Genomic DNA, 72,089 nt, shown 5'->3' on the forward strand with positions numbered 1-72,089 from the left:
TTTTATTTTCGCACAACGCAGTGTCTATCGGTGTCTATCGATTTTACTACAATTTCAATATACACTACTAAATAGTTTACAATGCGGTATACTAACTACAGTAGTCTTAATAATCCTACCAATGGCATTTTAGTCAAAATCAAAATACAATTTTTAAAGGGAACTTACAGGGTCGATGCAGAGACTCGGTGTACCACACATTCAGTAAAACATTTCAACATACTTCAAATCATTTGAAACATTTTTTTTTAAAATTCCAAGTTTTAAAAGAAACCCAAATCCACAGTCGAGTTTTGTAACTTGGCTCTGATACCACTAAATGTAACACTACAAACCTGACTTGGACGTTATGGCCGAATCTGGTGATGTCATATTGAAGGAAAACTCAGCATAGTGAGGGTAGAAGAAGGAGTAATATTTGGCCAAAGAAAAACCGATTGAGAGAGAGGGAGAGAAAAAGAGAATCGGCCAAAGCAACAAGATGAAAAAAAAGAAAAAATTAAGTACGAGGGAAGAGGGAGTATTTAGCCAAAGGCAAAAGGGAGAGCACGCTTGGTAGAAGAGTAGAGGAAGAAAATAGAACCGGCTAACAAGGGGAAGATAGCCGAAAGGGATAACAAAGTCGAAAAGCAAAGAAAGAATTTACCCAAATGAACCCCAACACTATTCGACCCCAAAACGAAAAAATAACCAAAAAGAATTGAGAGTAACTAAAATTGGGAGCAATTCCCAACCCAGGCCAAATTCTTGAGTGACCAGAATACCAATTTGGCACCAACACTCCATAATTTAAAATTTCCATCTTTTCATGCTAAAATCCCTCCAACATAATCTCCTCAACCACCAAATTCAAATTCCACTACAACTCTGCAGTATTTCGATCAAACTCTACTACCCACTCGGCATACGCAGCAAAATAAAACCCCATTGCGCAAAGCAGGACTCAAACTTCAGACCTTAGGTAACCATAGCATGCCACTTATCCCCTAGACCAGAAGGCCCTTTCTGACATAAAATACCCACATTTATTTAAAAGCTTATTGTCTTGAGACAGGGCTTATGCAACAATTTGGTTTCGACCCTAGTCAAAATAGTGGTTTTTGGACCACAAATCTGAGTTAGAAAAATATTTAAATATTATTTTCTGTGCTTATGATATATCAATTAGCATGTGTGAAAGTTTCGTATGAAAATTTAATTGTTTGTATGCTCAATTTGATAAAAGGACTTAATCGCGTAAAATGTAAAATTTTCCTGTTGTTTGTTAAAAGTGTCTATTTGTTTTGGCTCATTAATTGTGGGGTCCTTATGTGGTAATTTGACCTTTGGAAGTCTGAATGGACATTAATGACCATCCAATATATGTTTATTTTATGTTTATAATAAGGTTAATAATGTAAAATGTTTATTATTAATTAAAATAAAAAAGCATGAAAATGGCCATTAACATCCATTTGTGCCGAAAATACAAGAAAAATAAAAAGAAAAAGAACATTAGGGTTCGGCCATTGATTTTCTTTGATTAAGGTTTATGTTTTGATTCGTTTTTTATATTTTTTATGTTTTTGTGATTGTTGCTTTGTGTTTTACTAAGCCCATGCCTTAATTTATGATTTTGATGAAAATTTTGAAATGTGCCATGGATGAATTCATGAGCTTTATGTTGTTAATTTATGAAATACGAAATTTTGATATTGGGTTTATATGTTTTGTCTTTGGATTTTTGATGATTTTGAGTAAAATGGGCTAAATTGTGGAATTTGTAAATTAAGGGACTAAAATGTGAAATAAATGAACTATATGGGCTTATATGAATCTTATAGAAATTCGACTAAGCTTGTGTACAAGCAAATTATGTGTATTTTGTGATTTTGTGAATTAGGGACTAAAGTGTCAAAATCTAAAAATGTGAGGTCTAGTTTGTAAAATGCCCTAAATGTGTGTTTGTGGATAGTTTTGAATGAATTTGTGATTGAATTAGTTAAATTTGAATTTATATAGATCGAGAATTAAAGAAAACATAGTTAGATCGGGGAAAGTCGAAAGTTGTCAAGTAGCCGATTTCATTCATCCGAATCCGTACAAGGTAAGTCAATATACAATAAACATGTTTAAATGAAATTATTATTGTTCATATGATATTGAATTGTGATGAATGAATATTCAAACTCAATATGTGCTATTTGAGAAAGTATCAACAAAGTTCCGACGTCTGAAAAGCCCGGTACGAACCCTAGGAATAGTTAGGATACATATGTCATGACATAGGATTTCGTGTAAGACCACGTTTGGGACATTGACATTGACTTTTATTTTGCGTGTAAGATTATGTCTGGGACATCAACATCATATCTAATTTCGTGTAAGATCCTGTCTAGGATAATGGCATCGATATTTGATTACATGTAAGACGCGTCTGGGATGTTGGCATTCTATATGCTCTCTGAGCTATCTGTGTATCCTTACATTTCTGAATGGTTCAACGGGCATTCCGAGAAAATGAATGAATAATTGAAAATGTATCCGATTCAAGTACGTTCGAATTGTGTACTATATTTGAAAATGAAAGGTAAGCATATATGCAAATGATGATCTATGATCGAAGTATATGAATATGAGGTTTGTGTTGGTATTTGGCTCCAAAGTATAAGTAATTTGATTATGTTTATATGCATTAAATAATAAATTTAATTGTATATGGCTTACTAAGCTTTTGAAAGCTTACTTGTGTGTGTTTGCATTGTTTCATAGATATTGAGGCTACGTGAGCTCGGGGATCGTCGAGATCGTCACCATACTATCGAACCTTATTTTGGTACTTTTGAAAATGTCTATATTGAAGTATGGCATGTATAGGCTAGAAGTGTTTAAATTATGTTTTGTGACGTATATATATTTAGCCATGTGATATGGCTTGGTATAGAGGTGATTATGATATGGTTTTGGTATATGAATTATGAGGTAATATAATATATTTGGTGTGTTTATGTATGAATATAAGAAATGGTAAGATTGGTAAGCTTTTAGCATGAGTTAGCTATGGTAATTGATAGGTTTTGATCATGAAATTGAAGCATATGTTTGGTATGATTTTATTTTAGATTTGTTATGATTTGGTTGATGAATTGAGATGGAAATTTTGTTGGCAATGATATGTCATGAATGGCTTATGTTTTGGTAGTGAATTGGTCATAAAATGTTGTGCAAATATGCTTGGTTTGGTGCTTGTAGGTTTGACCCAAGTGGGGTGGCAAGTTGGCTATTCAAATGGCCTATTTTTGTCTACATAGGCACGGACACGGGCATGTGTCTCAACCGTGTGTGACACACGGCTCTATTGCACGACCGTGTGTCCCTTAGGGTACCTATAATTGTAAGTCAGGCTCGAGCACGGCCAAGGCACAGAGTCTGTGGCTGGCCGTGTGGCCCAAGTCAGGTTCGACCATGGCCAAAGCACACGAGCGTGTCTTATGGCCGTGTGAGCAAGTCAGTATGTATGCCCTATTTTGACACAGCCTAGACACACGGGAGTGTCTAATGCCGCGTAAGGCACACGGCCAGTTTGCACGGGCGTGTGACCTGTACTTCTTTGAAAATTTTAATTTTTGGAAAAATTTTGTATGTGTTCGGTTTAATCTTGACTCTTTTCTAATGCATGTTAAAGTTCTCGATGACCTATATAACTCTATATTGATATTTGAGCTTTGATGCTTTAATGTTTATGAAATGTATGTTAATTGTTCTGATTGTGTCTGGTAATGCCTTTAGCCCTAGTTCGGCTACAGATACGGGTTAGGGGTGTTACTTTTGTTGGTATCAGAGCTATGGTTTAGTCTGTTCTAGGACTACCATAGCATATGTGAGTCTAGCTATACATGCCATATTTATGAACTGTGATAGTGTGATGAATCTAGACATTGAAATGTTTTTTTATACAACAAATGGATCCCGATCGAGCCGTAACGAACGATGTCCAAAGCAATGCACCTACTATCGTGCAAGGGATGGTGCCATCCAATTTTAGACCGGCTACGAGTAGCTGTGATGGTGAGGCTAGACAAGCCTTCTATCAGATGATGAAAGATTGGTTTAACCAATATATTAGAACCAATACGGCTGTTCAGCAACGTCTACCCTCGGTCAATTCTTCGTAAGCTCTTGCTATACCATTAGTGAATCCGGTTCAGTTAAGTAAGCCTCCGACAGATAAGATAAAAAGTATGGGTCCCAAGAGTTTCGAGCTACAACAAATGATGATGTTGAAAAGGTCGAGTTCTGGTTAGAGAACATGATAAGAGTGTTTGATGAATTGTCTTTGAATCCCGAGTAATGTATAAAATGTCTCATTTCACTTCTGAGAGATACGGCATATGTAACACCCTAAAAATTCTGAACTTTCTTTTTATGATGGTTTTGATAAAATGTGTGCTTAATATTCCTAGTCAAGTGTTATTTATGTGATAATAGGCCTTGGTTAAGTTTAGAGTTCAAACTTTAGGGTGAAGAAAATTATAGTTTAATAATTAAAAGAACCCTGATGGCAAGTAATTTGGGTTTTAAGTAAATGAAGGAGGAACTAGACACAAGGAGCCTTGTGTTAGAGTGGCAAATAGCATAACATGTGGGGCTTAGACGTGGCATCACATGCATGGCAAGGAGGTTTGGGGTTCGAATCCCTCCTTGCTCAAAAGAAGGATTTATTTTTGCTCAATAAATGGCTAGTAATGGCATTGGATGTAAACTCTGAAAGGGGTGATCAGAGGAGAAATTTAAGGAAGGGATTAAGGGGTTATCAGGGAGAAAAGTTAGGAGATGAGGGGTGCAGAGAAGTGGAGCCAAATAGGGAATTTAAGGATAGGTGAATTCGGCTATAGCATATATAGGTGCTGATTTTGGGGATTTTGGGGTAATGCCGAAATTACTTCTCTTCCTTTAGCTGAATTCCTCATATTTTTGTGTTGCCAAAGCACATTTCTCTCTAAGTGCTTAGAAGCTGGATTCCTTGTTCCTTTCTTGTCGATTTTCTATTTTTTTTTTTTCAAATTCTCTTTTGATTCACCTTTGATTTTAGCCGACTCCTTATTCTCTTCTTATTATTTGTGCCGAATAACCCCTTTCACCATACAAATCTCAAAAGCCAAAACGATTTTCTTAAATACCCTCTATACCACCACTACTCCCTCTACTTCATTCGATTCTTGTGGGATTAGTATCGAATCTTAGATTTCGGATCTCTGCCGAATTGCTCCTTAGGCATTTTAGGGTTTTGAGGTAAGTATTCCTCTTTTATTGGTTAATGTTGGCCAAATGGTCAGTGATGATTTAAGACTGAGTTAAGATGATTGCGAGTCACTTGTTTATTTTTTAATGATTAAGATTGATGCAGATTTAAGAAATACTCGGGATTAGTAGTTAAGGAAGGACTGTAAAGGCTTGTCGTTCAAGGTAAGGCAAAGGTGAGATTTTTGGTTTTTTGGTGATCGTATTTGATAAGTGAATGATTAATCGTTGAGTGACATCATTTGTAGGTTTGTGGCTAAGGAGATCGCAGCACGTTTAGTACCAGGTGTGTACATAAACTTCACACACAAAGTAGATCGGCAAAATCCCGAAATGCCGAAAAGCTAGAAGTTTGGCTACAATAGTCTTGCGAGTGTACGAACACTCGTAAGGGGGAAACCGATAGGTTATCAGAGGCCCCATGAGAGATTCCATGGACTTGGGCCGTGTATTGGCCAACCGGGCCAGAATGGGCTAAAAGGGCCCGATGGGCTGTAGGGCCCATAGTAGGCAAAATTGGCAATTTGATACTAAGTGATGGAAAATTGTATGATTGCATGACTATGAATGTGATTGGGGCCGATGGGCCATATTAATGTGATTGGGGCTGATGGGTCATATGAAAGTGATTGGGGCTTAATAGGCCATATGTATGAGATTGGGCCTAAAGGGGCCAAATGAATAAGTATGGATTTGTTAGTGTTTAGTAAGGGGTTGTGGACCCAATTTTTGGTAACTACTCAATCAGGCATAAAACTTAAATAATTAATTAATTGTAACCGTAGACGAGTCATAAGGTTAAGGTGTGGCAATGGGTATATGCGTGTCAAGGATTGGATCTAGGGAGAGCTTGGTACTTAAGCGGTCTTGATGACTCACCTCCTCTTCTCTAGAATCCTACCTGGTGTATAGTATCTGTTCACTTTAGCCAATGAGGACTTGTTAATGGGGCAAGGTAAGTAATAAACCCATAATAAAGAGAAATTACCAAAAATACCCCTAAGGGCGAAAATGACTAAAATACCCCTATGTGTGGAATGCAAGATTTATGGATGTTACATGTATAACTGATGCATTCATATGATATTCTGTTTAGGTTGCATATAGGTCGAGAATTATAGAACGGAGGAAGTATACGAGGATCGCATGGTTGCTTGACGACTGTGGATCCACCGATGGCTTTTTGAGCCGAATATATGATTAGCAGCTTTGCTGCAATGTTAGGTAGTTCCGTAACTGGGCTACATCATAAGTGTAGGGATGGGTGGCTCAATTAAATCCCTACAGGAGTGAAGGGTTGGATGAGATATGGAGTGCAGGGTTGGATTGGTATTTGTGCATTGCGTAAACTGATTCTGATTGAGACATGGGCTCATGCCCAACTGAGGCTACCATGGGCTAAAGCCCAAGTGCCATTGTTATTGTAGCGGGCCTAGGCCGAAATTGATGTGATGCATGCTTTACGATTGATGAGGGTTGTACACACTGAGTTTTCGTAAACTCACCCCCTCTTTTATTTTTCTCAGGTGATCCTCAGTAGATGGTTCGACGGTTGGAGGGGCTTTGAGGTGGCCAGCTAGCAAGGCAACTTGCGCTTGTGTTCTTAAGCATATAGTTTCTAGTATTTTAAGTTATTTCATCCGGATTGAAATAAGGCGTTTCCTCTGGTTATTATTTCAAATTAGGATTATTATTATTTTTATGCTTTACATCTATTAGAAGTTGAACATGGTTTTCCTAAACCATAACTGCTTTTACATACTACATTTTCGTAACTTAATTTTGAAATGACATGTTTTCATAGATCATCTATTTTAAATAAAGCATCTGTAACTGAAAAGAGATTTTACAAAGTAATTAAGGTTTTCATTTTAAAGAAGGGTTTTAAATGAAAACAAGGTTTTCGGTAAAACACTTCAATGTGACACGCTGGATCTGGCCATAACGTCTGGGCCGAGTTTGGGGTGTTACATTTAGTGGTATCAGAGTCAAGTTACAAAATTCGGGCTGTGAAGTGGGCCTTATTATTTGGGTTTATTTTAAAAAAAGAATTGGATCGCACTGTTTTGGAAAAAAAATCTTGTTGTGCGGTACCGAGTCTTCGATGTCGAACCAAGTAAGTTCTTTTATTATTAAGCTTGTTTAATTTGATAGACTGTAGATAGTTATTGGGCTACTTTAAATGATTACACAGGGGCTTTTAGTTAGAGTGGAACTAAAGCCTGAAGGACCTTGAAACTGTAGAGGATTTACGAAAACAACTTTCTTTTAATACTTTCATAAAACATCGGCTTAATTACTGAAAGTAACTAAAACTTCTTAAAATTTCTAATCCAAATAATACGTGAATCAACGATGAGTGCCAGAAGAGGTGGAAGAGGCCGTGGCCGAGGCCGTAGAAGTGTTAGGGCTAAATCGTCGGCATCAGGCCATGTGCTTAATGTTGGAGTAGAAGAGGCTCCGGCCTCACCCGTGTCTAAGACTGGATCGTATGGTCGGGCCATGAGGGATAATGCATTTCCGCAGGCAATGCTGAGGATGTTGGAAAGGGTTGCAGGGCCTAATAATGGCATGAGAAATCGGGGGTTAATTTTGGAGCGACTTCGATCAAATCGGGCTGAGATCTTGAACGGCGTGGCTGGTGTGGCTTTTAACGTGACTGAATACTGGTTCGAGGCTACTGAAAGGATAATGGGGGACTTAGACTATTCACCTGAACAAAATTTGAAAGGGGCAGTGTCACTGTTTAGAGAAGAAGCTTACCAGTGGTGGCTGACAGTGAAAGAGGGCACCCAACTTGAGCAGGTCACTTGGGAGTTCATCAAAACTACGTTTCAAGGGAAGTATGTGGGCACGAGTTATGTGGATGCTAGAAGGAAGGAGTTCCTGACCTTGACCCAGGGAAATAAATCTATGGCGGAGTATGAGGCGGAATTTCTATGCCTTAGTAAGTATGTAAGAGTTATGGTGGCAACGGACTATAAGCGTTACGTTAGGTTTGAGGATGGTCTTAGGGATAGCCTCAGAGTATTGATAGCTCCACAAAGGGAGCAAGTTTTCTCTGAGTTGGTAGAGAAAGCAAAGATAGCAGAAGACGTGAAGCACGCTGAGCGCCTGAATCTAGAAAAGAAAAGGGGTAAGAATAAAAGGGAGGCCGAGGGCTAGGTCCAGAGATAATAGGCCAGTTAGAGCAGGGCCCCTTACTGTTAACGTAGGGGTGCCACCTTTTGTTTATTGTGGGAAAGGTCATGTAGGCGAGTGTTGGAAGAGGATGGGAGCTTTTGCTGCTTGTGGGTCCATGGAGCATCGTCTCAGAGGGTGTCCCAAAAGACTGGATTAGCAGCAAGTCTTTGGTAGAGGTGATGTGTGACAGCCTTAAAATGACCCTAGTCGGAATGTGGTTTCGGGACCACAAAACCGAGGCATAAAAATAATTTGATATTTATTTTGATGCCTATAATATGTGTTAACTCATGTGTGACATTGTTGATGCTTTAATTTAGAGTTATAAATGTGAATTTCACTAGAAAGGACCTAGTAGTAAACTTTAAAAGTATGAGGGGGAAATGTGTAATGACTAGTTGATCATGCATGCAAAAATGAGGGTTTGCATGTCAACTTCCCCATTTATTAGCTAATGGCCGCCATGACAAGGGTGTATGGGCTAAACATGTCATGAAACATGTTTTGTTGGTGCATTAGGGAGAAACAATAAACAAATAAGTATGGGTGATAAAGAAAGAAAAAAAAATGTGTGTGTGTGAGTGAAACCCCTTGCAGTGTATTGAGGAAAGAGAAGAAAAAAATTTGTTCATCCATTTTTCTCCCTTGACCGAAAATACTAGAGGAAGGAAGGAATTTTGCTTCATGTTTGGTTTGGAAGAGGATTAGGAAGAGGTTGGCTATACTTGCATCAAGATTAAGGTATGTTTGAGGTTGTGCCATGAGATTCATGCATGTTTTTAGTTTCTAGCTTGATGTTCTTGTTAGCCCATGGTTCAAATCTTTGCTATGTCACGGGAATGAAATTTGGCCAAAGTGAATATGGTGTTAATGCCATTGCATGATAAATATCAAGCTTGATAATGAAACATATGATGGGGGATTGAGGACTCTTAGATTTTCTTTTAGCATTTTTGAAGGAGATACTAAGTTCTTTGTTTAATCATGACCAAAATTATGGTGTTGTGGTATTCGGCCATGGTATATCCATAAGTATGATTCATGCATGTTGCATGGTAAGTAAGATTTAAGCTTTGGATATGTGTGTATATTTGGATATAAGCCACTTGAGAATTCGGCCCTTGCACCTACATGAATATATGTTTGCACATGATGTATTGGTATGACATATATACTATTTCAAGTGTATATTTGCTTGTGATGATGTTTGGTTCAAGTAAATGAGAGAGGTGTATTGAGCTACGATATGTAATGCGTTAGTAGTAAAATGTATGCTGTTTTGTGTGGTATTAAGTGTATAATTGGCCTCAACATGGACATGTATATTCGGCCACATGAGGGAAATTGGTGTGCATGCATTCGGTTAGAGGCAAGCATATTGATGCCTATTCTTGGCTTAGAAAATTCGCTAAGAGGAATATTAACTAATGTGTTGAGTTCGATTCATGATTTCGTACATATGCGACTTTGATGCCTAATGAGTATATATATTGACTAAGTACCTTGAATTCCTCTTCGATGCTCAAATGATTAAATCGATTTATTTGTCAAATTAAGCTCAAGAGCAAAGGGAGCTAAATCCGATAAAGGGAAGGAAAAAGTAGTCGAGTAGTCGTCGAAATCGCTCGACAACATCCAAGGTAAGTCTTCGAGTAATGACCCTACTTGAATTATATTGAAATCATGCTCCTTGTGTGTGTGGTCATTGAGCCAAATTGTAAAGGTTTGATAAATATTTTGTGTTAGAGCCTTAGTAACTAAAATGAATTATGGATGTGTCTTGATTATCGATATATGTGTAAATGAACATTGGAATGATATCCAAGCTAAGTCCCAAGGCAATTATGCTAGTAATTATATCCGGCTAAGACCAAGGCATTCGTATGAGTTGTTATATCCGGCTAAGATCCAAGGCATTTGTGCAAGTTACCAAATCCGGTTAAGACCAAGGCAATCGTATGAATCACTATAACCGGCTAGGTCCGAAGATAATCGAGCGAGTCGCTATATCCGGTTAAATCAAGGTACGTGATTCGAAGTGAGCAATCTTGCTGTAAAAATTTCAGTTTATACACTTGTGAAAATTCCAGCAATGAGGTATGTTTGTATGTGCTTGAATTAGTTGAGTCCTTACAAGTAAGTATGCGCGATTGATAAACGAGCTACCGACCTTTAGCTAAGTTGTTCTTTTGTGTATGAGCATAAGGGTCGGTAATGTGAAATAAGTATGATTATGGGAATGTGTATTAATAAAGTGATTCATTTAGCCACGTGAATGTAATACGTTAGTCAAAGCTGATTCCATTGCTTGAGACTTACTAAGCATTAAAATGCTTACCCGCTGCTTTGGCTCTCTGTTTTTTTAGGTTTCGCTCGTTAGCTATCGGATTCGGGATCAACGAAGTCGAAGTCATCCACACTATCAAAGCCCCCTTTTGGTACAATTTTGGTTGAGCTTTGAAATGGCATGTATAGGACTACCCTTTTGTTGCGTTTTAAGTACTTTTGTGATGTATGTGTGTACGACCATGCGAAAATGGCTCGTAAAAGTGGAGTATGGCATTAGACCATTTGTGCTTATGTATATATGTATGGTTTTATGATGTGACTACGGACTGAATGGAAGTGTGAGCAAATGATCAGCCATTGGAATGGCTAAAATGATTATATGTGGACCTATGTATGACAAAACTCTAGTTGGTCCATAGAAACCACGAAATAGGTAAGGTTTACCGAAAACAAATGCTGACAGCAGCAGTGGTGTGGATTTGAAAAATCACTAAAAATTGTAGGAATGGAATTAAATAGTGAATAAATTATGTAAATGAACCTTGATGAATCTACTTTCATATGGAAGAAACGCAACGGTCATATAAATTATATGTCAAGAGATATTAAAGTTCTCGTGAAACAGGGCCAGAACGGTTTCTGGATCCCCTGTTCCAACTTTAGAAGTTCATTGTAAATTAACCAGAGATAATTAGGAGTCATTCCATAAATGTATAGATTCCTCTCTGAGTCTAGTTTCTATAGAAACAAACGGCATCAGTATTGAAGCCCTGTACAGGGAGATATCCAATTCGTAACGCACGAAGGTCAGTGTAGTCGATCCCTGCAATAGGGGAGACTTTAACTAATAAACTGTACTAATTGGATTGACCAAAAATTATAGAAAAATATCTGTAGATGGAAATATGAGTCTAGTTTCAGGGAAAAATTACGAAACAAATTTTCGAGCTTTGAAACTCAAGATATGATTTTTAAGGCGACACTGATGCAGTAACCAGCTTGTCTGGAAATTTCTAAATGGACTGTGAAGATAGTTAAACTAAGTTTGTGTGCACCTTGTGTTCGATTCCGGTAACGGACTCAGGTACAGGGTGTTACATGATGTACAGCCACCGAGGGGTGGTCAGCAGCCGCCCAGAGGCGATGGTCAGGCCAGGGGTGGAAACGGTTTAGGCCGTGGAGCACTGGGCAGAGGTGTTGGTCATGCTGAGGCGAGACAGCCAATGTTGGTCTATGCAACACGTCTTTGAAAGGACAGAGATGCTCCAGAGGAAAATATTGGTACATACTTTAACCATAATGTGCTATTTACTTAGTTTGGAATTAGAGTACGCAGCGGGAGTGTGGTGTGGTAGTCTATGTTATGCGGCTGTACTAATAGTTAGGAAATTCGAGGACGAAGTTTCTTTTAGGGGGTAAAGTTGTAACCCTCCAAAAATCCTGAACATTCTTTTTATGATGGTTTTGATAAAAGGTGTTCTTAATATTCCTAGTCAAGTGTTATTTATGTGAGAATAGGCCTTGGTTAAGTTTAGAGTTTGAACTTTGGGGTGAAGGAAATTATAGTTTAATAATTAAAAGAACCCTGGTGGCAAGTAGTTTGGGTTTTAAATAAATGAAGGAGGAACTAGACACAAGGAGCCTTGTGTTGGAGTGGCAAGTAGTGTCACATGTGGGGCTTAGAGGTGGCGTCACATGCATGGCAAGGAGGTTTGGGGTTCGAATCCCTCCTTGCTCAAAAGAAGGACTTATTTTTGCTCAATAAATGGCCAGTAGTGGCTTTAGATGTAAACTTTGAACGGAGTGATCAGATGAGAAATTTAAAGAAGGGATTAAGGAGATATCAGGGAGAAAAGTTAGGAGATGAGGGGTACAGAAAAGTGGAGCCAAATAGGGAATTTGGGGATAGGTAAATTCATCTATAGTATATATAGGTGTTGATTTTGCGGATTCTGGGGTAATGCCAAAATTACTTCTCCTCCTTTAGCCGAATTCATCATTTTTTTTTGTATTGCCAAAAAACTTTTCTCTCTAAGTGCTCAGAAGTCGGATTCCTTGTTCCTTTCTTGCCAACTTTCCATTCTTTTTCTTTTCAAATTCTCTTTTTATTCACCTTTGGTTTTGGCCAACTCCTTCTTCTCTTCTTGTTATTTGTGCCGAATAACCCCTTTCACCATACAAATCTCAAAATTTGAAACGCTTTTCTTGAAGACCCTCTGTGCCACCACTACTCCCTCTACTTCGGTCGATTCTTGTGGATTAGTATCGAATCTCGAATTTCGGATCTCTACCAAATTGCTCCTTAGGCGTTTTGGGGTTTTAGGGTAAGTATTCGTCTTTTATTTGTTAATGTTGGCCAAATGGTCATGGATGATTTAAGAGTGACTTTAGATGATTTTGAGTCACTCGTTGTTTCGTTCTTAATTATTAAGATTGATGTAAATTTAAGAAATACCCGAGATTCGTGATTAAGGAATGGCTATTAAGGCTTGTCGTTCAAGGTAAGGCAAATGTGAGATTTTTGGTTTTTTGGTGATCATATTTGATAAGTGTGTGATTAATCATTGAGTGACATCGTTTGTAGGTTCATGGCTAAAGAGATCGCAGCACGTTTAGTACCAGGTGTGTACATACACTGCACACACATAGTAGATCGATAAAATCTCGAAATTGCGAAAAGCCAGAAGTTTGGCTACAATAGTCTTGCGAGTGCGCAAACACTCGTAAGGGGGAACCGATAGGTTATCAGAGGCCCCATGAGAGATTCCATGGACTTAGGTCGTGTATTGGCCAACCGGGCCAGAATGGGCCAAATGGGCCCGATGGGCTGTAGGGCCCGTAGTAGGCAAAATTAGCAATTTGATACTAGGTGATGGAAAATTGTATGATTGTATGATTATGAATGTGATTGGGGCCGATGGGCCATATGAATGTGATTGGGGCCGATGGGCCACATGAATGAGATTGGGCCTAAAGGGGCAAAATGAATAAGTATGGATCTGTTTGTAACACCCCGTACCCGAGACCATTGCCGGAGTCAGACACGAGGGGTTTGCGGACTTAACTCACTTATTTGCACAGTCCATTTTAAATTTCCAGACGAGCTGGCTAACTGCGTCACTATCACCTTAAAAATCATATCTCGAGTTCCAAAACTCGAAAACCAGTTCTGTAAATTTTTCCTGGAACTAGACTCATATATCCATCTAAAAATTTTTTTCTAAAATTTTTGGTCGAGCCAATTAGTACAGTTTATTAGTTAAAGTCTCCCCTGTTTCAGGGTTCGACTACACTGACCTTCATGCATTACGACTTGGATATCTCCCTGTACAGGGCTTCAATACTGATTCTGTTTGTTTATATAGAAACTAGACTCAAAAAGGAATCTATAAATATATGCCATGAATTCTAAATGTCTCTGTTTAATTTATAATGAATTTCCAAAGTCTGAACAGGGAATCCAGAAACCGTTCTGGCCCTATTTCGCGAAAACCTAAATATCTCTTAACATACAACTCATATGATCATTTCGTTTCTTCCATGTGAAAGTAGATTCATCAAGGTTTGATTACATAATTTATTCACTATTTAATTTCATTCCTACTATTTTTAGTGATTTTTCAAATCTACATCACTGCTGCTGTCAGCATCTGCCTTTAAGGTAGACTTTACCTATTTCATAGTTTCCATGATTCAACTAGCCCTTTTGCATATATAGCCCAAAATATAATCATGATGAACCATTCTAATGGCTAATCGTTGCCAAACATTTCCATGCCTCTTAATGAACATATACATTCAAGATGATTATAACATTATGCTCAAAATATATATAAGCCATTTTCGCATGGCTATCCAAATATATACAACACCAAAGTACTTGACTAATAACAAAAAAAAAGGGGTGTCCTATACATGCCATTTCAAAGTTCTACCAAAAGTGTACCAAAAGGAGCTTTGATAGTGTGGGCGACTTCGACTTCAAAAATCCCGAGTCCGATAGCTGAAGAACCAAAATCTATAAAAGTAGATTTACTGAAGCGAGTAAGCATTTAATGCTTAGTAAGTTTTGAGCCATAAAATTTGACACAACTAAAATGTAGCATTCATATGGCTAAATGGATAATTTGACATGCACAAATTCTCAATATCATACTTACTTCACATTACCAACCCTTATATTCATACACAAAAGATCAACATAGCCAAAGGCCGATAGCTCATTTATCGATTGAGCGAATACTTATTTGTAAGGGATCAACTAATTCAAAGCACATACGAAACATACTTCATCACTGGGATTTTACGAGCGTATTAATTGAAACTATTACAGCAAGGTCGCTCATTCCCAAGCCAAGTACCTTCGGGATTTAACCGGATATAGCTACTCGCTCGAATGCCTTCGTGACATAGCCCGGATATAGTAACTCACACGAATGCCTTCGGGACTTAGCCCGGATATAGTAACTCGCACGAATGCCTTCGGGACTTAGCCCGGAACTAGTCACTAGCGCAAATGCCTTTGGGACTTAGCCCGGTTATCATCCAAACATTCATGCACATATCAACAAATCATGACACATTTATATTCCATTTTCATAATCGAGTTCAAACACAAGTCACGATTATAATCCCATTTTCGGCTCACTAGCCACATACAAACAACATGGTTTAGTTTGCTTTATGACACGATCTCTATGCACATACGGCTACCCGTCACACGTATAGACAAATTAACTCAACATAAAATTCAAGTAGAATCATCATATCACCGTATATTTGTTACGCTCATACGTCATGACTTAATCAAATCATAAACTAAGTCTCGTTACTCGAAAACTTACCTCGGATGTTGTCGAACGATTTCGATGGCTATTCACCACTTTTTCCTTCCCTTTATCGGATTTAGATCCCTTTGCTCTTGAGCTTAATTTAAACAAATAAATTCATTTAATTATTTTTCACTTGGGCAATTCCATTCAATACATGTATGTCATACAATTTAAGTACAATGACCTTGCTCAATACTATTTAAACATCATGCATTCTTGAATTTCATCAACACCATCTAACTTCATATAGAAACACATATCGTCCTAGGTCGGTACACAAGTCAAATGCATCATTTAAATTGTCAAAGTCCACAATTTAGTCATATTTCTCTATCATAGTTTCTTCACTTAAACCGAATTAGCAAGCCCATATAGTCCTTGGCCGAATGCTATTTAACCCAAGTCATCAAGAATTTCATTATTTAACACCTTAGATATCCATAGCTAAATAGGTTATTTGTACATACATATATATACATAAGTGCATAGATACTATGTTACTAACAATTATTTCCTTGCTTAGCAGCCGAACCAATATACACATTACTTCATATCTACCCGTCACGTTTTCTCTACTTAAACCGAATAAACTTGCACATAAGGTCCTTGGCCGAACCTCACTAAAAACAAGTCAACCAAAATCTTAGTATTTATCTTGTGTATAACCTTATTTACCTTCCAAAAATCACAAAACATCAAACTCTTAATGTTTATGTACAAGGTCAATCTTAACATGATCCAACCTCCAACTCATTCCTTACAACAACCAAAACCGAATGTTCAAGCCATCACCGAGATTTCGAAATTTTGCCATGGTTTGTGTAAGAAATTAGCTAATTAACTAGAAACAAGTTTAAAACTTAAGAATTTAACACAACATACTAACCTCCCCTTAAGCTCAAGGTGACCGAAACCTCTCTTCTTCCTCCTTTCAAACCGGCCAAGAAGAACCAAAGGATGAAGCCTTTCCTTTTCTTTTTTTTTTTCTAGTTTCGGCAAAATGGGGGAACAACCACACACTTTCTTTTTTTTTTCTTTGTTTTCATCATATTCCCTTTCATTATTTTATTCCCATGCTCCTTATTTTATCATACCTCCCATGAAACACTAACTTAACATGTTTATGACATGTTTTTGCCCATCACACTTGGTCCACCATACTTGTCATGGCCGGCCACTACTAATTGGGGGGGGGAAATTGACATGCAAGTCCCCCCCTTTTTATTTCATGCACTAATAGATCCTTATGTTTTGACCTATCACATTTCAAAATTTTCTCACATAAGTCCTATTTACTAAAATTCACCTACAATTAAACAAAATTCAAATATGAAATTTTTCACACATGCATATATACATATAATAAGCATCAAATATGACAGCTAATTATTTTTATGACTCGATTTTGTGGCCCCGAAACCACTTCCCGACTAGGGTCACATTAGGGCTGTCACACTGTTAGTGTTTAGTAAGGGGTTGTGGACCTAGTTTCTGGTAACTACTCAATCAGGCATATTCTTAAATAATTAATTAATTGCAATCGTGGACGAGTCACAAGGTTAAGGTGTGGCAATGAGTATATGCATGTCAAGGATTGGATCTAGGGAGAGCTTGGTACTTAAACGGTCTTGATGACTCACCTCCTCTTCTTTGGAATCCTACCTGGTGCATAGTATCTGTTCACTTTAGCCAATGAGGACTTGTTAACGGGCCAAGGGAAGTAATAAACCCATAATGAAGAGACATTACCGAAAATTCCCCTAAGGCAGAAAATGACTATAATACCCCTATGTGTGGAATGCAAGATTTATGGATGTTACATGTATACCTGTTGCATTCATATGATACTCTGTTTAGGTTGCATATGGGTTGGGAATTACGGAGTGGAGGAAGTATACGAGGATCGCATGGTTGTTTGACGATCGTGGATCCACCGATGGACTGTTAAGCCCAATATATGATTAGCAGCTTTACTGCAACGTTAGGTAGTTCCGTAACCAAGCTACACCAGGAGTGTAGGGATGGGTGGGTCAATTAAATCCCCACAAGAGTGTAGGGTTAGACGAGATATGGAGTGTAGGGTTAGATTGGTATTTTTCATTGCATAAACTGATTCTGATCGAGACGTGGGCTGAGGCCCAACTGAGGCAACCATGGGCTAAGGCCCAAGTGCCATTGTTATTGTAGTGGGCCTAGGGCCAAATTGATGTGCTGCATGCTTTACGATTGATGAGGGTTGTACACACTGAGTTTTTGTAAACTCACCCCCTCTTTTATTTTTCTCAGGTGATCCTCAGTAGGTGGCTCGACGGTTGGAAGGGCTCCGAGGTGGCCAGCTAGCAAGACGACTTGGGCTTGTGTTTTTAAGCATATAGTTTCTAGTATTTTAAGTTATTTCAGTCCGCATCGTAATAAAGCCTTTCCTCTGGTTATTATTTGAAATTAGGATTATTATTTCTTTTATGCTTTACATCTATTAGAAGTTGAACATGGTTTTCCTAAACCATAACTGCTTTTAAATACTACGTTTTCGTAACTCAATTTTTAATGACATGTTTTCATAGATCATCTGTTTTAAATAAAGCATCCGTAACTGAAAAGAGATTTTACAAAGTAATTAAGTTTTTCATTTTAAAGAAGGGTTTTAATGAAAACAATGCTTTCGATAAGACACTTGACTGTGACACGTTGGATCTGGCCATAACGTCCGAGCCGGGTTTGGGGTGTTATAGCGTACCATTAGTGGAAAACTTTGATATTGGTAGTTCTGAGTGAGCGAGTCACCTGGGATTTCTTTCAAGCTGAATTTCGAAAGAAATACATCAGCCTATCGACCAAAAATGTGAAGAATTTATCGAGCTTAAATAAGGACATATGTTTGTCACAGAATACGAGCAGGAATTTGTAAGACTGAGTCAGTATGCTCATGAATGTGTATCTATGGAAGTAATAATGTGCAAAAGATTTGAATGTGGTTTGAATGAGGATATTCGTTTGTTAGTCAGGATTCTCGAGATTAAAGAATTTGTTGTGCTTGTTGAACGAGCATGTAAAGTTGAAGATCTCGGGAAAGAGAAAAGAAAAGTTGATTATGGAGCTAGAGAAGTGTGAAAGAGATCATCGGGCAAGTCATTTCAATCTGCATTAAAGAAATTTTGAGATGAGAATAGTCATTCAAAGGCTAATATGGGACATTCGAATAGAGATCGTACAAGATCGCATTCGAGCTTCAAAGCTCCAGCTACATCTGTTGCCAGTGTTGGAAATGCTAAATCCGATCACCTTGAGTGCAGGCATTATGGTAAAAGACATCTCGGTAATTGTAGATTGTATGATCGGGCTTGTTTCAGATGTGGAACATTAGAACATTTTATCCGTGATTGCCCTCAATTTGTCGAGCAAGAAATTGTACAAAATCTATGGCCAAGTGGCAATGCATCTTGTAGTAGACCTTCCAGAAATACGGGAAATATAAGTGGCAGTTAGAGAGGCACAAAAGACACAGTTGTTAGGTCCGAGGCTTGTGCACCTACCAGAGCATATGCTATCTGAGCTCGTGAGGAAGCTTTATCGCCAAATGTGATTACGAGTATATTTACTCTTTATGATACTTCTGTGATTGCTTTGGTAGATCCTGGATCAATACATTTGTATATATACATGAACTTAGTGAACAGTAATACTTTGCCTGTAGAGTCTACTGAATTTGTAATTAGAGTTTTGAACCCCCTAGGCAGATGTGTTTTGGTTGATAGAATCTGTAAGAATTGTCCGTTAATGTTTCGAGACACTTGTTTTCCTTCTGATTTGATGTTGTTTCCCTTTGATGAATTTGATATAATTCTGGGTATCGACTGGTTAACTTTGCATGATGTTGTTGTGAACTGCAAACTGAAAAATATTGATTTGAGATGCAAGAATGATGAAATAGTCAGAATTGAATCTAGTGAATTGAATGGATTGTCTGCTATGATATCTTCGATGAAAGCTTTGAGTATTGTAAGAAAGGGTTGTGAAGCCTACTTTGCTTATGTAATTGATTTGAAAGTGTCAGAAAAGAAAGTTGAATCAGTGCCTGTTGTGTGTGAGTTTCCTGATGTGTTTCCTATAGAACTTCCGATTTTACCTCCGGTTAGAGAAGTTGAATTTGGCATTGAGTTAGTACCTGGTACTACTCCAATTTCAATAGCTCCATATAGAATGGCTCTGACTAAATTAAAAGAATTAAAGTCTCAATTGTAAGAATTGACTGATAAAGGGTTTGCTAGACCGAGTGTTTCACCTTGGGGTGCTCAAGTTCTGTTTGTGAAAAAGAAAGACGGTACGATGACAATGTGTATCGATTATCGTCAGTTGAACAAAGTGACTATCAAGAATAAGTATCCTCTGCCCTGTATTGATGACTTGTTTGATCAGTTGAAAGGAGCTGTTGTGTTTTCAAAGATAGATTTAAGATCAGGCTATTATTAGTTTATATGCTTTGTCTTTGGATTTTTGATGATTTTGAGTAAAATAGGCTAAATTGTGAAATTTGTAAATTGAGGGACTAAAATGTGAAATAAATGAACTACATGGACTTATATGAATCTTATAGAAATTCGGCTAAGCTTGTGTACAAGCAATTTATGTGTATTTTTTGATTTTGTGAATTAAGGACTAAAGTGTCAAAATGTGAAAATATAAGGGCTAGTTTGCAAAATGCCATAAATGTGTGTTTGTCGATAGTTTTGAATGAATTTGTGATTGAATTAGTTAAATTTAAATTTATATAAATAGAGAATTAAAGAAAATGGAGTTAGATCGTGGAAAGTCAAAAGTTGTCGAGTAACCAATTTTATTCATCCGAATCCGTACGAGGTAAGTCAATATACAATAAACGTGTTTGAATTGAATTATTATTATTCATATGATATTGAATTGTGATGAATGAATATTCAAGCTCAATATGTGCTATTTGAGAAAGTATCAACAAAGTTCCGATGTTTGAAAAGCCCCATACGAACCCTAAGAATAGTTAGGATACATATGTCATGACATAGGATTTCGTGTAAGACCACGCCTAGGACGTTGGCATCGACTTCTATTTTACGTGTAAGACCATGTCTGGGACATCGACATCCTATCTGATTTTGTGTAAGACCCTGTCTGGGATAGTGGCATCGATGTTTGATTACATGTAAGACCGCATCTGGGACATTGGCATTGTATATGTTCTCTGAGCTATCTGTGTATCCTTATGTTTCTGAACAGTTCAATGGGCATTCCGCGAAAATGAATGAATAAGTGAATATGTATCCGATTCAGGTATGTTCAAATTGTGTACTATATTGTGTACTATATTTGAAAATGCAAGGTAAGTATATGTGCAAATGATGATGTATGATCCAAGTATATGAATATAAGGTTTTTGTTGGTATTTGGCTCCGAAATATAAGTAATTTGATGATGTTTATATGTTTTAAATGATAAATTTAATTGTATATGGCTTATTAAGCTTTTGAAAGCTTACTTGTGTGTTTTTGCATTGTTTCATAGATATCGAAGCTACTGTGAGCTCGGGGATCATTGAGGATCGTCACCACACTATCGAACATTATTTTGGTACTTTTGAAAATGTCTATATTGAAGTATGGCATGTATAGGCTAGAAGTGTTTAAATTATGTTTTGTGATGTATATATATTTAGCCATGTGATATAGCTTGGTATGGATGTGATTATGATATGGTTTTGGTATATGAATTATGAGGTAATATGATATATTTGGTGTGTTTATGTATGAATATAAGAAATGGTAAGATTGGTAAGCTTTTGGCATGAGTTAGCTATGGTAATTGATAAGTTTTGATCATGAAATTGAAACATATGTTTGGTATGATTTTATTTTAGATTTGTAATGTTTTGGTTGTGAATTGATCATAAAATGTTGTACAAATATGCTTGGTTTGGTGCTTGTAGGTTTGACCTCAGTGGGGTGGCAAGTTGGTTATTCAAATGGCCTATTTTTGTCTACACGGGTAGGGACATGGGCGTGTGTCTCAATAGTGAACGACACATGATTATGTTGCACGGCCGTATGTCCCCAAAGGTACCGTACAATTGTAAGTCAAGTCGAGCACGACCAAGGCACACAAGCGTATGGCTAGCCCTGTGGCCCAAGTCAAGTTTGACGATGACCAAGCCACACGAGTGTGTCTTGTGGCCGTGTGAGCAAGTCAGTATGTATGCCTTGTTTTGACACGGCCTAGATGCATGGGCGTGTCTAATGCCGTGTAAGGCACATGACCTATTTACACGGGCGTGTGGCCTGTACTTCTTTGAAAATGTTTAAGTTTTGGAAAACTTTTGTAAATGTTTGGTTTAGTCTCGACTCCTTTCTAATGCATGTTTAAGGTCTTAATGACCTATATAAGGGACTCTATATTGATCTTTGATCTTTGATGCTTTGATGCTTATGAAATGTATGTTAATTGTTCTGATTGTGTTCGATAATGCCTCTAACCCTAGTTCAGGGATAGATACGGGTTAGGAGTATTACAGTTTATTCCTTTAAAAAAAATTTGCACAAGCCAAGGCTTGAACCCAAGACTTCTCAGACTCTTCCCAGAACACATAACCACTGAAGTAGATACACTATTGTGTCACTTCCTTACACAACTAAACATTTATGTACAGCTTGCAAACTGTTCCCATGCTCAAGACTTAATACTTCTAGACCAGAAATTCGAGGCGTTACAATATTTCGAATGGTTCAACGGGTATACTGAAGATGTGGATGAGTACAAGTTTGTTACAAGATGGTACAGGTATGTTCATGAACCGAACAAGTATTGAAATGAGGGAATTTATGAAAGTTATCTAACTTTGTGAATGAAAAATGTTGTAGATTGGTGACTCAATATGAAATATGTTATGTTATGTTTTATTAGCTTAAATTGTACATATAAGGTAAGTTGATTTAATTGCTATATGAACTTACTAAGCTTTATAGCTTATTTTGTTTAATTTTCCATGCTTTATAGTGAAATCAAAGCTAGCTCAAATTCGGGAATTTTCGGAGACCTCATCACACTATCCAACTATCAGTTTGGTACTTTTGAACTTAAGTATTTTGATTATATGGCATGTATAGGAACTTTAATCATTATGGCATATGTGTTGTTAATGAATGTAGTCATTTGAAATGGCTTGTAAATGTTAAATGTTTTAGTTTTGTATATAGCCATAAGAGTTGGCTTAATTTGATTGATTTGGTTGTGTTTACATATGTGTATATGGCTTTGGTTATGTGTTGAATGATGGATATGCGGTGCTTGGTGGTAATTGGTAATTAGGGATACCAAATGGTTGATATTTGAAAAGTTATATGTTTGTGAGATTAGTCTAAATGATGTAAAATTGGAAATGCTCATATTGATGATTTGAGATTATGAATTTGGTATGAAGTTGAATGGCATATTGTGGTATTGATATGTTTTGTATTGGTTGGTATTGAAATGGTATGAATTATGCTTGGTTTAGATTGGTAGAATGCCTATTTATTCCATGTCTTTGTGCCAATTGGGTTGGTTTAGGTTTGTCCAAACTTGAATGGTAAGATGGCTTGGTAAATAGCCTATTTTTGTCCACACGGGTAGAGACATAGGTGTGTGTCTCAACCGTGTGTGACACATGGTCAAGTTACACGGCCGTGTGTCCCCTAGTGTTGAATTAAAGAACAAGTCAGTATGCTCCACACGTCTTAGCACACGGGCATGTGAATTGGCCGTGTCTCATAAGTCAGTATACCCTACAGGATTGGCACGACCTAGCACACGGCCTGGCACACGAGTGCGTGTGGCCATTTCTTAGGGCACACGGGTTATCCATACGGACGTGTGTATTGGCTATGTGACCCAATTTAGAGAGTTACACGGGGTCGAACATAGGCTGGGACTCGGCCATGTGATCCCATTTCAAATGTCCACACAGCCTGGCCACACGGGCGTGTGTCCTCTATATTTTGCAAAAAAAAAAATTCTAATTTACCAGAAATTACTTGAGTTGTTGGTTTAGTCTCGAACCATTTCAAATGCATGTTTTGGGCCTCATAGGCTTGTATTAGGGACAATGTGGTCGATGTTGAATGATAATTATATGAAATTGAAATATATATGTGAAATGGACATTTATTTATGTTATAAGTATGGTAATGCTCTGTAACCCTATTTTGGCGTTGAATACGAGTGTAGAGTGTTAAATCTATTGGTATCAGCGCTATGGTTTAATCGATTCTCAGGCTAACATAGCGTATGTGAAAGTCTCGCTATACATGCTATATATAACCTGTGATAGTGTGATATCTCCTGATAGTTTAAATCGTGTTTTCATATAGTAAATGGATCTCAATAGAGCTGTAGCTGATGATGTTGAGAGTAATGTGCCAGCCTCCATTCATGGAGTAGCACAATCTGAGTCGAGTCCCATAAGGATAGCCGGGGAGGAGAGGCTAAAGAAGCCTTCTTCTAGATGATGAACGAGTGGTTTACCGAGTTTGTTTGAGCAAATCTGGCTGCTCAACAACCTCCACCGCCACTTAATCCCCAACCAATTCCCGTAGCTCCTCAAGGCATGGAACTTTTGTGATTGAATAAGCCGCCAGTTGATAAGATTTGAAAATACGAGTCCAAAAAGTTCACAGCTACTGTTGACGATGATCCGAAGAGAGCTAAGTTTTGGCTTAAAAATACAATTTGGGTATTTGATAAGCTTTCTTGTACACTGGCTGAGTGTTTAAAATGTAACGTATCACTTCTGAGGGACACATCGTATCAGTGGTGGAATACTCTAGTATCAGTGGTGCCAAGAGAAAGGGTCACTTGCGAATTCTTTCAAGCTATGCTTAAAAAGAAATACATCAGTCAACGGTTTATCGATCAGAAGTGCATAGAATTTTTGGAGCTGAAAAAAGCCGTATGTCTGTGCCTGAATACAAGCGAGAGTTTGTGAGACTCAGTAAGTATGCTCGAGAATGTGTTTCCAATGAGGCAATTATGTGTAAAAGATTCGAAGATGGACTGAACGAAGACATCAGACTGCTAGTTGGGATTTTAGAGTTGAAAGAATTTGTTGTATTAGTCGGCCGAGCTTGCAGAGCCGAAGAATTGGGCAAAGAAAAGAGAAAAAGCTAAATTTTAAGCTATAGATTTAAGAAAAAGATCGATGAATAAACCATATCAGTCTTCGCTAAAGAAATCAAGAGATTCATGCACTCGTATGAATGCTTCAGTACGGTATCCAAACAGATCGTGGAAAGCAATACTCAAGTTCTAAAACTCAAGCTACATTAGTATTGAGTGTTGGTAGCGTGAGAAATAATAAGCCCCAGTGTCAACAGTGTGGTCGATAACATTTTGGTGAGTGCTGGATGAATAATAGAGGTTGTTTTAAGTGTGTCTCGCAAGATCATTTCATTCGAGATTACCCTGAATTAGCAGAGAAACAGAAATTTCAGAATGCAAGACTGAGCAACACAACTTCTAGAAAGAGACCACTCAAAAATGCGGGCAGTGTGACTGGTAGTCAAGGAACGATCAAGGACTCCGCTATGAGATCTGAGGCTAGAGCACCTGCCAGAGCTTACACTATTCGCACTTGCGAAGATGGGTCATCACCAGATGTTATCACCAGTACATTTTCTCTCTATGACACTAATGTTGTTGCATTGATTGATCTTGGATCAACTCATTCATACGTTTGTGAGAATTTAGTGTCTAGTAAGAGTTTGCATGTTGAGTCTACTGAATTTGTGATTAAAGTGTCGAACCCCTTATCCAAGTATGTTCTAGTTGATAAAGTTTGCAAGAACTATTCTTTAATGACTTGGGGTTACTATTTTTCGCCAAATTTGATGTTATTACCATTTGATGAATTCTATGTGATACTGAGTATGGATTGGCTGACGTTACATGATGCTATTGTGAATTGTAGACAAAAGATTATTGAATTTAAATGTCAGAATAGTGAAATCCTTCGAATTCAATCTGATGAATTGAGTGGATTACTTGTTGTGATATCATTGATGTTATCTCATAAATATGTGAGGAAAGGTTGCAAAGCTTATCTTACTTATGTACTGGATACAAAAGTTTCCAAATCCAAAATTGAATCAGTACCAGTGGTTTGTGAGTATCCTGATGTGTTTCCAGAAGAGTTACTGGGGTTGTCACGAATCAGAGAGATTGAGTTTTCCATTGAATTAGTATCGGGAACATCATCGAAATCGATAGCTCTATATAGAATGGCTCCGACAGAATTGAAAGAGTTAAAATCTCAGTTGCAAGGGTTAACAGATAGAGGTTTTGCACGACCTAGTTTTTTGCCCTGTGGTTCACCAGTTTTGTTAGTAAAGAAGAAAGACAGATCAATGAGACTTTGTATTCATTATCATCAGCTCAACAAGGTTACAATAAAGAACAAGTATCCTTTATCGAGAATCAATGATTTGTTTGATCAGTTGAAAGGAGCAACCGTGTTTTCAAAGATTGATCTGCGGTCTAGTTATTATCATTTACAAGTTAAAGATTCGGATGTGCAGAAAACTGCGTTCAGAACAAGGTACGCGCATTATGAATTTCTTGTTATGCCTTTCGGATTAACTAATTCTCCTATAATTTTTATGGATTTGATGAATTGAATCTGTAACAACCCTATCCCGTAACAATCGCCGGAATAAGTAAGGGGCATTATCGGACTTGTAACTCATGACAGAATGGTAAAACCTTTTTTTTTTTTTTTTAAGATCATTCATTTGGATAAACACTAAACACAGCCAGGGATAAAATGTAAACTTCTATAAGTAAACATCCAAAAGATGCCATTTTCATATGGCTTATATACAATAGTCAAAATATCATTCTACTATATTGTCTATCCTATACATGCCATAAGCTAAGTCTAATTACATAGTTGCCGTAATGGTAGATAGTGTGACGAAGTGCTGATGATCCCCGAACTGGTAGTCAGAATCCACAACCTATAAACCAAAACATGATCGAACAGAGTAAGCTTTTGTAAGCTTAGTAAGTTTTAAGCAAAACAAAGTGTTCTCATTCACTATCATTGGTCATTCATTTCAACTGTTCGATGAAGTTAATCTAGAGCTTCATCTCGAACTATAATATCAATAAACGCATCACTTGGCTATCACATATATACTTTCGAATGATAATGACCTAGATGGTCAAATATTTCCAAAGCACATTCTTCATCAATTTTCAACTTTCAATAATCCTTTCCACTTGTTCATAATCACATCCATATTTTTAAGTATTTCAACATGACAAGTACTAAATTACCGTAGGCACATAAAGAACCAAACATATTCCTTATCACATATACGTAAGCTTACAAAACATAATCCTTACTTTGTACTGGCACATCTAGCTGAACCCAACCCATACCCAAATCATAAGGCTTTTGGGCAGAATATGTACTAATACATAAGAATATTTCATCACATACTTCATTATACAAGCATACCATTACCAATTAGATCATTCTCATATTTGGAGTTATAATATTAATCACATTTACCTACCTCTTTGATACTGATAATTCACCTCGGAATCACTCCACCGATGAGTAAGTAATACGTACCTGAACATCTTAAATACATAATACTTATTTGATGGTAACTTATTGCAGATACTCAATACCAAAGTCTTACTTGAATCCTAGCATTTAGCCGTCAGGTCTTTAAAGCTCGGATATAGTACGAGCACGAAGCCTATGGACATTAATCAGGATAATATTCTCGCATAAAGCCTGCGGGGTTTTAACCCAGATATAGTACTAACACAAATGCCCTTCGGGACTTATCACATTTATACACTTTCACATCCATCACATTGGCCATTCGGCCTTATCACATATATACACTTTCACATTCATCACGTTGGCCACTCGGCCTTATCACATATATACACTTTCACATTCATCACATTGGCCATTCGGCCTTATCACATATATACACTTTCACATTCATCACATTGGCCATTAGGCCTTATCACATATACACACTTTCACATTCATCACATTGGCCATTCGGCCTTATCACATATAGACACTTTCACATTCATCACATCGGCCATTAGGCCTTATCACATATAGACACTTTCACATTCATCACATCGGCCATTAGGCCTTATCACATATACACACTTTCACATTCATCACTTTGGCCATTCGGCCTTATCACATATATACACTTTCACATTCATCACATCGGCCATTAGGCCTTATCACATATACACACCTTGTACATCAATTTCATCATAACAAAATTGAGTAGGTATACTAGTCATTTACGGCTTATAGCTTCACTTTAATACGGATTTGGTACTTTGATTACCAATATTTAATCGATAGCTTATAAGCAACTCAAATAGTTTTATTAAGGTTTACAACATAATCACAAATTCAGCACAAGCTATTTTTCCTAAGCAACAGTCATTAAATTATTTGTAAATGGAGCTACGAAACTCCAAATGAAGTGCCGTTAGTTTTCCCTGAAAATAGACTCATACATATTTTATCCAAAAAAATTTCAGAATTTTTGGTTTGGCCAATCAATGCCAGATTTTTCTTCAAGTTTCCACTATTTCACTGTTTGACTATGCTGACCACTCTTCACTACGAATCAAATTTCTCATTGTACAAAATTCAAAATATGTTCTAGTTTATTTCATTTGAAACTAGACTCACTAAGGCATCTAGAATATAAATTGTGTCTTTTAAAAATGTTTGTACAATTTATAATGATTTTCTAAAAACAGAACAGAGGATTACAGTGTCATTCTGTACTGTCTCACACAACTTTAAATATCTCATTATCGGAAATTCCTTTGCTTACACGGTTTCTTTTATAAGAAACTAGACTCATTAAGCTTTAATTTCATGTTTCATTCAGCCTCTAATTCAAGTCCATAAATTTATAGTTATTTTCTAAAGTCACATTACTGCTGCTGTCCTAAGCAGACTATTCCAAATTACACTTAAATTCCCAAGCTCAAACACTTAAGAACTTACCATTTGAGCTTAGAACATAACATGGCCACATCATATCTTATTAAATCAACTCATCATGTCCTATTATGATTGAATTTACTCAATGTTTAATCACTTAAAACTTACCTCGGAAGTGGTCAACGACTAGATATCCACGGCTATTCGTTTACTTTCTCTTTATCCAAAATTGCCCCTCTATGCTCTTGAGTCTAATTAACAAAATTTAAACTATTTTAATCACCTTGTTATATCATTAAAAACAACAAGGTAAATCTTCTCAATGAAACTCATACATAAGGCAACACCTCGATACATCTGCACACATTCGGTATTTCATAAAAACCATCCCAAATACATTTACCTAGGTATCACCATGTCGCCTTATATACATATACTAGTTATTGTTATGTGGTCAATTTTACCGATGACCTATGCATATAACTAATTACACCTTTAATAATATTCACAAAGCCGATTATCCACATGACTACCTTAGCATATTATTAGTTAGCTTCTTATCCAAATTTGCCATAAAGAAAATTAACTCATATACCCTCAAGTGCATAAGCAATTGCATCCAAAGGACACTTTGAATGCATGTTATGAAAGTAACCGAATGCACATATATTTATACCAATACAACATATACTTCAAAACCAACTATCAAGGCATAAAGCCGAACCTTCAAAATCAATTATCAATACACGTTCAAACATGCCCTCCTACAAATATACAAGTTCTCCCTTGGTTAAACTAAATCATGCTTTAAGGTTTAACACATTTAACCATTAGAGAGTTAATCAAATCAGCATTCAATTATTCTATACACCCACCATTAACCGAATCTCATTTAATCAAATTTATTTCTTGACAATTTCATCACATTCGGTCATTGGTAATTTAATCCTATAAAGAGTCAAATTTTACTTCAATTCACTAAGGTGAGGTTATTATAATTTAACCTCTATTTCCTAATGCCCCTTCTCCATAAAACCATCAAATTTTCAAATTATAATAGGTTCATAACTCATTTAACCACTAATTCCATGCCAAGCATAAAAGGCCATGGGTTTTACACCTAACTTACAAGACCATAAAACATAAAGGTTTAATGTTCATCTTTAACACAATTACCTCACTTCAAACTAAATTTTCAGCTTCATATATCCCACACCAGATTTTTTTTTCCATGCTCAATTTCCATGGCTGAATGAAATTATGCCCTAATTCATGAACTTAAACAACATTGGCCAACTTTCCAAGCTCATTTGAGCCATCAAGCACATTTAGTTTGTTCATACTCAACTAGAATCAATTATCCTCCCAAAATCATCAAACATACAAAATATACCCCATTAAGCTCATGACCGATTGCTACATGCTTCATGAACACAAAATTTTCACATGGGTCTTGTTGCAAGCTTCAAAACCAACCAAAATTCACAACTTTTCAAAGAAAATAACATGAACCTTACCTTATTTGAAGCCTTCTTTTGCCGAATGCCCTAAGCTCAAAGGTTTCTATTTTCTTTCTCAACTCACGGCAAGAAGAAGAAGAAATGGCCTTGTTATTTTCACCTCAAACATGTTTTATTCATTTATTTCATTAACTTTTATTATTTCTATTTTATGAAACCATTTTCTTTAATATAAACAAATATATTATTAACATTATTTACTAACATACAAAGCACAAAATGCCAAAATGTGTCATTCATGCCCATCCTTGCCGTCCACTACCAAGAAAAAGGAATGTTTGACATGCAAGTCCCTCATGCTTCAAACCATGCAATTTTTAGCCACTTCCAATTAACCTATGACATTTTCAAGATTTTTCACATAAGCCCCTTTTTATTTTTTTCACATCCAAATGACAAAATTTAAAGCATGAAATTTTCACACATACTTATTCATAAATAATAAGCATAAAATATAACAATTAATTATTTTTGTGACTCGATTTTGTGGTCCCGAAACCACTTTTCGACTAGGGTCAAATTAGGGGTGTCACAGAATCTTTAGACTGTATTTAGACATATTTATTGTTGTGTTCATTGACGACATTCTAATCTATTCATGAGATGAGTCTGAGCATGGCGGACATTTGAGGATTGTGCTACAAACCTTGAGAGACAAACAACTATTCACTAAATTCAGCAAATGTGAGTTTTGGCTTAAAAAGGTTGGATTTTTTAGACATATTGTTTCAATAGAAGGTATCCGTGTTAATCCAAACAAGATTTCCGTAGTTGTTGACTGGAAACCACTAAGAAATGGGTCAGAAGTCCGAAGCTTTCTAGGATTAGCTGGCTACTATCGATGTTTTGTTAAAGGATTCTCGATGATTGCTACACTGATGACCAGATTGCTACAAAAAGATGTGAAATTCGAGTGGTCTGAGAAATGTCAATAAAGTTTTGAACAGTTGAAAGCATTGTTAACTAAGGCACTAGTTTTTATTCAATCTAAGTCGAGTAAAGAGTTTTTGATTTTCAGCGACGCGTCATTGAATGGTTTGGGTTGTGTTTTGATGAAAGAGGGTAAAGTGATAACTTATGCTTTGAAATAGTTAAAACCGCATAAAAATAATTATCCAACGCAGGATTTAGAGTTGGCCGCTATGGTGTTTGCATTGAAAGTTTGGCGACATCATTTATAAGGGGAAAAGTGTCACATCTTTACTGATCACAAGAGCTTGAAGTATATAATGAATCAGAAAGATTTGAATTTGCGACAATGAAGATGGCTCAAATTGTTGAAAGACTATGACTTAGTGATTGATTATCATCCGGGGAAAGCGAACGTTGTCGCGGACGCTTTAAGTAGAAAATCATTATTTACTTTGCGAGCGATGAACACATAGCTAACCTTGTTTTATAATGGTTAGATTTTGGATGAATTAAAGGCTAAATAGGTATTTCTTCAACAAATTTGTGAAGCTCAGAAGTGTAATAATGATTTGCAAGCTAAAAGAGTGCAATGTGAGTTGAATAGTGATTCAGACTATTAGATCGGATTCGATGATTTCTTAATGTTTCAAAGTAGAATTTGCGTACCAAAGAATTCTAAGCTTATTTAGAAAATTCTTCATGAAGCATGTAACACCCCGTACCCGAGACCGTTACCGGAGTCGAACACGAGGTGCTAACTGACTAATTCATTTACTCTCACAGTCCAATTAAAATTTTTCCAGACGATCGCTAACTGCGTCACTGTCACCTTAAAAATCATAACTTGAGTTCCACAACTCGAAAATCAGATTCGTAATTTTTCCTGAAACTAGACTCATATGTCCATCTACATATTTTTCTTAGAATTTTGGTCGGGCCAATTAGTACAGTTTATTAGTTAAATTCTCCCTATTCCAGGGTTCGACTACACTAACCTTCATGCATTACGAATGGGATATCTCCATGTACAGGGCTTAAATACTGATGCCGTTTGTTTCTATAGAAACTAGACTCAAAGAGTAATCTATTCATATATGGCATAACTCCTAATTATCTCTGGTTAATTTACAATGAATTTCCAAAGTTGGAACAGGGATTCCGAAACCGTTCGACCCTGTTTCACAAAAACCTAAATATCTCTTAACATACAACTCATATGACCGTTTCGTTTCTTCCATATGAAAGTAGATTCATTTACATAATTTATTCACTATTTAATTCCATCTCTACTATTTTTAGTGATTTTTCACATCCACATCACTGCTGCTGCCAGCATCTATTTTTAGTGTAGACTTTATCTAGCACATAGTTTCTAGGACTCAACTAACCCTCTTGCATATATATAGTCCAAAATATAATCAAGATGAACCATTCTAATGGCTGATCGTTGGCAAACATTTCCATGCCTCTTAATGAGCATATACATATCGAATGATTATAACATTATGCTCAAAACATTTATAAGCCATTTTCGCATGGCTATCCAAAATTATACAAATCCAAAGGGTCCATGACCCACAACAAAAGGGTAGTCCTATACATTGACCAAAATATCCTCTCACTACTAGTCTATTCCATACATGCCATAAGATATTCAAACGTAGCAGTACCAAACGGTGGGTAGTGATAGTGTGACTAGTTGTTGACGATCCCCGAGCCCAGTAGCTTCCAATGAGATCTATAAAACAGAGGAAAACAAAGTAAACAGAGTAAGCATTACAATGCTTAGTAAGTTTTAAGTAGTGTCAACAGATAACAACCAAATTATAACATAGTTGTTCGTATTTTATTTCACTCTTCCTTCGGGCATACTATCCCCTTTTCCGAATATGCACATCTCATCATATACAATAGACAGATAAACTCTCACATAAAAGTGAGCTCATGTGACATAGATATATCGTATGATTTCACATAACCTCTCACACTAAACCGATGTCACATAATCATAGGAATAGTCCCATAGATTGCTCTCGTGTGCATCATATATAAACTTGGAGTACATACCTGTTTAACCTTTCGCATTGCGTATATTTATAAGCAATTCTTATTACGAAGTCTTACCCGGACATAATCTCCACACGTAGTCATCGGGTCTTACCCGGACATAATCTCCACACGTAGTCATCGGGTCTCACCCGGAACATATTTCCAAGTTTCATGTACATTTAATCACATGTTACAACATTCACATTAGCCATTCGGCTTTACCACACATACTTATCACACATATATTTCACATTAGCCATTCGGCTTTACCACATATACATATCACACATATATTTCACATTAGCCCTTCAGCTTTACCACATATACATATCACACATATATTTCACATTCATCACATCGGCCATTAGGCCTTATCACATATATATACACCTTCACATTCATCACATCGGCCATTAGGCCTTATCACATATATACTCTTTCACATTCATCACATTGGCCATTAGGCCTTATCACATGTATATACACTTTCACATTCATCACATTGGCCATTAGGCCTTATCACATATATACTCTTTCACATTCATCACATTGGCCATTAGGCCTTATCACATGTATATACACTTTCACATTCATCACATTGGCCATTAGGCCTTATCACATATATATACACTTTCACATTCATCACATTGGCCATTAGGCCTTATCACATATATATACACTTTCACATTCATCACATTGGCCATTAGGCCTTATCACATATATATACACTTTCACATTCATCACATTGGCCATTAGGCCTTATCACATATATATACACTTTCACATTCATCACATTGGCCATTAGGCCGTATCACATATATACATCTCATACATAGTTCATATTTTTCTTGTACATCAATTTCAGCAATAGCTCATAAGCAACTCAAATAATTTCATCAAAGTTTACAACAAAATCACCTATTCACTACAAGCAGTTTTCTTTTCCTGAGCAACAGTCACTAAATTGTTTATAACTGGAGCTACAAAACTCAAAATCAATTTCCGTTAATTTTCCCCGAATTTAGTCTCATGTATCTTTCATCCATAAAATTTTCAGAATTTTAGGTTCGGCCAATCAATACCAGATTTTTCTTAAAGTTTCCCCTGTTTCACTATTTGACCAATCTGACCACTCTTCACTACGAATCAAATTTTTCATTGTACAGAATTCATAATGTGTTTTATTTGATTCCATTTGAAACTAGACTCATTAAGGAGTCTAAGCATATAAATCTTATCTCATAACCATTTTTGTACAAATTATAATGATTTTCCAAAAACAGAACAGGGGATTTCGAAGTCATTCCGACACTGTCCCGCACAACTTTAAATATCTCTTTATAGGAAATTCCTTTGCTTCCACGGTCTCTTTTATAAGAAACTAGACCAACTAAGCTTTGATTACATGTTTTATTCAGCCTATAATTCCACACCAACAATTTATAGTGATTTTCTAAAATCACATTACTGCTGCTGTCCAAGCAATTTATTACAATTTGCTCTTAACTTTCCAAGTCCAAACACTTATGAACTTACCATTTGGGCTTAAGACATATCATGGCCACATCATATCTTATCAAATCAACTCATTATGTCCTATTATGATTGAATTTACTCAACGATTAATCGCTTAAAACTTACCTCGGATGTGGTCGAACGATTTCGCGGCTATTCGATCACTTCTTCCTTCCCTTATCCAACTTGATCCTCTAGGCTCTTGAGCTTAATTAAACAAACAAATTGACTTAATTATTTGAGCATCGAAAAGAGGAATACAAGGCACTTAGCCCATATTTATACATTAGACATTAAAGTCACATACATGTGAAATCATGCATCAACTCAACATATTAACTCATATCCCTTTTAGTCGATTTTCCTAACCAAGATAAAGGCATCAATATGCTTGCCTCTAACCGAAAGCATGCAACACTAATCTTCTCATGTGGCCGAGTATGCATGTATATGTTGAGGCCAATTATGCTCAATACTTCCTACAAGTATGGTTACTCGTATTGATTATATCTCGTTTCATTTCAAATTCAAAACTCGGCTAATACGCATTTATACACTAGAAAGCAAATACTAACATTTTGCATTTCATCTTACTACCATGGCCGAATGCTCCTTCCACACCATTTACCTTCACAAAGCATAAATTTCATCATCCAAATTACAAGCTTACAACCTCATGAAGTTTAACCTCATAGTATCTATCAAACTCTCACTCATTAGCAAGCTTCATATTTAACATGCAATGGCATTAACACAAAATCCACCTTGGCCAAATACCATCCCCATGATATAACAAAGGTTTGAACCATGGGCTAACAAGAGCATCAAGCTATCCACTAAAAACATGCATGAATCTCATGGCACAACCTCAAACATACCTTAATCTTGATGCAAGTATAGCCAAACCTCTTCCTAATCCTCTTCCAAACCAAGCATGAAGCAAAATTCCTCCCTTCCCCTCTAGTATTTTCGGTCAAGAGAGAATGAAAAATGGATGAACAATTTTTTTTCTTTTCTCTTCCTCAATGCACGGCAAAGGGGGGGGTTCACTCACACACATTTTTTTTTCTTTCTTTATTACCCATACTTATTTGTTTATTGTTTCTCCCTGATGCACCAACAAAACATGTTTCATGACATGTTTAGCCCATACTCCCATGTCATGGCCGGCCACCTCCTATAAAAAGAGGGATATTTGACATGCAAGGCCATTGTTTTGCATGCATGCTTTAATTAGTCATCACACATTTCCCCATCATACTTTCAAAGTTTTCTACTAGGTCCTTTCTAGTGAAATTCACATTTAGAACTCTAAATCAAACATCAAAAATGTCGCACACGAATTAACACATATCATAAGCATCAAAATGAGCATTAAATTATTTTTATGCCTCGGTTTTGTGGTCCCAAAACCACATTCCGACTAGGGTCAATTTTGGGCTGTCATAAAGCATACAGTGGTTGTTTATCCGTACATCCGGGAAGTACTAAAATGTACAATGATTTGAAATAGTTGTATTGGTGGTCAGGCATGAAAAGAGACATTTCAGAGTTTTTTTTGAGATGTTTGGTTTGTTAACAAGTTAAACCTAAACATCAGGTGCCTTCAGGATTACTACAGCCTGCGATGATACCAGATTTGAAATGGGATAGAGTTATGATGGATTTTGTATCGGGATTGCACCTGTCTCTGAAAAAGAAAAATGCTATTTGGGTTGTCGTTGATTGACTAACAAAATTAGCACATTTCATTCCTATACGTACAAACTATTCGCTTGATAAATTGGCTGAATTGTACATTTTTGAGTTCATTAAATTGCACGGGGTGCCAATTTCAATTATTTTATATAGAGATCCGAGGTCTACGTCGTGATTTTGGAAGAAATTGCAAGAAACTCTCGGTACGAGGTTGAACTTTAGTACCATATTTCATCCACAAACTGATGATCTGTCTGAAAGAGTAATTCAAATTCTTGAAGATATGCTTCGTTGTTGTATTTTAGAGTTTGAAGGCAACGGGGAGAAATATTTGCCATTGGTTGAATTCGCATATAACTACAGTTTTCAATCGAGTATAAAGATGGCACCGTATGAAGCATTGTATAGTCGCAAATGCCGAACTCCATTGTATTGGACTGAACTTAGTGAGAAAAAGATTCACGGGGTTGACTTGATCAGAGAGACCGAAGAGAAAGTTAAAGTAATTCACGATAGTTTGAAAGCAACTTCTGATCGACAGAAATCGTACACAGATTTGAAACAAAAGGATATTGAATTTTAGATCGGTGACAAAGTATTTATGAAAGTATCTTCGTGGAAGAAAATCTTTCAATTTGGTCGCAAAGTTAAATTGAGTCCGAGATTTTTCGAGCCAGATGAGATCATCGAAAGAATAGGGCTGGTGGCATATCGACCAACGTTACTTTTAGAGTTAGAAAAGATGCATAATGTATTTCATGTGTCGATGTTACAATGGTATCGATCAGATCCATCGCATATTATTTCTCCGACTAAAATAGAAATTCAACCAGAAATGACGTATAACGAAGAACCGATTAGAATTTTAACTCAAGAAGTTAAAGAATTGAGAAATAAAAGCATAGGTTTGGTGAAAGTTTTGTGGCAACGTCATGGAGTTGAAGAAGCTACATGGGAAACCGAGGAAGCTATGAGAAAATAGTACCCTAACCTCTTTTCTGGTAAGATTTTCGTGGACGAAAATTCCTTAGGAGGAGAGTTATAACGACCCATTTTTAGTCAAATCAGAATAGTAGTTTTGGGACCACTAATCTGATGTAAAAATAATTATTTTATTATTTTAACATCTACAGCATGATAGTATGGTTGTGTGAAAATTTCGTTAAGAAATTTTATTGTTTGAATGGTCAATTTGATAAAAAGGACTAAATCGCGTAAAGTGCAAAAGTGATGTTCTAATAACTAAAGGTGTCTAATAGCTATAAATATTTAAAGTGAAGGTCCTTATGTGGTAAATATCCCAATATTATGTTAATGGATAATAGTGGCTTGGTAATTTTGAAATTTGTGATTTTTTAAAGGTTAATTTTGGTATTTAGTAAATAAAGTTTAATTAAATAAAACCAAATGAAATTATCCATTCATTCATCGTCTTCAAACCAAATCTTCTTGAGAAAATAGGGCTAGGGATTCAGCTATCTTCATTTTCGTCAATTAGGTACATTTTTTGTCCCATTTTTAATGATTTCCATGTTTTTAAGATCGTTACAGCTTAGTCTAGCTAACCCAGAGACTAGTTTGTAAAACCGTTAAAGGCTTAGGGTTTTTCCATTGATGAATGTATGTGTGTTTTGATGTTTGATGGTAGAAAATGCGTGCTTGTAGTTAGATAAACAACATTTATAAAGTGATTCTTAGTAAAATGTTCAATTAGGGATTAAATTGTGAAATGTGTAATTTTGTGGTTAAATTGTAAAATAAATGAAAAATATGGACTGCTAGGGACCTAACTAAACTTTACCTAGCATGGGTTTTGGTTGAATTGCATGAATTTGTGATTTTATGAAATGAGGACTAATTTGTAAATATGATGAAATGTTAGCGGCAAAAGTGTAAATTTGCCTTAATGTGTATATTGGACTAAATTGAAGAGAGTGATAATTAAATAAGTTAAATTTGATATTATTTAGATCGAGAAAGGTGAAATACAGATTTAGAGCGAGGAAAGAACAAGGTTTCGAACTAATAGACTTATTACACCGTTTTTGCATTCGAGGTAAGTTCGTATGTAATAAACATTATTATATTTGTGTTTTAAATGCTTTGATATTGCATAAATTGTGAATACGACTTTGCAAAACTATTCACCGATGATTCAGGAAGTGTAAAATCTCAGTTGAACCTTCGGAATAGATTAGGATACGAATGACATGTCATTAGGGGTTATGTGATTTGGGTGCCAGTCCGTACGTCCTACCGGTGGCTAAGTTATTCGGCATGTGTTGCGGATACTCGTCAGCTTGTGTGAACAGTACTGTGTAGCTTCGTCATGACGGTCAGCTTGTGTGAGCAGACCCGTTAACTGCTCGAGAGTGAGCATTATATGTGATATGAGACTGAGATAGCTTCGACTATGTATACATGTGGCACTTAGGGTGAGAGATTCCCAAGTATTCGATAGTATTCTGAATGGTTCAATGGGTGTATCAAAGATATGGATGAGTATAATTTTTTTACCAGATGGTACAAGTATGTTCATGAACTAAACATGTATTGAAATGGGGGAATTTATGAAAGTTATCTAACTTTGTGAATGAAAAATGTGGTAGGTTGGTGATTCAATATGAAATATATTATGTTATGCTTTCTTAGATTAAATTGTGCATATATGGTAAGTTGATTTAATTGCTATACGAACTTACTAAGCTTTATAGCTTATTCTGTTTAATTTTTCATGTTTTCTAGTGAAATCGAAGCTAGCTCGGATTCGAGAATCGTCAGAGACCTCATCACACTATCCAACTATCACTTTGGTACTTTTGAACTTAAGTATTTTGAGTATATGGCATGTATAGGAACTTCGGTCATTATGGCATATGTGTTGTTAATGAATTTAGTCATTTGAAATGGCTTGTAAATGTTAAATGTTTTGGTTTTGTATATAGCCATGAGAGTTGGCTTAATTTGGTTGATTTAGTTGTGTTTACATATGTGTATATAGCTTTGGTTACGTGTTGAATGATGGATATGTGGTGCTTGGTGATAATTGGTAATTAGGGATACTAAATGGTTGATATTTAAGAAGTTATATATTTGTGAGATTAGGCTAAATGATGCAAAATTGGAAATGCTCATATTGATGATTTGAGATTATGGATTTGGTATGAAATTGAATGGCATGTTGTGGTATTGATATCTTTTGTATTGGTTGGTATTGAAATGGTATGAATTATGCTTAGTTGAGATTGGTTGAATGCCTATTTATGCCATGCCTTTGTACCAATTGGGTTGGCTTAAGTTTGTGCAAACTTGGGTGGCAAGATGGCTTGGTAAATGGTCTATTTTTGTCCACACAGGTAGAGACACGGATGTGTGTCTCAACCATGTGTGATACATGGTCAGGTTACACGACCGTGTGTCCCCTAATGTTGAATTAAAGAACAAGTCAGTATACTCCACACATTTTAGCACACGCATGTGACTTGGCCATGTGGCATAAGTCAGTATAACATATAGGATTGGCAAGGCCCAGCAAACAGCCAGGCACACGGGGGTGTGTGGCCATTTCTTAGGGCAGCACACTGGTTATCCACACAGGCGTGTGTGTTTACCGTGTGACCCAATTTAGAGAGTTACACGAGATCAGACACGGGCTAGGACATGACCATGGGATCCCATTTCGAATGTCTACACCACCTGTGACACGGGCATGTGTCCCCTATATTTTGTAAAAAAAAAGTTATAAGTTTCCCAGAAATTACTTGAGTTTTTAGTTTAGTCTTAAACCACTTCAAATGCATGTTTTGGGCCTCGTAGGTTCGTATTAGGGATAATGTTGTTGATGTTAAATAGTAATTACATGAAATTGAAATATATATGTGAAATGGATGTTTATTTATGTTATAAGTCCAGTAATGCTCCGTAAACTTATTACGGCGTTAAATATAGGTGAGGGGTGTTACAGTGGTAATCTTTCAGTTACATCTACCTTCGCTTTGTCGACTTCAATCCCATTTCTAGAAATTTTGTGTTCTAGTACAATTCCCTCTTTAACCACAAAGAGGCATTTCTCCCAATTAAGGACAAGCTTTGTCTCATCACATTTTCTCAGTACTTTATCCAAATTACTCAAAAAAATATCGTAAGTATTACCAAAAACAAAAAAATCATCCATGAAAACCTCAACAAAATTTTTTACCATATCAGTAAATATTGCCATCATGCATCGTTGAAATGTGGCAGGTGTGTTACATAAATTGAAAGGCATTCGCTTAAAAGTAAACATACCGTATAGGTAAATAAAAGTAATTTTTTGTTGATCTTTTGGGGCTACAACTATTTGGTTATATCGCAAATATCAATCTAAGAAATAATAAAATTCATTACCTGCCAGTCAATCTAACATCTAATCCATAAAAGGCAATGAGAAATGGTCCTTCCAAGTAGTTTTGTTCAATTTTCTGTAGTTTATATAGATTCTCCAACCTGTGATAGTTCTGATCGAGATTAACAAGCATGATTCCACCTTTCTTCAATACACATTGTACTGGACTTACCTATGATTTATCTGAGATCTGGTAGATAATTCCCGCATCTAACCATTTGATCACTTTTTTTCGTGCTACCTCTTTAATGATAGGGTTGAGTCTCCTTTGCCCATCAATTCTAGCTCTTTCACCCTCCTCTAAAATAATCTTATGCATACAAAAGGAAGGGTTTAATCCTCGAATATCAGCTATGGTCCAACCGATTGCCTTTTTAAATTTCTTTAAAAGAATAATTAGCTGCTTCTTTTTGCGTTTTGTTAGTTTTGCTGAAATAATCATAGGCAAAGTAGAACTGTTACTAAATAAACATATTTCAAATGAGAAGGAAGTACCTTAAGTTCAAGTTTGGGTGGTTCTTCAATTGACAACTTTGGTTGTTTAAATTATCAAATTTCCAACTCTAATGGTTCAAATCGTGTTGGTTGAACATAGTTCTTTAGATTGGCTTCCATCAAAGCCATATTTTCATTTTCTTCTTCCTCTTCTAGTGTCTCAGACCCTAAATTTTTCTCCAATGGGTCTTTTTCAAAATTATTCTCCCATTCCATAGAAACTAAAGTTTCTAACTCTTCCATCACTAAACATTCTTTCGCTAGATCAAGAAATTTCATAGCTTTAAAAACATTAAACATTACCTGATCATTTTAAACTTTGGGTTAGATTGGATAACTTTTCTGAGGAGATAAATTTGCATCTAAAGAAGATGTTAGCTTATTAGAATTCACTAGTTTAGATTTTACCTCATCAGACTTTGTAAGTTCTAGCTCTTCTGGTGTAGGAATTTCAATTGTTAGTTGACTTTGCTCTTTCTCGATAGCTTTAACCTCAACTGTATTGGCTCCAAAGTCTTACCACTTCGTAAGGAAACTACCTTGCAATGTTCCTTCCCAATTTCCTTGGATTTTTTGTATCACTCGGAAAGGTTCCTTGCGGTCAGTTACAAAGCACCGTAGCTAACTGATGCATTTGGTTCTCCAAATTTTTCAGTGTTGCTGCTTGGCTTTGGATTAATGTGTCATTTTTTGCCATGTACACCATAAATAAATTCTCTAAACTATAGGATGATTTAGGTTGAGGTGGTTTTGGAACTTATTGGTTAAACGTTTGAGATTTATTGGGTCTATGCTACATGTAGTTGTTTGGTCCATTTCCTTGGTTACTCCAAGAAAAGTTCAAATGATTACGCCATGAAAGATTGTAAAAGTTGGACCGTGGTCCTTATCCACTTCTATTTTGGTGTTGGTTCCCTATATAATAAATTAAACCTAGATTTGATGGACAATTCTCGAAAGATGACCATCCCTACAATATACACAGGAAAGTACATTGAATTGACTCGATGTTTGAGCTCCAACAAGATTAAAATCATTAGTAGTAAATTGGCTCAACATTGAAGATATAGAAGATACCTGAGTTGAGAATGATGTAAGTGTGTCCACTTCATGCACTTTGACTACTCGTCTTCCTGAAGTTGTTCAACTTGTCAACCATTGGTACCTGTTACTAGATATCCTCTTGATGATTTTGTAAGCCTCATTATAAGACTTCCAGAAGAGATCACCATTCATAGAAGCACCTACCACCAACCTTGTGTGTGCATTAAGACCATTATAAAACATCTCCAACTGGATGCAATGTGGAACCCCATGATCAGGACACTTACAAAGTAATTTTTTGAATCTCTCCCACCCTACATATAAAGACTCATCATCCAATTGTTGAAAACTGGTGATCTCATTTCATAACTTAGCGTCTTTGCTAGGTGGAAAATAATTAACTAAAAACCACTCAACTAATTCTTGCCATGTAAATATTGACTTTGGTGACAATGAATTGAGCCATGCTTGTGCTCGATCTCACAACGAGTATGGAAACAACTTCAACCTCAATGTGTCTTCAGTCACACTGATTATTTTAAATGAATCACTCACCTCTATGAATAATTGAATGTGAAGGTGTGGATCTTCTATGGGCATACCACTAAACTGGTGCATGGATTGAAACATTTGAAACATTACAGGCTTTCATTCAAATTGGGCTGCCTTGATATCAGGCTTCCTAATTCCCAGATTTTTTTTTGATAAAAAGACCATAACGGTCATCCATTAATTAATAACTCCATCAATTACAACCTTATGAATCACCTTAGGGAAATCCATCCCAAGAACTAAATTCCCTCATTAGAAATGGCATATTTACGCAAAAAGTCAGCCACTTCGTTACAATTATAATTTTCCCATTTAAAAGCCAAATTATAAGACCTATCCATATTACGAAAACACTCATTAATGCAGTAACCCATGAGATTGGTGTCATCCATACGTTTTTTTTATTCTATTAGCAAGAGTAGCACAATCTATTTTGAAGGTGACTCAGGTAACTTGCAACATTCCATCTAACTTGAAACTCTATTTGAAAGCATAAAGTTCAACCCATCCACTCACCATTTCCTCGTTTTTGAAACCAAAACCCCCACCAATTACAAAATCCTCAGAGTCGTGCTCGATTATCCCAAAACTAATTTTTGTGTTTGACACAGCAGCATCGAAGTTGATTTTTAAAGTACGTCTTAAAGGTTTCTCCTACTTTTTTAGAGGAGGGGATAATGCCAGCATAAGTTTTTAAAAAAGTTTATAAATGCAAAAATCCTTTCTTAAGGTAATGGCTCTTTCCCAAGCTATACGTGCATCTTCTTCCTTGCCACAAAAGATGAAGTTGTTTTGGTTATTCCAACTATTCCACAATATAGTGATAAAGTCAATAATGGCTTTCTTGTCTAGCAATCACTTGGACTCCTCAATCCAGTCAATACAATAATTGTAGTTACTGTTAATAAGCCTACCATCCAGGCCACCACATGTGAGAATGCCACAGGCCGTAGGGCAATCCTTGAGTGCATGTATTAAAGTTTTAGTTCCAGCCCCGCACCGATGGCAGTCCTTGTTCACATTTTGCTGAATAGAAGCTATCTTTGCATTTGTTGGCAAAATATCATGTCCTATCCGCCATGCAAACACCCTTATTTTTAGAAGGGTTTTCAACTTCTAAATGGTCTTCCAAAAGAGATGGTGAGGACCTAGATCTAGCTGCTAAAGAAAAAGCCAAGAATACGCCAATTTTGATGTGTAAAAACCATGATAATTTTGGAAGTAGATGATGTGTGATATTCGTGACAGGTTTTAAAGATTTATGAATGAATCGTTCTTGAGACTAACTTATTATCACGATTAAGGCAAGTGTACCTATCGAACAGTAGTATAGTTCAGCAAGACCGGATTGTCGAACCCAAAGGAACCACGAGTACTACTATTTATTTCCTTTTTATTATCTAGCCTACAAATTAAAAGGTTTGATTATCTATACTAATTACTAAACTTAAAATGCATAGAATGAAAATTTGGGAAAATACTTTTGGGAAAATTCGATCGATTAAGACTATACCTAAGGAAAAATCCACCTAGACATCACTTGTTATTTGACTCTGAATCTGACTATTTATTCATTTGACTTGATCTGTAGAAATCCATAAGTTATATTATTATCTCTCTCGAGACTAATAACGTCTAATCCTATGTTGAATAATTGAAATCTCTTTCTAATTAACTCCCTAGAATTGCATAAACTCGATCTATGGATTCCCTTATTAGGTTTCACCCTAATCTGAAAAAATCTTATCACCCTATCTCTAGGCTTGCAATCAACTTCGCTTAATACAAATTTACTCTTAGACAGGGTCTATTCCTCCTCTAAATAAGAGCTTAACTTGATTCAATATCATGGAATATCAAAACAAGAATTAAGAACACATAATTAAGAACAAGTCAAATATTTATCATACAATTCAGATAATAATAAGAAAATCCGTCTTAGGTTTCATTCCCCTTAGGTATTTGGGGGGTTTAGTTCATACTTATGAAAGAAAACATCTCAAAAGCATAAAGATAACAACACATAAGAAAACCCAAAACTCTTGAAGGAACTTGAAGGGAAATCTTCAGTCTTAAAGATGAATCCGGCTTCTGAAATGGATCAATCGGCTTTCCTTGAGTAATTCCTTGCTTCCTATTCTGTGTCCCTTTCTTAAGTGCCTTCTCAGCTTTTTAAATAGGCTTTTGGATGCCCAAGAGCCCTAAAAATTGGCCTTTTTTGAATAGGACTATACTTGGGCTCAGCAGGGACCGCCCGTATGACACGCCCGTGTGCGATTACTCCAGCCCGTGGTCAAGGCTGTTGAATAGGCAGGGTGTGTAGTCTACCCGTGTAAGTTATGCTTCAATCCTGCCAAATGGACACGGTCGTGTGACACGCTTGTGTGAGGAAGTCCAGGCCGTGTTTATTTCCCATGTAGGTCCATTTTCTTTTTTTTTTTAGCCCGTTTCTCGCTCTTTTTACTCTCCTATGCTCTCCTAAGTATAAAACATGAAATTAAAGGATTAGGAGCATCGAATTCACCAAATCAAAATATAACAGAGTTTAACATCCTCACTAATGATTCACTCAAATCACTCAAGGTGTTTAAGGACATCAATTAAAGCACTCATTAGTCACTATGAAAAGTTATTGCCATAGACTTGCTTGAAAATCAAATCTCCACCACTATATATTGAGCTGATACATCAATCAAAAAGATCTTTTAGAGGGTTGTAACGTAGCTTTGGATAGGGGCTGTGGTCACAAGCTGAAAGAAGGTGTTAGAATCGAGATTGAATTGAAAAATTACCTAGCTAGAAAAATAACTAGTCATCAGTTGAATACAAGTGAGCTTCTTCTCAGAATATGGAATTAACACTCAAGCTCAAAAATGACGAATTACTACTAATATGTATGTAATTATTGTTTTTTTTTAAGAACAAGTCAAATATTTAGAAGAACAAAACATAACTAAGCAATTTTTTCAAATCAAATCTCAACAAAAATAGGGATCAAATTCGGGGCTTTTAACAATAATGAGTTATGGGTTAATATTGAGGGAAAATCAATCAATGGCTTGTTAGGATCAAAAGGGGTTCACTAAGGGTTAATTATGGAGGTAGGCTTTTGTGGAGTGAGTGGGTTAAACCTAAGTGCCTTTATCATCTTGACATATCAAATCAAATGGTGTGGTCTTAACATGCATAATCAAGCAAGTTCTAGAATAAAAAATCAAAACTGACACACTCATAATGAAAGTGAGCATGAAAGGATTAAAATATGCTCGAAAGGCTCAAGATCTCACAAAAATTATGGCTTTTTGATGTTTAAACTTGTGAATTTCAACTCAAGATAATATCTAAACTTAGAGAAACAACCTGAAAGTTTTTAATTCTTCAAAAATCAACTCATCATGCTTGATTCCCTAATGTCTTAAAGTTTAAACAATCAATGTATAATTGCCTATGTTTTAATTCAAGACATATCAATAAAAATCATAGATTAATTAAAATTCATTCTAATAGTGACATGAGTGATTCACGTGAGAATAAGATAAAATTTAGGGATTTCTAATGATGATATAAAAGATCCCCCCAAACTTAAGATGTACATTGCCCTCAATGTACAAAGATAGATATATTGAAAAAGATAGATATATAATCATAAGATAGGGAGAGAAGTGAAACTTCCTGAATGATTCCTTGAATTAGAGTTATTGAGAATAATCGGACAAGGCAATGATGAGAGTGGAGGAGGATACTCCGGTGGTGGTAGAGGTTCATTAGTCCATAAGTCCTGCGCCAAAAGAATATTATATTTGGTGGTGGCTATGGTCGTGGTTGAGTAGGATATGGCAGTCGTGGAGAACCTTTCCCAGTAGAGTTTTTGGTTCCTATGCGATGATGAGCGTTGGGGCTCTTTATAATTGTGATAGAATCAGGAACTTTTTAGGTAATATAATGAAGCATAATTACTCGTAATAAAATAGCCAAAATATAAATTATTCAATAAAAGTTATAAAAACTAAAATTAAAATAATATTAAAGGAAAATGAAATAAAAAGTACTTAATTAAGATAAATAAAGATAAAAGTGAAAATAAAAATAAAAAATAAAAAGTTTTTAAACATCGTCATCGCTGGATAGTTTGTGAGGTGGTGGTGGCGATGAGATGTGGAAGTGCTGACAAATCTGATGTAGAGTCGCATCAATGTGATTAAAGCACTGAAAACATTGCTGCTCAAATCATGTAAGGCGCTCAAAGATGTCAGAATGTGAAGTCGCCGCATGAACTGGACGATGGATGGGTAGTGGCTAAGACGGTGGGTCCTCATGACGTAGAGGGACATCATCAGTAATGTCCTCTGGGTCCTCCTCCTCGGTGGACTAGACGAGGCAGTACTGAGGAGGGTAGGTGCCACACGTTTCTCAATCATCCTCTACTTGGCATGCTCGAGATGCCCTGTGGGAACATCTAGCCGATGAGAGTGAGGGAGGATGATTATGCTACTGCATTGAAGAGCCCGAAGTGTCGAGCCAGTCGAGTCACATAGGGCCCGATAGAGATGACCCCTCTCCCATGCCGCTCCGTCTGATGGCGGATGGAGAGGGCGATGAAGTAAGCAAGGTTGAGGATGTGCCCATTTGCCATGCTCCATAAGAAATAGGCATCATGAGTGGTGACGACGCCAGTGCTCTCTCATCTCCCTATCAGAGTGTGAGCCAAGATGGTGTGTAGATACCTCAAGGATGGAGGGAGAGTCAATGCCTTGGAACGGCTAAGATCGTAGGTGGCCGAGGCAGGGATGAGGACCCTCTAGCATTTTCAAGGGGAGTAGTAGATGTGGAAGTGGAGGGTGTTGAGTTCAGTATCGTCCATGAACTCCTCCGTGTATAGCCCTAATGTAATCCTGAACTCGGGTACGCTCAACTGGCGTACTAGACGACCAAGGCAGAAATGGACCATTCCAGTATCATCGAAGTTTGTCATGACGGTCTAAAAATGGAACGTCGAGCAGAGTTCCAATGTGAACTCGAGATACGTCAGCTCGATGATCTCAAAGAAGAGCCCTTACGGGTTAGTCGTTAGGAGGGCTCGCATCGCGTCAGCCAAATGAATCTGTTCTAGTGCGGCCTAGTCAATGCAGTGGCCTACACCTAGGGGTTGGGCCCATAATATATGATATAATTCCTCTTGGGGTCCCAAGGGAACCTGGAGGAACGGGTGCTTAATCTTCGTGGTAGGACCCGAGGATGACGCTGCTCCTTTTCTCTTATTTGAAGCTGGGACAGAGGGTTTTCTTTCCTCGTGAGGATGACACAGTATATCTGCAGTGAACAAAAATCAAAGTTTAACCAATATGCCCCAAGAATAGTATGGAAAATCAAGACTAAATATGAATATTTCATGAGATTTTCGTACTAGATGATACAAACTAAAATAACTAAATATATCAAGTTATAGGATTATGGGAATAATTCAACGAGAATATGAATGAAAGCATGTGGGTAAGCATAAATTTCATGGAAGCAATGAAAAATGAAAGAGTATAGCATAATGTAGTAACTAAAATGACAAAATTTTTATAAAATAAGCATGAGTATTTTAATATTCTAACTATGAATATTCATTCAAAATAATTCACTAGAGCAAAGAAATCATGAAATAAGCAACATATTTAAAGAAAAAATAGAGAGAAAAGAGTAAAAAAAATGCAAACGGAAAGAGCTTGGGGCATCAGAATCGATGTTGTAGGCAGCGCATGGGCGTGGGGGGTAGGGCGTGTGAAGTTGTAGCGGCTAGGGTTAGAGATTCTTGGGGAGGGAGATGATGCATAGTGAGGGGTTTATATAGATTTTGGGGCACACAGCCGTGGGACACGCCCATGTGGCCTAATTTTTTCCCGTGTGTTTCGCGAATTTTGAATTTGGGCGCGTCTGACACTCGACCCACTCCTGTGTTCTTTGGGCATGTGGTTGCACACGGCCGTGTCTTGCTTCGTTCACTTCTCCCACGCCTGTGTACATAGGTCCATGCCCGTGTTAATTTGACAGGTTCGCCCACGGGTGATGGACACGGGCGTGTCACACGTCCGTGCTTATTTGACATGTTCGCCCACGGTTTCAAGGCATGGGTGTGTCGCACTCTCATGTTGTTTTGGCAAGTTCGCCCATGGCCATGTCGCACGGCCGTGGCTACTTATCGCTTCTCGTGTTGGGGAAAATATTTTGCCCTATTTTCACACGGCCTAATGCACGCCCGTGTGCCAGGCCGTGTGGTCTTTAGAAAGCTTGCGTTCTATGGTTCGGTTAGTATGTTAGATGTTAAAAGCTAAAACTTAAATAAATCATTACTGTTAGTGCTCAAGTTACCTCCCGAGAAGCGCTTTTTTATAGTCTTAAGCTGGACTTACCTCTCTTCTGCATGGTCAAGGTGGTGCGAGGAGTTTACACTCCTCATCCCTACTATCAACTTTATCAACATAAGGTTTAAGACGAGTATTGTTTACCTTAAAAGTACTGAATTTGGGATGAACTTCCTCGACTATACCATATGGGAAAATACTGAGTATCGTAAGAAGAATTTCTTCATTAGTTTCAAGAGTGGTAATGCGAGGATCTGTTGCATCTAGTAGTACTTTGTCTCCAACCTTAAGTTGATTTGCTGAGGTATTGAGCTCGTCCTGGCTCGATGTCGGTTTATCGAGTGTTCTCAATTTCTGTGTCCACCATTCATCTAGCTCCTTGATTTGTAGCCTTCGTTCTTCATAGATAGGTCATTTGTTGTTGTTTAAACACGGCTCATATGCGTTCTTCGTAACTGTTTCCTACACAGAGGGTTTCACCACATGATCAGTACTAGTAGAATGATTTATACAACCACCTTCAATTTTTGATGTGTTACTCAAATTACGAGCTTGAAGGGTGATTGTTTCGTCTCCCACATGAAGTGTGAGTTCACCTGTACCAACATCAATAATGGTTCTAGCAGTCGCTAAAAAGGGTTGTCCTAAAATTAAAGGTGCGTTACTATCCTCTTCCATGTCTAGAACAACAAAGTCTACTGGGTATATAAGTTTATCGATCTTAACAAGAACATCTTCAATGATACCCCTAGGAAATTTAATAGTTTTATCAGCCAATTGAATGCTTATCCTAGTTTGTTTGGGTTTCCCAAGACCTAGTTGTTTAAACATTTTATAAGGCATAACATTAATTCTTGTCCCTAAGTCAGCCAATGCATTATGAACATCTAAACTACCAATTAAAAAAGGAATCATAAAACTCCCTAGATCTTTCAATTTGTTGGGTAGCTTATTCTGTAGAATGGCTGAGCAAACTGCATTCAACTCCACATGCTACAACTCATCCAACTTTTGTTTATTTGTTAAAAACTCCTTTAAGAATTTGACTGCGTTTGGCATCTGCGAAAGAGCTTCAATAAACGGTAAGTTAATATGTAATTTTTTTAATAATTTAAGGAATTTACTGAATTGTTCTTCTGTGTGGTCTTTCCTTGTCGTGTCTGGGTACGGCACACAAGGTTTTTATTCTTTACTTACCAGTTTCTGGTCATTGTGGTCCACCTCACTCTTACCTTTACTTACCCCAGTTTCTTGCCTCGGTTCTGGTTCAGGTGCAAATAACACTTCCGCATCTTGAATGGCTGAGCAAACTGCATTCAACTCCACATGCTACGCCTCATCCAACTTTCTTTTATTTGTTAAAAACTCCTTTAAGAATTTGATTGCGTTTGGCATCTGCGAAAGAGCTTCAATAAACAGTAAGTTAATATGTAATTTTTTTAATAATTTAAGGAATTTACTGAATTGTTCTTCTGTGTAGTCTTTCCTTGTCGCGTCTGGGTACGGCACACAAGGTTTTTATTCTTTACTTACCAGTTTCTGGTCATTGTGGTCCACCTCACTCTTACCTTTACTTACCCCAGTTTCTTGCCTCGGTTCTGGTTCAGGTGCAAATAACACTTCCGCATCTTGAATGGTAATTGCATTGATTTTCTCCCTTGGGTTAGATTCAGTGTTACTCAGTAGACTACCTTGTGATCGTTCAGAAATCAGTTTGGCGAGTTGGCCTATCTGAGTTTCGAGCCCTTTTTTTGACGCTTGTTGATTCTTAAAGGCTATCACGGTATTTTGGAAACAAGTTTATAACACCGAGATGAATTTTGTCAACATCTCCTAAAGGTTCGGCTTCTTTTCCTGCTGGTAAGGTGGTTGTTGAAAACCCAGAGAATGTTGTGGCCTTTGATTTCCTTGACCACCCCACGAGAAATTGGGATGGTTCCTCCAACCTGCATTATAAGTGTTACTATATGGGTTATTTTGGGGTCTAGAGTTATTGTTACCTAAATATTGGACTTGTTCCTCCTCGATGCTAGGATTGAAGGGTTGATATTCTGTGCATACTACTCATCCATTCGAATCGCACCTCATCGCTGGATGTACCTGAGTAGAACCACACAAACCGTCAATCTTTTTATTTAATAGTTCTACTTGGTTAGATAGCATAGTAACTGCATCGAGGTTGAAAACACCACCTGCTTTCGTCGGCTTTATCCTCATAACTTGCCACTAATAGTTATTCAGTGGCATCTCCTCAATAAATTCGTAAGCTGCCTCAGGTGTCTTATTATTGATAGTTCCACCAGCGACTGCGTCAATCATCTGTCGAGTCGAAGGGTTCAGGCCATTGTGAAAGGTTTGGACCTGTAGCCAGAGTAGTAACCCATGGTGAGGGCATCTTCACAAAAGGTCCTTGTATCTTTCTCATGCATCGTAGAGTGTTTCTAAATCCATATGCACAAAAAAGGCAATATCATTATGTAATTTGGCCGTTTTAGCCGGCGAAAAATATTTTAATAAAAATTTTTCAGTCATCTGTTCCCAAGTAGTGATTGATCCTCATGGCAACGAGTTCAATCACTGTTTAGCCTTATTCCTCAATGAAAAAGGAAACAACCAAAGGCGAATGGCATCATCAGAAACGCCATTAATTTTAAAAGTGTCGTAAAACTCTAAGAAATTTTCCAAGTGAGCGTTAGGATCCTCGTCCTGTAAGCCATCAAATTAACAAACTGTTGGATCAATTGAATGGTGTTAGGTTTCAGTTCAAAATTATTTACAGCAACAGCAAGCCTAACTATGCTCGATTCAGTTCCTGTTAAATTAGGTTTAGCATAATCATACATAGTGCGTGGAGCAGGATTCTGATTTATTGGATCAACAGCAATCGCAGGAGGTAGAGGATTTTCTTCATTTTCAGCAATCTCCTCGGTTGCGGTTAAAGTGTCGTCCTCTTGCTCGTCCTCTGTGTATCTTAGGCTTCGCCTTCTTTCTCTTCAGTTTTTGAAAACTGTGCGGTCGATCTCACCGTCAAAAAGTAGTGGTCCTGACGGGTTTCTTCTGGTCATAAACTAGAAATACCTGTCAGAAGAAAATAAATGAAAAGTTAGAAAAGAAAATAAAAATTTAAATTGCAATAAAAGTAAAATAGCTAAAGTAATAAAAATTGAGTGTTCCTAATATCCTAGTTCCCCGGCAACGGTGCCAAAAACTTGATGCGTGATATTCGTGATAGGTTTTAAACATTTATGAATGAATCGTTCTTGGGAGTAGCTTATTATCACGATTAAGGCAAGTGTACCTATCGAACAGTAGTATAGTTCAGCAAGACCGGATTGTTGAACCTAAAGGAACCACGAGTACTAGTATTTACTTCCTGTTTATTATCTAGCCTAAAAATTAAGAGGTTTGTTTAACGAAACTAATTACTAAACTAAGAATGCACAGAAAGAAAATTTGGAAAAATACTTTTGGGAAAATTCGATTGATTAAGACAATACCTAAGGAAAAATCCACCTAGACTTCACTTGTTATTTGACTCTGAATCAGACAATTTATTCATTTGACTTGATCCATAGAAATCCCTAAGTTATATTATTATCTCTCTCGAGACTAATAACGTCTAACCCTTGGTTGAATAATTGAAATCTCTTTCAAATTAACACCCTAGAATTGCATTAACTCAATCTATGGATTCCCTTAGTAGGTTGCACCCTAATCCGGTAAAATCTTATCACCCTATCTCTAGGCGTGCAATCAACTCTGCTTAATTATGATAAATTTACTCTTAGACAGGGTCTATTCCTCCTCTGAATAAGAGCTTAATTTGATTCAATATCTTGGAATATCAAAACAAGAATCAAGTCAAATATTTATCATACAATTCAGAGAATAATAACAAGATCCGTCTTAGGTTTCATTCCCCTTAGATATTTGGGCGGTTTAGTTCATACTTATGAAAGAAAACATCTCAAAAGCATAAAGATAAAAAAAAAACATAAGAAAACCCAAAGCTCCTGAAGGAACTTGAAGGGAGATCTTCCGTCTTGATGATGAATCCGGCTTTTGAGATGGAACAACTAGCTTTTCTTGAGTAATTCCTTGCTTCCTATTCTGCGTCCCCCTCTTAAATGCCTCCTCAGGTGTTTAAATAGGCTTTTGGATGCCTAACAGCCCTAAAAATTGGCCTTTTATGAATAGGACTATACTTTGGCTCGGCAGGGACACACCCGTGTGACACGCCTGTGTGCGATTACTCTAGCCCATGGTCCAGGCTGTTGAATAGGCACGGGCGTGTAGTTTACCCGTGTAAGTCGTGCTTCAATCCTGCCAAATGGACACGGCTATGTGGCACGCTTGTGTGACACGCCCATGTGACACGCTCGTGTGACACGCCTGTGTGAGGAAGTCCTGGCTGTGTTAATTTTCCACATAGGTCCATTCTCTCTGTTTTCGGCCCGTTTCTCGCTCTTGTTACTCTCCTATGCTCTCCTAAGTATAAAACATGAAATTAAAGGATTAGGAGCGTCAAATTCACCAAATCTAAGGAGAAACCATTCATAAATGGGCTAAGCCTGGGATAAATATATGTATAAATTATGGTTTATCAGCAGGCCTTATAGTCCTTTGGGCCGTTTAAAATGATAGACAGGTTACAGATACATTCCCCCATGCAGTTGCCATAAATTTCAATGACTTTATTTTTTTTCCATCTCATGCGATCGTTAGTCCAAAGCTCATGCATTTTTTTGTCATGAATGTGAGAACCATTACTTCTTATAGAATCAATATTTATCCCCTCAAAACCCCAATTTTCTGAATGAATATCAACAGTAGTCCCATCACTCATTTGCCATCCAAAGCCTTTTTCGAGAGTCCCAGTAATAGTAGCAATGCTACTTCATCTGTACGACAGTTTACCTACCTTTTTGGGGTGGAACAGGTGACCATTAGGGAAATATTTGGAACTAAGTACCTGAAAGCATAAAGTATCTTTGTTTGTGAGCAACTTCCAAACTTGTTTTCTAAGGAGAGCAATGTTAAATAGTCGAATGTCTCTAAAACCATGCCCTTCCATCCCCTTGGAAAGGCAGATTTTATCCCATACAAGCGTATTTGAATGCGTCTCCTCGATGGTACCCTTAAGAGCAAGGAAAACAAATAGTGCATAAGTAGGTAATGCTTAAAAAATTGATTTAATAAAAACTTATCCACCACCACAGGAAAGAAGTCTCTTTGACCAACTATTTATCCTATATGAAAAATGGTCAAGAATGTCTTAAAAAGGTAAGGACTTTTTCTTCCCAACATGAAGAGGTAAACCAAGATAGTTATCGAAGTTTTCAATAACTCTCATATAAAGCACATTACCAAAATGTTGCCTTTGGTTAATGGGGGTATTCGGGGTAAACAAAACCATAGACTTGTCAATATTTATTTTTTGCTCGAAACATGTTCAAAATCATTAAGAATCTTCAATAAAGCATCAACTTCCCCTTCAATAAAGAGGAGGGCATCATCTGGAAAAAAATAAGTGATTAATGCGTGGTTCATTTTTTTTACTAGCCCGAATACCATGAATAAGACCGATAAGTTGAAGCATCCTCAATGAGGCCTCCATACAGAACAGGAAGAGATAGGGGAAATAAGGTCTCCTTATCGAAGACCCTTCCCCGGAAAATGGCCTATAAAAGTACCGCATTACACTTAACCACATATATTACAGACCAAACACATCTCATAATTTTATCCACCCGAGAATCTTCAAAACCAAAATTTTTCATGACTTGTTCAAGGAAATTCCACTCCACCCAGTTGTATGCTTTGCTCATATCTAACTTAATGACAAAACCTTTATTCGAGCCATTTTAGAGCTTTGGAGGTAGTGCATCAGGCCATGCGCAATGAAAATGTTTTCATGGATCATAAGACCTGGAACAAAAGGCATCTTGATTCTAACTAATACAAAGAGGGAGAGCATCCTTTAATCGGTTCGCCAATGTCTTTGCAATAATTTTATAAATCACCCTTCACAAGAAAATAGTCCAAAAATTAGCCATGCCCACTAGATCGTTAATCTTAGGAATAAGAACAATAATTGTTTTGTTAATGCAAGAAATATCTTTGTTGCCATCTAAAATTTCATGACAGAGAGTAAGAAAATCTTTTGCCACCACCTATAACATTCCAAACCCGACTCAGACGTTATGGTCAGATCTGGAGCATCACATTGAAGTGTTTTAGTGAAAACTTTGTTTTCATTGAAAACCCTTCCTAAAAAAATATGAAACCTTAATAAACTGATTAAATTCTCTTTTTAGTCACAAAAACTTGTCTATAACATATGATTTTATGAAAACCTGTCATCTTAAAATCTAGTTGCGGAAACGTCGAAAACATACTATGATTTAGGAAATCTGTGTTCAATTTCTCGTAATTACAATACAGAAAAATAATAATCCAAATAATAACAAAATGGAAGCCTTATTACATTCCGGTCTGAAAAGTAGTTAATAAAATAGAAACTTATATGCTTTTAAAAGAAAGACAAGTCCAAGTTGTCTTGCTAGCTGGCCACCAAGAGTCCCTCCAAACATCGAACCTTCTACTAAGCATCACCTAAAAATAAAATAAAAGAGGGGGTGAGTTTTCGCAAACTCAGTGTGTACAACCCTCGATGAGTAACAATCATTCAATATTCACTATACACCAAACATGCAATGCAATGCAGTGTAGGGCAGTGCAATCCCATCCCAATAATCCATCCACTACACACCAGCTCTGTCCCCCGATACACATCATGTGGGGATATAAATATCGACCCACCCAACCGATACACATCCATAGTAGCCCAGTTGCGAAACTACCTTCATTTATACATTGGGATTAAAGCCGTCGGTGGATCCATGATTATCAAGCAATCATGCAATCCTCATATACTTCCTCCGTTCCATATTTCCCAACCCATATGCAACCTAAGCAGAATATCATATGTATGCAGCAGATATGCATGTCATATCCATAAAACCTACATTCAACACATAGGGGTATTTTTGTCATCTTCGCCCTTAAGGGCATTTCTGTAATTTTCCCATTATTACGGTTTTCACTTACCTTGGCCCGTTAACAAATCCCGTGAGCTAAGATGAACGAATGCTATGCACCAGGTAGGATTCCAGAGAAGAGAAGGTGAGTCATTATGACCGCTTAAGTACCAAGCTCTCCCTAGATCCAATCCTAGACAAGCATATACCCGTTGCCACACCTTAACCCTATGACTTGTCCACGATCACAACAATTTAACTAAGTTTTATGTAGTCATCATATACTAAGCCCAAAACCGCTACATACATGCATATGGCGCACTAGACCAAATCTCATTTATATGGCCCATTCGGCCCAATTCACGTTCATATGACCCATTAGGCCCAATTCACATTCATATGGCCCATTAGGCCCAATCTTATTTATATGGCCCATCCAGCCCAATTCACGTTCATATGGCCCATCAGGCCCAATTCACGTTCATATGGCCCATAGGCCCAATCTCATTTATGTGGCCCATCCGGCCCAAATCACATTATATTCATGCTTACATACAAATTCTCTATCACATAGCATCACTTATCAAATTTTGCCTAATATGGGCCCAACAACCCCTCGGGCCCATTAGCCCAATTCGGCCCATTTTGCCTATTCACAACCCAAGTCCATGAATCGCCCATGGGCTATAGGCAACCTATCAATTTTCTCCTCTCGAGTGTCCGCGCACTCGCAAGACTATCGTAGCCAAAATTTTAGCTTTTCGGCATTTCAGCTTTTGCCAATCTACTTGTGTGTGCAGTGTTTGTACACACCTGGTAGGCAAGCTTACTGCGATTCCCTTAGTCACCAACCTACAAATGATATCACCCTTCAATTAATCGTATGCTGAATACATATTTTACCCAAAAACTGAAACCTCACCTTAACCTTACCTTGACCAATCCCTAATAGCTTTTCCTTGATCATGTACTCCCTAGATCTGCATTAATCTTACTCATTAAAACCAAATACTAGGGGACTAGCATCCAACATAATTAACCCCCTTATCTCACTTAAGACCATTCGGCCAACCTTAGCCAATAAGAGAGGAATAGTTACCAAAACTGCAAAACACCTATGGAGCAATTCAGCCGAGAGCTAAAATCCGAGATTCGATACTAATTCCCTACCAAAGTTGATTAAAAAGAGTAAGGGAGGGGAGTAATCGGTATTAACAATACTAGCCGAAAAAGAGTAAGGTATTTACCCCAAAAGTGTAATCGGCCCAAGGGAGATTCGGCTTTTTGGCTTTCAAACTAATATGGTGAATAAGGTTTATTTGGCACAAATTAAAGAAGAAGGGTAGAAGAAGGAATCGGCTAACCCAAAGGGTGAATCAAAAGATATCTGAGGAGAGAAATAATGGCAAAAGAATCAGCTAGCAAAGATGGAAAAACAAATCGGCACTAAAAAAATGAAGAATTTGGCATTAGCCTAGGATCCCAAACTTATCACATATTTATAGCCTCTAGCCAAATTACCTCACCCTCAATTCCCAATTCAGCTCCATCACTTCCCCCTTCTCATCTCCTCGTTTTTCTCCCTGATAACGCCCCAATCTATTTCCTAAATTTTCTCTTCTGAACACTCCTCTTAGAGTCCATCTTCACGCCACTTCCATCTTTCGAGAAGGCCAAAATTAAACTCCCAAAAAAAATACTAAGCTAGGATTCAAACCTCGGATCTCCTTGCTAGCCACTAACGCCACCTCCCTACACGCTAAGTGGCATCACTTAGCCACTCCTCCACAAGGCTTTTTGATGCCATTTTCCACTATCTTTATTTAAAAGCCCAACTACTCCCAACCCTGATTCTTTTAATAATTAAATTAAAATTCCTCCACCATAAAACTCGAACCCAGAATTTCTCCGAGAAACCTAGACACTTCAAATTCCTTAAACTATTAGAGCCAACATGTCTTTTGTCATTTTCTTGCTCACTTAAAATTTTATGAAACCCAAATCCCAAAGCCCAATTCATCTAGGCCCAAAATTTGGGGCGTTACAACTCTACCCCCTAAAAGAAATTTCGTCCTCAAAATTCCCAACTATTAGTACAGCTGCAGGGCATAGACTACGACACCACGCTCCCACTACGCAATCTAATTCCAAACTAAGTAAATAGCTCATTATGGATAAAGTACGTACCAATATCTGCATCTGGAGCGTCTTCATCCTCTCGACAATGTACTGCATAGACTAATGCTGGCTGTCTTGCCTCAACATGACTAGCACTTCTGCATGGTGCTCCACGGCCCAAACTGTTTCCACCTCTAGCCTGACCATGGCCTCTAGGTGGCTGCTGACCACCCCTCGGTGTTTGTACATCACCTCGGCCCCCAACTGTCACCTGGGCTGGCATTCTAGGGCAATTCTTGATCCTATGCTCCATAGATCCACAAGCTAGACAGGCTCCCGTCCTCTTCCAACACTCGCCCACATGACCTTTCCCACAATCAGCACAAAGTGGCACCCCTGGATTAACAGTAGGGGGCCTTGTTCTAACTGGCCCATTATCTCTGGCCTTAGCCCTAGGCCTCTCTCCAACACCAGGAGTCTCAGCCTCCCTTTTATTCTTACCCCTTTCCTTTTCTCGATTCAGGCACTCCTTGAGCTTCACCTTCTTCGTTATCTTTGCTTTCTCCACCAACTACGAGAAAACTCATTCCCTTTGTGGAGATAGCAATCCTAAGGCTATCTCTTAGTCCATCCTCAAACTTAACGCAACGCTCATAGTCCGTAGCCATCATAACTCTTGCATACCTACTAAGGTGTAGAAATTCTGCTTCATACTCCACCACCGATTTGTTTCCCTATGTCAAGTGCAGGAACTTCTTCCTTCTAGCGTCCACGTAACTTGCACCTACATACTTCCCCTGAAATGTGGCCTTGAAGAACTCCCACGTGACCCACTCAGGTTGGGTGCCCTCTTTCACTGTTAGCCACCACTGGTAAGCTTCTTCCCTAAGTAGTGACACCGCCCCTTTCAACTTTTGTTCAAGTGAACAATCCAAATCCTCCATTATCCTTTCCGTGGCCTCTAACCAGTATTCAGCCACATTAGCAGCGACACCAACCACGCCCTTAAAGATCTCAGCCCCATTTGCACGAAGTCACTCCGGAATGGACCCTCGATTACCCGTTCCATTTTTGGGTCCAGTGACCCTTTCCAAAATCCTCAGCATTGCCTGCAACAATGCATCTTATCCCACAGCCCGAGCATATGGTCCATTCCCAACCACAAGTGAGGCTGGAGCCTCTCCTACTCCAACATTGGGCATATGGCTCGATGCCAACGACTCAGCCCTAACACTTCCATAGCATCGGCCATGGCCTCTCGCACCTCTTCTAGCACTCATCGTTGATTAACGTATTTTCTAAATTAGAAATTTTATGAAGTTTTAATTATTTTCAACAATTAAACTGATGTTTTATGAAAGTGTTTAAAGAGAAGGTTGTTTTTGTAAATCCTCTATAGTTTCAAGATCCTACGAGCTTTAGTTCCATTCTAACATAATCATCTAAAGTTGCACTCTAACTATCTACTGTATAACAATTTAAACAGGCTCAAGAATAAAAGAACTTACTTGGTTCGACGTCGGAGACTCGATGTGCCGCTTAACAAGACTTTCCTTTTTCCAAAACATTGTGATTTAATCAATTTTTTAAAAAAAACACACTAACCAAGTAATAAGGCCCACTTCATAGCTCGAGTTTTGTAACCTGAGCTCTGATACCACTAAATGCAACACCCCAAACCCGGCCCAGACGTTATGGCCAGATCTGGCCCATCACATTGAAGTGTTTTAGCGAAAAGCTTGTTTTCATTGAAGCCCCTTCCTACAAAAAATATGAAACCTTAATAAACTGATTAAACTCTCTTTTCAGTCACAAAAACCTGTCTATAACATATGATTTTATGAAAACCTGTCATCTTAAAATCTAGCTGCGAAAACGTAGAAAACATACTATGATTTAGGAAATCTATGTTCAATTTCTCGTAATTACAATGCAGAAAAATAATAATCTAAAAAATAACAAAATGGAAGCGTTATTACATTCCAGTCCAAAAAGTACTTAATAAAATAGAAACTTATATGGTTTTAAAAGAAAGACAAGTCCAAGTTGTCTTGCTGGCTGGCCACCCAAAGTCCTTCCAAACATCAAACCTTCTACTGAGCATCACCTGAAAATAAAATAAAAGAGGGGGTGAGTTTTCGCAAACTCAGTGTGTACAACCCTCGACGAGTAACAATCATTCAATATTCACCATACACCAAACATGCAATGCAATGCAGTGCAATCCCATCCCAATAATCCATCCGCTACACACTAGCTTCGTCCTCTGATACACATCATGTAGGGATATAAATATCGACCCACCCAACCGATACACATCCATCGTAGCCCAGTTCCGGAACTACCTTCATTTATACATTGGGCTTAACAACCGTCGGTGGATCCACGATTGTCAAGCAACCATGTGATCCTCATATACTTCCTCCGTTCCATATTTCCCAACCCATATGCAACCTAAGCAGAATATCATATGTATGCAGCAAATATGCATGTCATATCCATAAAACCTACATTCAACACATAGGGTATTTTGGTCATCTTCGCCCTTAGGGGCATTTCGATAATTTTTCCATTATTACGATTTTCACTTACCTTGGCCCGTTAACAAATCCCATCAGCTATGATGAACGAATACTATGCACCAGGTAGGATTCCAGAGAAGAGGAGGTGAGTTATTATGACCGCTTAAGTACCAAGCTCTCCCTAGATCCAATCCTAGACAAGCATATACCCGTTGCCACACCTTAACCCTATGACTTGTCCACGGTCGCAACAATTTAATTAAGTTTTATGTAGTCATCATATACTAAGCCCAAAACCGCTACATACATGCATATGGCCCACTAGACCCAATCTCATTTATATGGCCCATCCGGCCCAATTCACGTTCATATGGCCCATCAGGCCCAATTCACGTTCATATGGCCCATTAGGCCCAATCGTATTTATTTGACCCATCCGACACAATTCACGTTCATATGGCCCATCAGGCCCAATTCATATTCATATGACCCATTAGCTTAATCTCATTTATATGGCCTATCCGGCCCAAATCACATTATATTCATGCTCACATACAAATTTTCTATCACATAGCATCACTTATCAAATTTTGCCTAATATGGGCCTAATAGCCCCTCGGGCCCATTTAGCTCATTTGTCCTATTCACAACCCAAGTCCATGGAATTGCCCATAGGCCATAGGCAACCTATCAGTTTTCTCCTCTCGAGTGTTCATGCACTAACAAGACTATCGTAGCCAAACTTTCGACTTTTTGGCATTTCGAGTTTTAGGTATTTCAGCTTTTACCAATCTACTTGTGTGTGCAGTGTATGTACAGACCTGGTAAGCAAGCGTGCTACGATTCCCTTAGTCACCAACCTACCAATGATATCACCCTTCAATTAATCGTATGCTTAAGACATATTTTAACCAAAAACTGAAACATCACCTTAACCTTACCTTGAACACCAATCCCTAATAGCTTTTCCTTGACCACATAATCCCTAGATCTGCATTAATCTTACTCATTAAAACCAAATACTAGGGGACTAGCATCCAACATAATTCACCCCTTTATCTCACTTAAGACCATTCGACCAACCTTAGCCAATAAGAGAGGAATACTTACCAAAACCACAAAACACCTATGGAGCAATTCGGTAGAGAGCTAAAATTTGAGATCCGATACTAAATCCCTACCAAAGTTGATTAAAAAGAGTGAGGGAGGGGAGTAATCGGTATTAACAATACTAGCCAAAAAAGAGATAAGGTACTTACCCCAAAAGAGTAATTGGCCCAAGAGAGATTTGGCTTTTCGGCTTTCAAACTAATATGGTGAATAAGGTTTATTTGGCACAAATTAAAGAAGAAGGGTAGAAGAAGGAATCAGCTGACCCAAAGGGTAAATCAAAAGAGATCTGAGGAGAGAAATAATGGCAAAAGAATCAGCTAGAAAAGATGGAAAAACCAATCGGCACTAAAAGAAAATGAAGAATTTGGCATTAGCCTAGGATGCCAAACTCAGCACATATTTTTAGCCTCTAGCCAAATTGCCTGACCTTCAATTCCTAATTCAGCTCCATCATTTCCCCCTTCTCATCTCCTTATTTTTCTCCTTGATAACTCCCCAATCTATTTCCTAAATTTTCTCTTCTAAACACTCCTCTTAGAGTCCATCTTCACTCCACTTCCAACCTTCTAGAAGGCCAAAATTAAACTCCTAAAAAAAATACTAAGTTAGGATTTGAACCTCGAATCTCCTTGCTAGCCACTAACGCCACCTCCCTACACCCTAAGTAGCGTCACTTAGCCACTCCTCTACAAGGCTTTTTGATGCCATTTTCCCCTATCTTTATTTAAAAGCCCAACTACTCCCAACCCTGATTCTTTTAATAATTAAATTAAAATTCCTCCACCACAAAACTCGAACCCAAAATTTCTCCAACAAACCTAGACACTTCAAATTCCTTAAACCCTTAGAGCCAACATGTCTTTTGTTATTTTCTTGCTCACTTAAAAATTTTATGAAACCCAAAGCCCAAAGCCCAATTCATGTAGGCCCAAAATTCAGGGCGTTACACCACCTCCTAGTTTTCTTTAAATAAAATGCCCTAGAGGGTATCAATCCCCAGGGCTTTTTGCGAATTCATTTGGTTGAAAGCTTCAAGGATCTCCTCATCCGTGAATCTCTTGACACAAATGTTATTAATAGCCTAAGTAACACAATTCTGATTATAGCTCATATTAATCTCAACATTATACAAAGCACTAGTCTTGAATAGATTGTGAAAATAGTGTAACGACCTGAAAGTTAGAGGTGTCGAGAAAACGCACTTTTAAGACCTCGTTTTTGTGAATAGGGTTCATAAATATTGTCATTAATTATATTTGGAGTTACTTTTAGAACAGAATTGAATAGTAGTCAAATATTTTTAAGTATTAAGTGTTTAATTAAAGTAAATGGGCTAAATCAAATAAGGGATAAAAGTAGGAATTCCTACTAAATTTTAAAATGAAACTAGCTTAAGGGACTTATTAAATAAATAAGCCAATAATTATAAAGGTAAGGTGATGGTGGATGGTTTTAACAAAAGTCATAGTATTATCAAGATATATAATAAGTTAGTATAATAATCATTAAAGGAATTATAAAAGTAAATAAATAATAAAAACAAATTGAATAAAGCATAAAAGAGTCCACTAAAAGAAATTCTATTTTTTTCTTCTAGTCGAAATTAAAGAAAAGTAAAAGGGAAAGAAAGCCATAGATAAAGCTTGTGTATTTGGTTTGAAGGACTTGCATATCAAGAAACAAGAGATCTTATTACTAGTCGTGGAAAAGAAAAGGCTAGGGAATAATTATTAGCAAGCATAGTTTCAATAAGTTCGTTGACTTGAACTTAACTTTTCTATTAATTATTTAATTAATCAATGTTGTTTTAATACTTGATATACAATTAGATGTGTATTATCGAATAAAGATGTTCAGTGATGAATTAGGAAATCGTGGAAGTAATTAACTATACAATCATCGATATAAACGACTAGCGTTGGGCGCAAACATTGTTGGTTTATCCAACTAGAGCTGGGCTCACTATTGATTTTGTTGGTATATTCGACTAGCACTGGTTGCAACTTTTGTCAGTTTGTCTAACTAGTGTTGGGCAAATAATCGACAGTACAACTGACTCGCACTGGACACAAAAATCGTTGGTTTATCCAACTAGAGCTAGGCTCACATTTTGTATTGTCGGTTAATCTGACCAGCGCTGGGCACAAACTCTTCTGCGATTTATCCACTAGGCACCGGGTGGCATGTAACTAATGGACCACATGGCTGGGTTATATGATTTATCAAAAAGATTTGGTTATAGGTATTATTAAAGAAGAATTGTAATTTTTATTTGGTTGAGATATAAACTCATGTGAGTTGGTTATTCTTGTGGTTAGTTATATAAATGAAATCTATTAAATGTGAATTGGTTTCCTTGTTGTAGGTTAGATAAATAATAGATTCAGACTCGGCATCCTACAAGAATCCCATACTCAATGCTGGTAATGTTTTCTTTTGTGATTTTGGCATGTATCTGTGGTGTAAATATGTCCTAGAAGTTGAATCTTTTGAATATGTTATTATAGGTTTGTATATATAGATATAAGTTTAAGTAGCATGTTTTGATGATGGTTGGATTTGCTTGTATTTATGTTCATGTGATAAGTTCAATAAAATTAGTTGTTTTGAGGATGATCAGTACAGGTTATGCATTTACCATATTCAAATATTTGAATGCTTGAACATTATTTAAGGTACCTATGAATGGTATATTGGTTGTGGATGGATGATTTAAATGTTGTGTCAATGAGGGCACATTAGTTAGGCACTTAAGATGTTTGTTTTGATATGTTTTGAACATGTTTTATTGTGTTTAGATGTTGCTTAAGGTCCCGTTTAAAGTGTACTTAGATAGGTTGAATGGTTATGCTTGTAAGGTTTTGGAAAGTGCTTGTTTTAAGGTGAATTTTAGTCCGCACGACCTGAGACACAGGCGTGTGTCTTAGCCGTGTGTGACATATAGCCTGGCAACACGATCATGTGTCCCCTGTTAGTTTTTTTGCTGACAAGTCAGGGAGTTACATGGCCTAGCACACAGCCTAGCACATTAACCTATGGGGAAAGTTCGAGAGTTACACGGGCAAGGACACGGTCGTATGTCCCTAGTTCAAAGATTACATAGCCAGCGAACGCAAGCGTGTGCCCCAGCCGTGTGAGTCACACGGCCTAGCCATACAGTTGTGTGATCCCTAGAGTCTAAATTTTATAACCTTTTCTTAAACTTCCCAAATGTTTTCAATTTATTCTCGGATTATTTCTAAAGTATTTTTAGGGCCCTAAGGGCTTTATTTAAGGATGATTTGTATGTGATTGCAACGTACTATTGCTGGAGTGCTTCAAAGAGTGGTGGTAGTCACTCCACCTCCGACGACAACACCTATGGTTAAACGAGCTCCTATTAAAGAACTATGAAGATATGACACTACTGATTTTGTTGGATTAGAAAGAGTTGACTCATCCGCAGCGAAGTCTTAGTTAGAGTCAATGACTTGAATTTCACAACAACTAGAATGTATTCCTCGAGAGAGCATGTGCAGTTTCACTACTACAAGGGGAAGCTTATACATGGTGGAAAATAGTTACGAGGCACATCCCTATAGAAGTAGCTAATTGGGAATTCTTTCAAGTTAAATTTCAAAAGAAGTATGTTGGTGAACTCTATCTTGAAGACAGGAAACAAGAATTTCTCATCTTAAAGCAAGAAGATATGTTAATAGTAGATTATGAAAGGGAATACTCGCGACATTGCAAGTATGCAAAGGAATTGATTCCTATAGGAGAAGAAAATTGCAAACATTTTCTATGGGGCATGCGCAATGAAACCTGACCTCAACTAGTAGCATTAAGGAATAAAGAGTTTGCAGACTTATTAGAACGAGCAAATATGAACAAACAATCTCTGGGTTTAAGCAATAAATTTTAACCTCCCCGTACCATAGGTAAACGATTTGGGAACCTTAATCCTTCTTTTGCATAAAAAAAAAAGTAAGGAATCACGGGAATTTGGAAAGTCAACTGCAAGATTGACTACGCCAAATAAAGTGCAAGATCGTCAACGTACGGTTTTAGTGTGTAGTGTAAAGGGACCGAGTAGGGTTTCAGAGATGCAAAATTTTGACCATTGTGGAAAGAAGCACTTGGGAAAATGCTGGAAATTGACAAAGGGCTATTTCTGTTGTGGGTCATTAGAACATTTCACTAGAGAATGTCTAAAAAAGAAAAATGATACACTTGATGATTCACAGAGAGCCACCTCTACGGTGAGGGGTCGAGGGACAAGTAGAGGTGGATCAGTTTCGAGGGGTGGATCGAGAAAAATGAAAGAAATAATTACTCATTAGCCTGAGGCCAGAGCATCAGCACTGCTTTTGTAGTGCGAACACATGATGAGGGAGATGCTACCGATGTTGTAGTAGGTATTTTTATGTTATTCTCCACACTTGTTTATACTTTAATAGATCCTGGTTCCTCTTATTCATATGTCAATTTTGATAAGGTTAAATATGGGAGAATGAATTCTAAAATGTCTAAAGTAGATATGTCAGTATCTAGTCCTTTGGATCAAACAGTATTAGTAGATCAAGTTTGTAAACGTTGTCCTCTAGAGATTCAAAATCTAATGTTTCCTGCAAACTTATTGATTATGCCCTTTGGTGATTTTGATATAATCTTGGGTATAGATTGGCTGAACGAACATGGAGTGGATCTAGATTGTCATAAGAAAAAGTTTTCTATTTAAGATTTGAACGGGAAAGTCATAGAAGCTAGTAGTGTTAAAGCAAGTGGGTCAAATCAGATTATTTCTTTGATGTAAGTTGATAAGTTACTGAAGCAAGGTTGTGAAGCTTTCCTAGCAAATGTTACTAACTCAAAAACTGGAAGAAATGAAATTTATAACATCTGGACTATTTATGAGTTTCCTGACGTATTTCCTGAAGAATTGTCGGGATTACCACAGAATAAATAAATTGAATTTAAAATTGAAGTGTTCCCTGGTATAACTCCAGTGTCCATAGCTCTGTATTAGATAACACCAACTAAGTTGAAAGAATTGAAAGTTCAACTACAGGATTTGTTAGAACACGATTTTATTTGCCCTAGTATATCACCTTGGGGAGCTCCAGTGTTATTTGTTAAAAAGAAAGATGGTTCGATGCGACTTTGCATTAATTATCATCAATTAAACAAGTTGAAAATTAAGAACCGCTACCCCCTTCCACATATCGACGACTAGTTTGATCAACTTGTAGGAGCATCTATCTTCTCCAAAATCGATCTAAGATTGATATATTATCAGTTGAAGGTAAAAGATAGTGATGTACCAAAAACAACTTTCCCAACACGTTATGCTCACTATGAATTTTTGGTGATGTCCTTCAGATTAACGAATGCTCCAGCAGCATTTATTGATCTAATGAACCGTATTTTTCAACCGTATCTTGCTCGGTTTGTGGTTGTTTTACAATTCTTACGAATTGTTTTACAAGTATTGCAAGAGAAGCAATTGTTTAGGAAATTCAGTAAATGTGAATTCTGGTTAACCGAAGTCGTATTCTTGGGACACGTAATATCAGCTGATGGAATTCGAGTAGATCTGAAAAAGATCAAAGCAATTGTTCAGTGGAAAACACTGAAGAATGTGTCAAAAATGCATAGTTTGGTTGGTTTAGCCAATTATTATCAAAAATTTGTGAATGGATTCTTGAAAATAATTATGACAATGATGAAGCTTCTCCAAAAAAATGTTAAGTTTGTTTGGAATGAGAACTGTCAAGAGAGTTTTGATAAGTTAAAACAGATGTTGACAGAGGCTTCAACTTTAACTCTACCTGAGTCAGGAAAGGAATTCGTGGTTTATAGCATGATGAAAATTAGAGAAATGATTCAAGGTGGCTCAATTAAAAACTTCAGAATTGATGATCATGATTGTCTGAGGTTTCAAAATCAAATTTACACCCATGGTAATACAAAATTGAAGAAGGTATTACTTCGAGAAGCTCATGATAATCTTTTCGTTCTGCACCTGGGTGGAACAAAAATGTATCATAATTTGCGAGAATTATACCGGTGGCCGGGGATGAAAAGAGAAATAGTCAAATTTGTAAGCAAATGTATAATGTGTTAGCGAGTGAAAGTAGAATATCAAGTTCCTATGGGACTTCTTCAGCCCATATCGATCCCTAAGTGGAAATGGAAATGCATAATGATAGATTTTGTAACTGGATTACTATTATCATTATGTAACACACCTCACTTGTATTCAACACCGGAATAGGGTTACGGAGCATTACTAAACATATTATAAATTACACATACATTACACATACGTTTTCAAATTTCATATAACCTCAAACAAAAACATTCATATCGTCCCTAATACCAGCCTACGAGGCCCAAAACATGCATTAAGGGTGGTTCAGAACTAAATTGATAACTTTAGAAACTTCTAAAACACTTAGAAAATTTTCCCAAAAATAGGGGACACACGCCCGTATCTTTTCCCGTGTGGACAAAATAGGCTATTTACGAAGCCATTTTGCCACCTAAATTTGTACGCACCTACACCAAACCAAATGGCACCAAAACATAGCATTTATAGGCATTCAAACCAAATAAATCAAGCCTAAATCATGCCAACTCAATTCCATTCTCAACAATATACACAAGTCACAAAATGGGTTATTACCTTATACCGAATTCACATATACAATTCAACTAATTAAACATTTCCTAACATGTATCACTATGCTCAAATTCTCAAGCATACATCTTCTCTATTATCAACCATTTGACATCCACAATTCTTACTATCAATAAGCATCACAAAGCCCACCTCAATCACATAACATAGGCCATTTACACACATATATATTCATAACCAAACTAACCAAATTAGGCCAACTCACATGGCTATATACAAACTAGAAACATTTAACATTTACAAGCCATTTCAAATGACCAAAATCATTACCAACTCATATAACAAAATGACCAGAGTTCCTATACATGCCACATATTTCAAAAACATAGATTCAAAAGTACCAAAACGATAGCTTGATAGTGTGATGAAGTCTCCGACAATCCTTGAATTTGAGCTAGCTTTGAAATCACTAAAAACATGGAAAAATAAACAGAGTAAGCTTTATAGCTTAGTAAGTTCATATGATTAATAAGTGTAATTACCAATTCAGTCACAATTTAAAGAACATAAGTAATACATTCAATTCAACAAGTTGCACATTGCCATAATTTTATGTATCATGTATAAATTTATCAACTTTCACTTACATATCATATGAACTTCTGTATCATTGCTTACATCTACGTACCATTATCTTTTCCTGTTGAACCATTCAGATTAATATTGGATACTCAAGAATCTTGCACCAAAGTTCCACATACATAGCCAATGCTATCTCTATCTCATATCACATATATTCTCACTCCCGAGCTATTAACGGGCCTACTCACACAAGCTGTTAGTCAAGATGTAGCTATACGATGCTACTTACACAAGCTATCAAGTAACTGCAACACATGCCTGTATACTCAGCCACCAGTAGGACGTATAGGACCAGCACCCGAATCATATAATCACAATAACCCCTAACGACATGACACTTGTATCCTATCTATTCCTAAGTTCAACCGGAATTCTCACTGTGTCAATGCTTTGTCGATAGATTTCGCAGTGTTATAATATCAAAATTATAATGTTTAAACATATAAACTCATATAACATTAAGCTATTAATCATACAAATTTACCTTGGTTCACAAAAATGATGAAATATGTGACAGCCCAAAATTGACCCTAGTCGGAATGTGGTTTCGGGACCACAAAACCGAGGCATAAAAATAATTAAAAATTTATTTTGATGCCTATAATATGTGTGTGCTCATGTATGACATTTTATGATGATTGATTTAGTGTTATAAGGGTGAATTCCACAAGAAAGGACTTAGTAGTGAACTTTGAAAGTATGATAGGGAAATGTGTGATGACTAATTAAAGCATGCATGCAAAATAATGGACTTGCATGTCAAATTCCCCTTTTATAGGTGGTGGCCGGCCATGACAAGGAGGATGGGCTAAACATGTCATGAAACATGTTTTGTTGGTGCATTCGGGTGAAATAATAAACAAAGGTGTATGGGTGATAAAAAATGAAAAAAAATGTGTGTGAGTGTGGTAATCCCCCCTTGCCGTGAGTTGAGAAAGAAGGAAGAAAAAATTTGTTGTGTTCATCCTTTCTCATCCTTTTGGCGAAAATCATAAGGAGGAAGAAAGAGGATTTTTGCTTCATGCTTGGTTTAGAAGAGATCTAGAAGGTGATTTGGCTAAATTGGCATCAAGATTAAGGTATGTATGAGGTTGTGTTAGGAGTTTCATGCATGTTTTGGTTGCTAACTTGATGTGCATGTTAGCCATGGCTCAAATCTTTGTTATGCCATGGAAATGGCATTTGGCCAAAGTTGTTATGGTGATAAAGCCATTGCATGCTAAGTGTGAAGCTTGATGATGATGCATGCAATGATGGATTGTCTACTCTTGAGATTTCTTTGTAGCCATCTTGAGTAAGACTTTGAGTTTTCTTTTTGTTTAACCATGATTGAAGTTGAAAAAGGGGCATGATTGTCATATTCGGCCATGATGCATTCATGAGCATGGTTCATGCTTCTTGCATGTTAGTTAAAATGTGTGTTTTGGATGGCTATGGACACCTTGAAATTCGGCCATGCTCATATATGTATATATATGTTTGCACATGATGTTTTGGTTATGAAGGAAGTGATGAATATGTTTGTTTAAAGAAGAAGATGTTGAAGAATAATTGTGAAATTGCAAGCACATTCGGCCTAGCACACATATGAGTGCTTGATGCTATATTATAAGTTTTGAGCTACAATATGCAAAGCATTAACTAGTAAAATGCATGCTGTTTTTGTGAGGTATTAAGTGCATAATTGGCCTCAACATGTACATGAATATTCGGCCTTGGGTAGCCTATTGAAGGCCTTAGCTTTTCCTTGATGCTCGAATAAATTGTATTGAATTGCTTGATGTAGTATAAAATGTGCATGACCATTGTGTATTCAAGCTAAAGAGTGGCCATATGACCATTTAAACTCCTTGTCATATTCGGCCATAAGCTAGCACAATGAGGTTTTAATAAATTGAATTTGTTTGAATTAGCTCAAGAGCTAAGAGGGCCACAATTGGACAAGGGGAAGGAAAAAGTGATCGAATAGCCGTAAAAGCCGTTCGACAACATCCGAGGTAAGTCCTCAAGAAGTGACCTTAATTGAATTATGTGGAATGAAATATGGATGTATTGATTATTGATTTATGTGTGTATGAGTATTCGAATGATACCCGGGCTATGTCCCGAAGGCGAATATGCTAGTAATTATAATTGTGTTTGAGCCTTAGTAACGAAAATGAAATATGTATGTCCAATGATTATTGATGTATGTGTGCATGAGAAATTGAATGATATCCGGGCTAAGCCCCGAAGACAATTATGCTGGAAATTATAACCGGGTTAAGACCCGAAGGCAATTGTGCTAGTGGCTATATCCGGGCTAAGACCCGAAGGCATTCGTGCAAGTTGTTAAATCCAGGCTAAGACCCGAAGGCATTTGTGCAAATCGTGATATCCGGTTAAGTCCGTGAGGCCTTGGTGCGGGTTACCATAACCGGGCTATGTCCCGAAGGCGATTGAACGAGTAGCGATATCCGGTTAAACTCCGAAGGTATGTGATTTGAAAATTATAAGCTCGCTGGAAAATTTTAGCTAATGCACTTGTGAAATTTCCCAATGACAAGGTAAGTGTGGTGTGTGCTTTGCGCACTAGGAGTAAGAGCGTATGAATATCCGCTCCTATGATGGAACGAGTTATCGGCCTTAACGAAGCCGTTATTTGTGTATGAACATAAGAGTTGGGATGGTGAAGTAAGTATGATTATGTGAATGTGTATTAATGAAATGATGCATTTGGCTATGTGAATGAATTGCTTTAATTAAAGCTGATTTTATTGCTTGAGACTTACTAAGCATAAATATGCTTACCCCGTTGCTTTGGCTCTCAGTTTTATAGATTTTGCTCGATAGCAATCGGATTCGGGATCATTAAAGTCGAAGTCATCTACACTATCAAAGCCTCCATCTTGGTATAATTTTTGGTTGAAATTTGAAATGGCATGTATAG

General features: G+C 37.1%; 1 long non-coding RNA gene and 2 other non-coding genes across 3 annotated transcripts; 2 read left to right on the forward strand and 1 right to left on the reverse strand.

The window, feature by feature from the left end:
* Positions 1–26,397: 26,397 nt before the first annotated feature.
* On the reverse strand, positions 26,398–30,247 carry LOC128295291 (uncharacterized). The gene is made up of 2 exons (XR_008285642.1): positions 30,105–30,247; positions 26,398–26,596 (listed from the first exon to the last, which is right to left on the reverse strand). It is a non-coding gene; the product is annotated as an uncharacterized LOC128295291 (long non-coding RNA).
* Positions 30,248–42,469: 12,222 nt separating this feature from the next.
* On the forward strand, positions 42,470–42,576 carry LOC128296106 (small nucleolar RNA R71). Its single transcript, XR_008286654.1, has one exon. It is a non-coding gene; the product is annotated as a small nucleolar RNA R71 (small nucleolar RNA).
* An 8,904-nt stretch (positions 42,577–51,480) lies between these two features.
* LOC128295686 (small nucleolar RNA R71) lies at positions 51,481–51,586 on the forward strand. Its single transcript, XR_008286245.1, has one exon. It is a non-coding gene; the product is annotated as a small nucleolar RNA R71 (small nucleolar RNA).
* The last annotated feature ends 20,503 nt before the right edge of the window (positions 51,587–72,089 follow it).

The sequence above is a fragment of the Gossypium arboreum genome, chromosome 7 (assembly GCF_025698485.1).
Source record: "Gossypium arboreum isolate Shixiya-1 chromosome 7, ASM2569848v2, whole genome shotgun sequence".
In the NCBI taxonomy this organism is placed as follows: domain Eukaryota; kingdom Viridiplantae; phylum Streptophyta; class Magnoliopsida; order Malvales; family Malvaceae; genus Gossypium; species Gossypium arboreum.